Source organism: Miniopterus natalensis, chromosome 16, assembly GCF_054644295.1.
Source record: "Miniopterus natalensis isolate mMinNat1 chromosome 16, mMinNat1.hap1, whole genome shotgun sequence".
Classification (NCBI taxonomy): domain Eukaryota; kingdom Metazoa; phylum Chordata; class Mammalia; order Chiroptera; family Miniopteridae; genus Miniopterus; species Miniopterus natalensis.
Genome location: NC_142096.1, coordinates 37,873,479 through 37,945,567, shown reverse-complemented (window position 1 = coordinate 37,945,567; position 72,089 = coordinate 37,873,479).

Here is a 72,089-nt window from a genome sequence, read left to right as displayed (position 1 = left end):
CTTGGAATTTGTCCTTTAAGAAACCATTCTAGGTTCTTTTTCTGGACAGCAGCATTAAATTATCAGAAGCAGGACTCTACAGAGTGGACAGCATGGAGGGAAGGTCTCAATACTGACACAAAGGGGAGTGTTAGGTGTCTGTTCTTGGTGGTGGCTGTGGAAAAGGGAAGAGCTGAATCTTACTGCAGAAGAATTCCTGAGATTTGTTGGCTGCTACTTGGGAGCAAAAGCAAGGCATCTGTTGGTTATGTAACTCCAAGGTTGGAAAAGGAAATCCATGGGTGCTGGGAGAACAGCAGACAACTTGGAAGGAACCCTGTTTTAGGGAGGGGGCGTGAGGAGAGGACATGAGTTTCTCCTTGACATATTAAGCTTGAGGAAACATCCAAGGTTAGACATCCAAGGTTAGACATCCGAGTGAATAGACCTGGGCATACCAGGCTAAAGGCAGGCAGAAAAATCTCAAGGTAGGAGATTTTGGAATCTTTGGCCCAGGGACAGAAGCTGAAGCCAGACGTCAGAGAAAGCCAGCCGAGGGGGGGTGTAGAGCCAAAGAGACAGAGATAGAGGAGATCCAGAGGGCACAGTGCCCTGGAAGCCAAGGGAGGATAGGACATCAGTCAAAAAAGACACGAATCCCAAAGGCCATGAGGTAGTCCAGCCCATATGGGTTTGGTTCTTCTTCTTATTATTTTTAAATCCCCCTGGTCTTTTGGTTTTGCATTGTTGCCAGAAATAAAATCAGCAGCCTGAGATTGTGAGGAAGGACAGCTGAAAGGCAGGAATAATAACATCGTAATTGCTGAATACATACCACACCTAAGTGGTTTCCTAGTCTGGACACACAGGCTGTTGGTAACACTGTTACTGTACAGACCACCTTGATCCAAACCTCTGGATCAAGTTCTGTCTGTGAGTCTCCCCCACCCCTCTGCTTTCTGAGAGGACTGGTTCAGCACCTTGGTTAGTACTTGATCGAAGACCACTCCTGGACCACTTCTGTCTGCTCTTGCAAACACATCCTTCTGTGTCAGTGCTCCTCTGGTCAAGCTTAATTTGACCACGCAGGAGCTGGGCTTTATCCATCTCTGTCAGTCCTCACACTGCCCAGCCCTTATCCTTGCATATTGTATGTGGCTACACAGAGATGGGCCACCAGATCCCTTTTCCAGAAAGGATGCCTGCCTGAAAACATCGATTAAAATGGCATTAGATCATTGTCAACAACCTATTACAGCATTAGCTTTTAGCCCAAATTGCCTGAAATCGGTCTGCTTCCAGTTTAGTCCAGTATTTGTTCCAATTTCTAAATCAGGCGCGGAGATGATTCACTTTTAATTAGCACACATTTTACTGTTCAAAGATAATTGCCAGCAAATTAACAGTTGATAGGAAATAACTGTAAGAATATTTACTTCTCCCAAAAGTGTATTCCCAAAAGGCAATAGTGATGCAATTTGATGCTCTCATTGCTTAGTTTCCCTTCTCACTAAATATGTCAGCAATATGCCTTTTTTGTTTCATTACATTTCATTTTATTTCTGCCATTGTTTAATAGTGACTCTGGGCTTTCCAGCTCTTATGAGGCATAAAAATCACACTTTGGACTTAAAAAACCTGAGTTTGAATCCTGCTTTCCCTCATACCTGGCCTTTGACTTCTCTGAACTTAACTTTCCTCAATTTAAAAATCAAGAGACATCCCTTGTGTTGTGATGCTCTCGGGATCTGTTCAAGGCAGTAGTTCTCAAACTGGACTGACCTTTGGAATCACAAGGGAAGCTTTAAAAAAACAACCACCAGGATTCCACCCCCGATTCTGATGTAATTGGCCTGCAGCACAGCCTGGACTTGGACTTATTTAAAAGCTCCTCAGGTGTGTCTGTGTGCAGCCAAGGTCAAGCTTCATTGCTTTAGGAAAGAACCGAAGGGAGAGGAGACTCTAGTTCAGCCTCACACACCCCATTACACCATTTCTGTTGCCAGTTAAGCTCATGTGTTTCAACATCGCTGACTCTGAATTACAGAGTAATTTCTTTCACTCACGTGCTAGCCAAACACTCATTTAAAAAAATTAAAAGGCTAAACCTTTAATCCAAAAGGCCATTGCCCAACCCTTTCTGTGCCAACTAGGACACTGTGCAAGGCACACATTCCTAGTCTTCCCCGGGAGCCAAATGCCACAGGCATCTGTGCTTTATAAAGAGAATTGCAAATGGGTAGGGACCCAAATCCTGAGATAATAAGGTTATACATTCTTGATTAAATCAGACAAAACAGCAGGAAACTCTCCTTTAGAAACACTATCATTTTAAACAGTTAGAAGGAAGTATTATCTCTCATTGTTATTTACTAAAATGCTAGCTAGCTTTAGCATTTAACACGGGGCATATAGTAAAGCTGCTAAAAGGAGGGGGGGGGAGCTCTTTTAAATATAGTGGCATTCTAGGCAGTGAGGGCCTCTACAGGACTTTCATGGCAAATGGAATCAAATTGTATTTATTGCTTATACCTTGTACATGGAAAAGGTACTTAGTAAACATTTAAAGGAGAGAGGAAGACAGGAAGGGAGGGAGGAAGAGAGGAAGGGGAGAGGTAAACACAAAGGGCATAAAGACTAGAAGTAAACAGGTAAATCTGAGTATTGGAAGAATGGCCTCAACTCTCCTCCTGGCTATATGCACACACTTGCAGTTGACTTTGGGATGCCTCCCAAAAGATATAAGGAGCTCCCTCCACTCCTTAACTTGGGCTGGCATCGCAACTTGCTTTGGTTACTGGGACAGTGACAACACTATGCATGCAGAGACATAGAAACGTGACAAAGCCTAGAGAGAAGCTTCAATCACCCCAATGATCTCACCCAGCCCCAGCCGACCCACCAGCTTTGCAAATATTCAAGAGTGAGTCTAGCCAAGGCCAGCAGAGAACCTAGCTGAGACCAGCCTGGATTGTCAGCACACACCGGTCTCTGTGTGGGCAGTCCAACACCTCTAGAAAGGGACACCAGGGACACCATGTCCTAGATCAGTGCACATCTTCATCCAAAATTTGAGCTGGAGATACAAAGAAAGCCAAAATTTGAAGCAGAAATTAACAGCCTATGTGAGGTATTATGGGAAGGTGAGGAAAAGATGGTGTATTAAAGCTTAGAGCCAAGTTACATCCCCCCCTCTTTTATCGCACCCTCAGTTCTGCAAGCTTTGTGGTGATTGCGACAAGGAGTCATGAACAAGAATCTGTCAGAGGAAAGTGAACTTCAGGGGGACAAAGGTGGAGGCTTCCAGGTCCAGCTTCCCTTTCCCCATGAAGTTTTCCCCTCCAATTGTCAAGCTCAGAGGATTTGGGATTTGCTTTTTTAAGGAAGAAGGCAAGCTTACTAATTTACAGAAGTCTGCAGTGGGGAAAGGGCCAGATCCCTGTTTGGTAGCAAAGGGTAAGCAGGAACAGCAAAGAGAGCGCCTTTGACCAGACGTGGTTTATAAATAAATGTAGAAGAAACCAACTGGGCAGGAAAGAAGGTTACAGGAATAGAAGATACTTAGCAGCAAAGTGAGGAGGGATCTAGTCTCCCAAAGAAGGGACTGGTTGGCCAGAGGAAACCCCAATGATTCATGAAATATGGCAAATAGAGTTCCCCATTTTGCCATTCAACTTAGTTTCAAACTAATTGTCCAAAAGCACAGTGAAGTCTGTCCCCTTTCAGATGGCACTGGACCAGGCAAGCTTGGTGGGATATAGAATTCTGAACATAAGGGACCGTCAGATGACTCAGATAAACAAACACAGCATGAGGACGAGCTGCGGGGGAGACAGGAGAGGGGAAAATGTCATCGCTTTCTGTTGATGTGACTGCTCATTCATCATCGACGTAAAGTGATACAATTTTACATAATTAGGCAGTGCCAGAGTTAGACATTTAATAAGTGAATTGTAAAATGGCCCAATTTAATTGAAAATCTTTAAGAACAATTTCCACCCATTGTTATTTATTCTGATATTTAATGAAATTGTTCTTAACCTGCCTTGCTTTTCTTGTTTTGTAAATGCTGAGACTAAAACAAGGCACATCTTCCAGCGCATATCAAAACATAGTATGTTAATAAATTTGGCGTAATCTCCCATAAACAAAATACAGTTTCCGAATGCTGGTATAACGATGCAGAATAATGGAAAATATTTTTATTGCATTAACAAAAAAATCTTTGCAGACTCCAATGATTCCAGTTGGAGAATAAAATATAATCTGTCTAATGGAAAATATATATTTTTGAAAGACATACATACCAATTAGAGTCTTAAAAATCCTGAAGCAGAAAATATCAGTTATGGTTCATTCACTTCACTCTTACTCAGAAATAATATTTTGCTTCAGTATCTAGAGAAAATCAGGGACTTCAAGGAATTATAAATGTAGAAAGGACAACAGAATCGATATCAAGCATGTTTCCATTATTATTTAATATCTCCCTCTCTGTAGACTGTAAACTCCACATAGGCAGGAGCCATATCTGCATTTACTCCCTCCTTTTTTTTTTTTTATATATATCTTTATTGATTTCAGAGAGAGAGAGACAGAAACATCAATGATGAGTCATTGATCGAGTGCCTCCTGCACGCCCCCTGCTGGGGGTCGAGCCCTGACCAGGAATCAAACCTCAATCTCCTGGATCCTAGGTCGATGCTCAACCCCTGAGCCATGCCTGACCAGGCCATTTTTTCGCTCTTATATCCATGGTATCTAATAGCATTAGTTCACTGTCTTTTACATAGTAAGAGTTCAATTATTATTCATCGAATTAATGCTATATAACAGCCAGTGTTCAAAGTGTCAACCAACAGAAACCAACTCTGATTTAGGCAGAAATGAACTCATCAAAAGATAATTGGGTAACTCACAGGATAATCAAGAAAGCCTGAGGTTTCAGCTCAGAGGTTTCAGATAGGAAAAACACCCAAGTCACAGAAAACCAGCCCAGTAAAGTGTCACTGGGCTACTGCTCCCAACACTGATACACTATTGTCCCTGGCATGACTCACTGGCTTTGGACATTGCTATTTTCCGCTGGAAGCTCAGCTACTGTTGCTGTCGTCCATCCCAAACACAGATCCAGTGAGGTCCTGCCCCTTGTCCTTTTCCATCACTACCTTCCAATTCAAAGCTTGGTGCCCGGTAGGCAAAGTGAGTCAGGTACCAAGAAGGGGTGGGAAAATAAATAGATGGCATGCATTTTCAGGTTGTAGTGGAAGAAGGGTTTTGCCTTACTGAGGGGCACGGGGAGGGGAGCAGGGGTTTTCCACACACAGGAAGGAGGTTTGGATGTTGGGCAGACAATAATCATGGCAAATGCTCACTATTTGGCTGCTCAGCATCCACATGTTTACTGTTTTTCCCACATTTACAATATTAAAACACACACTCAACAGAAACTTCACCAAATAAAATGCAAATATTCCTCATAAAATAAAAAATATTTTCATCTCTTCCCTCAAAGAATCCAAAACAGCCATTTGAGTTACCAAATCCAGCTCCAGGTCTGGGGTTTCTGGGTGTTTTCCACTCTTATTCTAGTCCCAGCACAATCCCATCTCAATATTCTGTACTCTATGGAAATAAATTGTGACGTTGACTGCCATCAATATACCTTATAAAACATAGCAGGGCAGGGAAGAAAGAAGAAAATTAATCGATGCATTTGTGTGCATGCAAGATGAGGAAGAGAGTGCCAATAGATGCCAAGTACTAATTTGTGTAATTGTTGCTAAGGCTGCAGTTGGTATTTATGAATTTATGACTTCTCTACCACCCATATCCCTTTGCCTTTGACTTCAGCCAGCTTCTCAGCTGTTTGAGGTCGTCTACCTGGTGGAGTGACCCACATTTCCATTCCTGAGGAGAAGTGCTTTGTGTTCTGCCTGCATGGGGTTGCTGGTATTTTCCACTAACTGTTACCACTAGACGAGGCAATAATACTAAAAGTCCCTCACAGGAGATCTCCTGGATTCAGACATAGCCTTCCAGGCCACCACTGTGGGGTAAGCAACCCAACATCTCCTAGCTGATCAGAATTCATCATCCCAACCAACACCTTAGCTCTCATTTTGCCTGTTCTTCCAATGGAGGAGCCTGAAGAGGCAAATGGGAGCTCAGCTCTCCATTTGAAGAGTGCTATGTAGCCCAAAGGAAGCATTCTTCTCTTGGACACTAAATTATCTAACCCATTAAAGTCTAGAGTTGTGGGGGTGGAATGCAATCTATTTCGACTATAGAAGAAATATTATTGTCTGGTTCGGAGAATAAACTACATCTTATATGCATAATTGTAATTTAGCCTTGCAAAGCAGCCCAACTGGCATCATAACTAAGTTTTCAAGAAGCCTCCCCATTGTTCTAGAAGGCCAGGAGTCCTTGGTGATGGGGTACATGACAACATTAATGAGTACCCGGGCTTAAAGCTCTTAATTTTCTCCACTGAAAAATTAGGTTCTTGTTCAGAGCAAAGTTGAATGTAATGCTCTGATGGTGACTAAGGCATTTAGAAACTTCATGGATCTCCTGACAGAAGCTTTGTGGTCAGGGAAAACTCATTTTCAGATTCTGTAGTGAATCCTCAGAGGGAACGTTTCTGGAGTGGGAAGGGCCCTCTTGCTGTGGAGGAGGGGAGGGAAGCAAATTTCTGGTCTTTCTTTCAGATTCCAGCCTGGGAGATGGATTCTGCCTCCTGTGTGTAGAGGTCAAATGCTAGATTGGCGAAGACTAAAGACTGTCTTCAATCATGCAAAGTAGCAGGGAAATGAAGGAGGTTAGAACTGAAAGGTGATGCCCAGGTACCGTAGGAAGGATTCGCCTGCTCCCTCAGCCTACTCTCCCTCCCCAACCCCCACCTCTCTGTCCCCAGAAGCAGCTGTATGGACTACTTAATGGCTGGATTCAGGGTGAGAAGCAACTGTGGCCATTTTGCAAATAAGCTACCAGGTTTACCCATCTAGACACAGTTGCAGTTTTCAACCTGCAACTCTCGGTTACCGAGGCAGGTTCCTTTCACTCCATGACAAAGGCAAAGCAAAATATATGCTTTCCATAGGCAAACTAGTAAAGGGGTAGACAAAAGGACTAAGATGTGCATTTCCAACTCTTTTTCCTAAATTCACCGAAATGTGAAATGTGCCCTTCCCTTGGGGAGAGTGCCTGAAGCTGGGAGAAGCCAGGGGTGTGGCTATGATGGAGCTCCCTCCACCTGGAAGGAAACGATAGGTGTAGAGCAGAAAGGTCATCCCCCCGCCTTAACAAGAGCCCCAAGCCCCTTCCTTCTCTTGTGAATGAACCGACTAAAACTGCCCAGAGGGCGATGTACAAAATCCTTCCACACTTGAAGAGGTGATTCAAATCTACCTCAGGAAGACTTGCTTCATTCCTTCACTTCCAGGCAGAAGCATGGAGATAACAGGGAATTGTAAGTTTTTCAGGATTGCTGCAATCAAGACGGAGGAGGGAAGGGCACAAGGAAGGTAATGGAACAAAATGGATCTAGTAGCCCCAAAGTGGCCAATTCTGAAAGCTGCAGGCCAGGCAGGTAACCCACCTGAGGCAAGGGGGCTGTTGGGGCCCTGGCCCAAGGAAGGGCAGGCCCCGTGCAGACAGGCGGCTGTTCCTCGGTTCCAGCCAACTGTTGCCACGTGGAACTGTGAGAGCAGAGCTGCCAGATTTTCCTGTTTTTGCGAGACTCTGGAATACAAATTTCCTGTAAGATTTTTCAGTTTTTAAATTGGCCACCTTACTTCCTCTTGAATCACTGACTAAACATGTTGTGCGGTTAACTTGCCTCACAGGCCACCAGGCTGAGTGCCTTGCGAGACCAAGGGATGGCCGCGAAAAGGGTTGTCATGTTCGTGCCCCACAGCGCCCCAGGGGCACACGCTGCTCTGATTCCCGTTTGACAGACGAGCACCTGAGGCTTAACAACGGGTAAGGTTAAGTCCTTCCTCCCTCTTCCCCACCAAAAGCTCTTTACCTGCCCCTGCTCTGTTCCACCGCAGTGCCCCGGACACCCGCTGCCACAGTACCTTTGAAGATAGCTGTCCCCTCTGCTATACTGTAAGATCTCTGAGGGCAGGAATCAGCCTGCTGAGGACAAGATAAGCATCACATGTGTAATTATTGACTGAACAAGGCCTGTTTTTTAACCACGATGCAGTTTGGTTCTCCTGACCTTTGTGCTTTATTTTCTCCAGACCCGAAATCTTGCTTCCTGCAGAATCTCCTTTGCCGCTAATCTCCTTTGCCCTCCATCATCCTGCCTCTTCCTCTCCCTCCTCTGTCTTCCCCCTTCCATCTCTTCTGCTGCTTCTCTCTCCTTCCCCTTTGTGGTTCCACATTTTGCTGTGTTCCTCTTAAAGCAGGTGCCCCAAACAGAATGTGCTGCTCCCAATATTGCCCTGGACGCGACAACGATCCAAGGGGACATTGACGGAGCCCTTTGCAAAGAGCCAGACACAGTGCTCTGTAGGGGATTAGGTGCATTCTTAGGCTGACTTACCTTCGTAGGCTTCCCAGACAGCTGGGAGGTGCACACCAGCATTTTGTCTTTTTATAGTTGAAGGTGCTGAGACTGAATGAATTCTCCCAGCCTCTCCCTCTCACTGTATTCTGCCAAATTACTCAAGTACTTACTCTCCGCCTTTAGTTCTTTATCCCAGGATCTATGGAAAACAGAGGGAAGATGGACTTCAGCCCACCAGCTCCTGACATGAAGACATTGCCTGGGACAGACTTTGTTGTCTGGTTTCCACGTGTGACATCTTTAAGACAATTCTTTCTTTCTTTTTTCTGAACACGGGTGGTCTGCTGATTCCTGCCATGTGAGGCTTTTAAAAATGGGGGGGGGGAGGAATAGCAAGTTGATGCTGCCAGGCCACGAGTCCTGAGCTTCTCCTTCCAGAACTAATCCCATCGGGAAAGCTCCAGGTCAACTAAGGGAGGCAGCTTTAAGTTTCTAAGTTCAATTTATATTGCAACTAAAAGGCATTTACTAACCCTGGAAAAAGCATGAAGACAATGTCTGGATTGCTTTTCTCCCAAAACCTGGGAGTCGGTAATCTGTCAGGAGCATGAGGAAGTGAAATCGCAAGAGACAGAGTGTATCTGCAGAAACAGTCCAGTCATTGTTGCGTGCGCAGGCTGATGCTCCGGAGAAATGGGACGGTGGATTCCTCCAGACAGCATTTTTTGTGCCTAATCATTCGATTTTAGTCTTGACAATATCCTGTGGATGTTTTTGAAAGATGTCCCTATGGTCAACTAATAGAGAGGTTTTAATTACACCACTAAGATGCAAAAGAAAGCAGGCACAGAACTCAAAATGATGTCACCTGAAGTGGACGTAAGAGCGAAATGCCCAATGAACAGAGAGCAGAGCTTAGAAATGGTTTTGGAATAATGACACCGTTTTGGTGCTCCCCAAACATAATTTTGTGTGCACTGGCTTTAAACTGTAGGGAAATTATCTGTAGAGCGTGTAAACAAACAGAAGCAAATGCTTTTCGGAAGCAGTTGTTAGATAAAAATATCCAATTCAGTTCGACTGATGTGAATTGCATCCAATTTGTTGTTTTTATTTTGTTTAAACTCCAATCTGTCCTAACAGCAATTTAAGCATGAAAATGTATTAGTAACTACTTTGTGCAAAAAAAAATAACACAAGTTTCAGAGATGGTACGAACCCCTATCTTCCAAGACACTGACCATACAGAAGGAGAGAGAGGTTTTATGTATCTGTCAGAGTTCTTAGTTGCAAGAATAAAGGTCATTTGCTTGGCTTATCTCTTGAGGTAGTTAAGGCACAACCAACTACCCCAACACTTAGTAGCTTAGAACAATAATTCATTAGCTGTCATGATTCTATGATTACCTGGGCTCAGCCAGGAGGCTCTGGCTTGGAGTCTCTCATATGGTGTGGTCAGATTTTGGCCGTGACTGCAGTCAGTCATCTGAGGGTTTACTGGGCTAGGTGTCCAGGATGGCTCACTCCCGTGGCTGGCAGTCAGGGCTGTCTGTCAACTGCGACCTAGGCTGGGGCTGACAACCAGAGTGCCTACTCTTGGAAAATATAATTAAAAATGAAATCTTCTCCCAACCCAGAAAATCTGTCTGCAAAGATTGTGGAGAAAGAAAACTTTCACTGTTGCATGAACATTAAATCAGCGTATAATACTCATCAGTGGCAATCTGCTAGGAGATTGCATAGAAGGAAATCTTACCCTTTTCTATAGCCAAGCAGATGCAACCTATTACATACATGGTCCCCAGATAAACAATAACTAGTCCTCAGGTAAGAAAACTTGAAGGCACCATTTGTCACAAAGAGTTCATTCTGACATAGTGACCATCTGTGCCAGCTAATTGGCTTTATCCCTCTGAAGAACAAACTTCTGTTACCTTTGATAGGAGATTGTTTTGCAATGTGGGCCAAGGGACCCCCTCAAGTTAGGCTCTTACCCTCTCAGAGAAATTCTGTGTCTGTGTGTGTGTGTGTGTGTGTGTGAGAGAGAGAGAGAGAGAGAGAGAATGAGAGAGAGAGAGAGAGAGAGAGGGAGAGAGAGAGAGGAATTTATTTTGATTTTACATTTCAAACAGATGGCCCCTTGAGAAAGAGATTCCTGGATCACAAAGCTAGCGAGAGACCTATCTAGTTTTCAAAAGGGTTTATATACATTTCAAAGAGAGGTACTTGTAATGACAAGTTTTCTAAAGTCATCTGTACCATATGACCTCACTCGTATGGGGGATATAAAACTGAAAGCAACAGATAAACAAACAAGACAAACAAACAAAAATTCATAGACACAGACCACAGTGTGGTGGTGACCAGGGAGGGAAAGGGGGTTTGGCAGATTGTGGAGAATAGAGGGGATTGAGTGTATGGTGATGGAAAGAGACTTGGCTTTGGGTAGTGGGCACACAATGTAAAATCTCTTCTTTTTAATTTGATTTGTCCTTACATAGCCTCTTCTCACAGGGTGGCAGCTGGGTTCCAAACAGGAAGCTCCCCAAGAGCCAGCATTCCAAGAGGCACAAACAGAAGCTGCCAGGATTCTTATGGCTTAGCCTTGGAAGCCACACAGCATCAATCTATCACATTCTGTCGTGAGCAAGTCACATAGCTAGCCCAGATTTAAGGGAGGGACAACACCAGGAGGTGGGGTTCACAGGGCGGTCATCTTTGGAGACCACCTACCGTACCCCTTGAGCAGGTTTGAAGAGAAAGGTGTGTTAAATGAACAGATAACATTTAGACTCCCAGGAAAGAAAAAGAATCAGGCTTGGAAGTGTGGACAAATAAATGGGCCGTATACTAAATCTGACAAGCTCAGGGGAGGCCTGCATAGTGGGCCTTGTAAACTCAAAGACCAAAAGTAACCACATAGGAAGGTCTGAACATAAAACTTCCCAACTAAAAGCAGCTCATGGCAGGTAGTCACGTCCTAGGCTTGTAGCTTCCTTGACAAGGGTCAATCTTTACTTCAAGTGAGCCTGTTTATTGTCTTTTTGTATCTAAGATAGCACACCCCTGGAATGTCAGAGTAATCTTCTTTTCCGGACCCTTCAAAGCATACCCACTGCACTGGATCACAAGATCACAACCCCTCATTGTTACTTTGGTCCCCAAATACCATCTCTCTGTCCTGAAAATGTTAATTATTGACTCTCCTGTACCTACCTATGTAAAAGAAGGATGTGTCTCTCTGTTTTATTTTTCAGCCAATCCCAGAGAGTCCCCCACTTTGATTTTTCTAGCCTCCTTAATCTACCACCAATGGATTTCATGTAACCCTCCTCCTGTTTTGGTTCTAATGTATAAAATAAGCTGCAAAACTGCCATTCTCTAGAGTATTTTCTCAATTTATTGATCTTTTGCTTTCTGGCAATTGTCAGTTTGACTCACATAAGCACATAAAAACTCTACAGGTTTGGGCATTTCTTACATTGACAGAAGCTATATATTCAGAACAGTGCCAAGCCACAATGCAAAGCTTATATAGCAGAACCACGGATGTCATGTTTGAGCACAGATGCAGGATGCTAGCCTCTATATGCTTGAACCTCCACTACTTCACTCCCAAATCTCTCTGGAAAAATAAAACCCATGTGCTGGTGTCCTCCTCCCACTGCTCACTTTTGAGTAGACACCTGGTGCTGCTGCATCTGGATGGTGGAGCACAGGTCACATACTGAGTCTAGCTGAAAAGGAGGCTGTGACAATGAGATCTTGCCTTCCTTCTTGGGTTGATGAAATTCATAGGGTGTTTACCTAGTCAGATTCCTGGAAATCTGCAACTTCTACCTTTCTCTGCCCTCACATTTAATCTCATGATCAAGTCATATCAATTCTAACCATCCTTCTCATGCTAATTGCAAAAATCTTTATGCCCATATGGATGAAACTAGTTTACCGAGTAGGGTGGTAAAATTTTATTTTTAAATTATTTTTTATAATTTATTAATTTATTCTATTGTCTTAACAATTAAAAATGAAAAAGACTCCTTCCCATCTGGTGGGTCCATCCAGTTTATTGAACTTGGGAAAACTTTTCTTTGCTTCAATATCCCTGGTGGTTGAAGGAAGGATATGGTTGACATGTTCTCTGAGATCCTTTCCCACTGCATCAATGAACAGATTTTTTTTGAAACACCAAAGAATATGGGAAAAATGAATAGTAACCTGTGTCTGAGTCTCCATAGACTGGACAATCCTGAGCTCTGGAATGCAAAGATTTAGTGTATTAGTCAAGCACTAATCCTGTTTTCACCTACATTGGAACTGGCTGCTCTCCCATCCCACCACCTGGGGCCATGCCTTTCTTGTGCTTTGCACTAATTCCGTGGTGTCAGAATTTCTGATTATCATAACCCTCAAAATAGAAGCTCATTATTCCCTTCTCAACAAAATTGGGTCTGATTAAAACTTTATAGGGAGTCTTTAGGAATTTGTATCTCCTGTCATTTACTATGGTTTTCTTCTTAAAAGTTTTTGTATATTATAGGTATTGTTTTCTGCATTTCTTAAAAGGCAGCTGGCATGTGTTAGGAGAGATAGTTGGAATGTTAAAAAGGTGTTGAAAATCCTTTATTGCCTAGTGTGCTTACAGGAAGTTAAACAGCAAAAATGTCTTATAATGATTCACCAGGAGCTGTTGAGCTCAATAGGAACGTCTTTGTAGAAGTACAAAAGCCTAAGGACATCTTGTCATCAATATGTTCTCACCTTTGGGTGAATAAGAATGAGGAATAAAACTTCTATAGTGAGTACAGCCCCACAGCATTTTTACTCTGAAGGCTATCCCAAAGGATTTTCTTGGCGATGTTGCTCTAAACCACGTACAAAGATATTTTTAGACTGCCTACATATTCATAGATATTGCTACAGTGTTATTGTATTATGTACAACAAAAACGAAATGTGACGATGGTTCAACAATGGAAATCTCCAATAATTCAGTACAAGAATAAAGAGAATTTGCTGCATCTGTTGGGATTCAGGGATGCTATTAAAATGTTTCCTTCCATTCTCTAGAAGGAGACTTGGTGATGGGGGTGAAGTTGACAGAAGAAGATTGTCCTCATCAATTTAGTGTATTCTTAGTAGTCAAACAATTTTCCAGAAAAGCATATATTTAGGATTTTAATATATATCTAATAATCTAGTAATTTTTTAGAAAAGCATATTACCAAGACCTCATGGTGGCTCCCTTTGAATCAAACTAGTTAAACTTTTTCAGAAATATATAATCTCTTTTTATCTTTCTCTCTTGACAAGTGTTTATTAAACACCAGTTATGTTCTAGATAATGTTCTAGGTACTAGAGATACAAGAATAAAGACAAACATGTCTTATTTGCTCTAAAGAAGATCAGTTTAGTGTGTGAGAAAGGTATTAATTAAACATGTAAAGATGGGCGGTGGAGTAAGTGGAAGCTACATGACACTCTCCTAGGACCAAACTGGAATTACAACTAAAATATAGAAAAACCATCCTGAATAATCAACTGAAGACTAGTGGAAAGAACCCTTATAACCAAGTACCTAAAGTAGAGACCACATAGAGACTGGTAGGAAGTGTAGGGGTGTGAGAGGACTGGTCAGGCTCCCACAGGCAGCAGCTGAAAGTCTGGAGTGAGATCTCAGCTGTGGGGGGGTCCTACTGAGAACTCTAGGATCTAAACCCCAAGCTGGGCTCCTAGCCCAGAGCACCAGAACTGAGAAAGGTGCCTATGTAACATCTGGCTGTGAAAAAAGCAGCGTTTTGGTCTGCCAAGGAGAGATGGCTACAAATGCAGGCACCTTCTTAAAGGGCCAAAGCACAAAGTTTCGTGAGCAGCCACTCACCTTGGGCTCCAATGGAAAGAGGGCAAAGTGGGCTAGAGCAGTGTGAGGAGAATCCAAGGTTGTAGGCTCTTGAGATAGAGCTCAGAGGGCAGGCATCTGGATTCCTGTGTTGAGTCATTCCCCCAGACTACAGAGGACATCTTTCTCAGGTAGACTTTTATCATCTAAGCAGCTTTAGCCTGAGAGGTGGTGGTGGTGGTGGGGGGGGCATTGCCCCACCAGTTGAAAAACTCTCACCTTACCCTGTGGAGTTTATGCTTTGCTGTGGTCTACAGCCTGAGGCCCTTTAAGTGATTGAGGATATTAATCAGCCTGTAGGCAAAGGTGGATCTCTAGGTGCTTTGAATCTTTGCCTGATTTGCTTCTTGACCCAGGGCTTGGGAAAACAGAACTTAGTGCACACCTTGGTCCTTTCTAAACATACCCAGCTCTAGCTGAGGGAGCCACAAGCTGTGGATCGCCGATAGCTTCAAACAGGGTACTCAAAACCAGCCACAAACTGCATTTGACATTGGCCTGCACCAGAGACCATCCAAAAAGACTAGGAGTCATAGCAAATCTACCTAATACATAGAAACAAACACAAACAGGCAGCCAAAATGGGGAAGACAAAAAACAAGACCCAAATGAAAGAATAAGAGAAGTCTCCAGAGGAAGAGCTAAATGAAATGGAGACAAGCAATATATCAGCTATAAAGTTCAGAATACTGATTGTAAGGATGCTCAACAGCATGAGAAAAACATGGAAACTATGAAGTAAATTAAGAACGACATAGCAGAAATAAAAATAATTTTAAAAAATTGGAAAGAATAAACAGCAGATTAGAGGAAGCTGAGGATCAGATCAGTGAATTAAATGACAGAGTAGAAAAAAATCACTCAATCAGAGAACCAAAAAGAAAAAACAATTAAAAAACAGGAGGTCAGGTTAAGGGAGCTGTGGGACAACATGGAACATAATAGGATTCACATCATAGAAGTACCAGATGGTGAAGAAAATGACCAAGGGATAGAGAATCTGTTTGAAGAAATAATGGCAGAAAACTTGCCTAACCTGGTTAAGGAAAAAATCACACAAGTTCAGGAGGCACAGAGAGTCCCAAGCAAGAAGAACCCAAAGAGGCCCACACCCAGACACATCATAATTAAAATGCAAAGAATTGAAGACAGAGAGAGAATCTTAAAGACAGCAGGAGAAGAGCAGCTAGTTACAACGGAGCTCCAATAAGGCTGTCAGCCAACTCTCATCAGAAACTCTACAGGCCAGAAGGGAATGGCATGAAGTGTTCAAGGTAATGAAAAGCAAGGACCTGAAACCAAGACTACTTTATCCAGCAAGGCTATCATTCAGAATAGACGGTGAAATTAAGAGTGTCCCAGGCAAAAAAAAAGACTAAAGGAGTTTATCACCACCAAACCAGCATTGCAAGAAATGTTAAAGGGCCTGCTGTAATAAGAAATAGAAATAGAGAGAGAGACATAGGCATAAAGAATTAAAATAGCAATAGATAAGTACCTATCAATAATAACATTAAATATAAATGGATTAAATGCTCCAACCAAAAGACATAGAACAGCTGAATGGATAAGAAAACATGACCCAGCCCGGCCAGGCGTGGCTCAGTGGTTGAGCATGGACCTAGGATCCAGGCGATCGGGGTTCGATTCCTGGTCAGGGCACATGCCCAGTTGCTGGCTTGATCAATGACTCATCATTGATGTTTCTCTCTCTCTCCCCCTCTCCTTTTCTCTCTCTGAAATCAATAAAGATATATAAGAAAAGAAAAGAAAAGAAAAGAAAAGAAAAGAAAAGAAAAGAAAAGAAAAGAAAAGAAAAGAAAAGATGACCCAAATATATGCTGCCTACAAGATGCCCACCTCAGAACAATAGACTCACACAGGCTGAGAGTGAAGGGATGGAAATTTTTTTTTCATGCAAATGGAAAAAAAAAAAAGCTAGGTAATAATAGTCATGTCTGACAAAATACACTTCAAAATGAAGGCCATAACAATAGACAATAAAGGTCACTATATATAATACTAAAGGAATCAATTCAGCAAGAGGCTGTATCCCTGGTAAACATATATGTACCCAATATAGGAGCATATATATATACAAACTTCTGGAGGACTTTAAGGAAGAGATCAGCAGCAATACAGTCATAGTAGGGGACTAACACCACACTGACTTCACTGGATAGTTCTCCCAAACAAAAAATCAACAAGGAAAGAGTGACTCTGATTTTGTTAAATGACACACTATATCAGATGTTATAGGGAGCTCCTTTGCAGAATTTCACTGACATTTACAGAACATTTCACCCCAAAGCTGCAGAATATACATTCTTCTCAAGTGCACCTGGGACATTCTCAAAGATAGAACACATGTTAGGACACAAAACAAGTCTCTACAAGTTCAAGAAGAGTGAAATCATATCAAGCATCTTCTCGGACATTTACATCCTAGAATACTATTAGCTGTAAAAAAGAAGGGCCTCTTACCCTTTGGGACAGCAGGGTGGAACCTAGAGAGTATTATGCTAAGCGAAATAAGCCAGTCAGAAGACAAGTATCACATGATCTCACTCATATGTGGAATCTCATGAACAAAATAAACCAATGAACAAAATAGATCCAGACACATAGAAGCATGGAACAGACTGATGAATCTCAGAGGGAAGGCAGGGGTGTGGGGAGGTGAGTGGGGAGAAATTAACCTAAGAATAACCCATGGATACAGACAATAATGTGGTGAAGGCCTGGGTGGAGGGGATCAATGGGGGGAAAAGGCGGGACATGTGTGATACTTTCAACAATAAAGATAAATTAAATAAACAATGTAAATAAATAAGACATTTTTAGATGCTGATGGGTGCTATAGCAGAGAGAGAGAGAAGGGGTGCCTCTCTAACACTGTAATACTGTATTCTTATTTGTAAAGTAAGGATTTCACTATCCACTTCAGTGAGGTAATATATATAAAGAACCTGGACATAGTACAAGAACATACACACACACAGGATACTTTAGCAAAGGGTACACAAAATATCAAAGCTGTGCAATTCAGTTTTTTTGGCAAGATACAAATAGCTGTTATTTATCAAGATGCTGCTAGATGAATGGATAAAAAAGCTGTGGGACATTTACACCATGGAATACTATGCAGCTGAAAAGAAGAAGGCTTTTGTACACTTTGGGACAGTATGGATGGACCTGAAGAATATTATGCTAAGAGAAATAAGCTAAGAGAAATAGGCAGGGAAAGACAAACATCATATGATCTTACTTATATGTGGACTCTAAAGAACTTAATAAACTGATGAACAAAATAAATTCAGTGACATAGAAGCATGGAACAGACTGACGAATCTCAGAGGGAAGTGGGGTGGGTGAGTGGGAAGAGATTAGCCAAAGAATTTATATGCATACATGCATAACCCATGGACACAGACAATAGTGTGGGGAAGGCCTGGGGTGGGGAGTGAGTGCAGGGTGGAAGGGATTAATTGGGGAAAAAGGAGGACATCTGTAATATTTTCAACAATAAAGATAAATAAATAAAAAAAAAAGATGCTGCTACAAAGGCATAAAAGGAAGCACCAGAGGTGACCATTGACCACCTGCATGAGAATGCCATCCTCGTCGCATGCCTTACTCACAGGGGACTGGAGACAGTAGCCCCTTGACCACAGGCCCAAGAAATCCCCTGCTACTCCTGTCTGTCCCCTCCTGCATAAAGGTAGAATCATTTATCGCACATTTATTACTAAGTGCCAGGACCTATGCAAGGTGCTTTATGTGCATTCATGCACATAATCCTGGCAAGAACCCCCTGAGGTAGGGAATGTTAACCTCCTTACAGATGGGAACCCTGAGGCTCAAAGGGCTGACAAATGCTCACTCGTGAATAATGAATGACAGATGTGGGACCAGCTCCCGGTTAGACCTAACTTCAAAGGCAAGTGCTCTGTCTAGCAAGGCCAAGGGCATGGCATAGCCCAAAACATCTGTTGCAGGAGACCTGGGACTCTGACCAGGTGAATTAGTGGCCTGCCAATGGGGTAGCTAGTTAATTAATTAACTAATTAATTTATTACAATCTCTTTCCCATCCTGCTGGTGATGTCAAAGCCAGAAAATAAGCAAAATAAATAATGAAAATCTGCAGTATGTCAGATGGTGATAAGTTCTGTGGAGAGGAAGAAAGCAGGGACGGGGGTAGGGAATGTTATAGGTGTTTTAATTTTTAACAGGGCAATAGGAAAGGCCCACTAAAAACGAGCAAATCCTAAAGGAGGTAAAGGAGTGAGTTACAAGGATCTCTGGAGGAAGAGATTCTAGGCTGCGGGAAGAGCAAATGCAAAGGCCCTGAGGCAGCACATTTGAGCAACTGCAGGGAGGCCAGGGAGACTGGAGCAGAGTGAAAAAAGTGGAAGATTAGTTAGTAGGAGATTAGATCACAGACTGGGAGAGGTCATGTGAGTTTTTTGAACTATTTAAAGCACTTTGGCTTCCCCTCTGAGATCCAAAGCTATTAGACAGCTGAGAAGAGGAATGACGTGATCTGGTTAAAACTGGAATGGCATCACCCCCTGCTGTAAAATAGACTGAGAGGGGCCAGGGCGGAAGCAGGGACACCTCTCAGGAGACTTCTATGATAATCCAGGAGAGAGATGATAGCAGAGAGGGAGTAAGCAGTAATGGAACTAGGTTTTTCTTCTGCAAGTTTAATTTCTTTGCTGCTTTGTTTTCACAACAAATCCTGGTTTCTCCACACCTCCTTAAATTAGATGTGACCTTCCCTCCCAATTAGAGACGGCCAGGTCTCAGTTTCAAATTCCCAGCTCAGGTTGGATAAGGTGTTCTGTCCTAGCGTGCTCTGCTCCAGCTAGGGACTGGGAAGATATATTACAAGTTGGGCAGCTAGGGGCCCCACCCCATCTGTGAATTAGGCAGCTCTTGGATAACCTCCAGATTTAGTTGACCCTAAATATATCTATTAAACCCATCAACTTGAACAGTTCTCCCCCTCCTTCCCCTTACCTTTACCTGGCTAGCTTTCTAAAGATTCCACTCAGGGACTCCCTGGACCCTCTTCTCAGACTCTCAGATGTCTTTAGACCCCCTTCCCATATTCTTCATAACTTCATCACATACTTAATCACTATATTGAATGATCTGTTTGGAAATTGGCTCTTCTAAGGCAAAATGAGTACCCTGTTCAGCACAGCAGTGTCCCCAGCCCGTAGCCACGCTGGGCACATATTATTGCTGGGCCCAGTTAGTATTTTCATACTGAGTGAAATTTAATTTTCGCATATTCTCAGATCTATTTCTTTGCTCTGATGTCTCTCCCCGCCCTCCTCGATAGAAACAAAATGCCCATAAATTGGTTAAAGGTGTCGCTTTCACTTCTTTTGGCGTATTCTAATGCCGGGTACACTGCTCATCTCTATGGCTCTTGATTGGTGAAAGAGCGTTGATTTTGAAAGACTCCTGAAGGGAAAACGTCTCCTACGTAGGACATCACTTACTTCCAAACGGTAGGTGGCGCTGTAGGCGAGGCATAAAGGTGTGCGGAGCCTGTAGCCAGCCCTTAGCGGTATGCAGGGGGAGAAGCCTTTTTATTTTCTCAACAGATAGCTGCTTCTTCTCACCTGAAGTGTTGCTGTGATTGTTGACCAGGGCTTGGAAGAATCCGCAAGTTCTAGCATTAGAGCTGAGAAATATTTAAATGTGTGTTGCTCACCAGCCAGGAAAACAGGTGCTATTGAGAAGCAGTATCTTTGGAATAGGATAAGCCTATTTCCCGGTAACAGTGCCTTTTGGATCCCTTGAAAAGCATCACCCACCGACCTCTTGCAATGAGTCGTTTAACTGACTGGCTGGAAGGATCGCCCCCTTGGGTCCTCACTGCTCCATGCACATCAATCTTCAGTTATTCCTTCAACTAAGGAGGATATGAGCTCTTCAGTCAAAAAAAATCACTCTTACATCCCTGAGCAGGCAAGAGGATGAAGTCTAGACCACACCAGGAACGTTTGCTTTAGGTAGGTTCATGGCAAGTCCACCCAGGGTCACACACGGGAAGGAGATGCAGATGAGTGGGAGGGCCGAAGCCAACCTCATTGGATTATCTCTACTTTGTCAACAGAGAAAGCTAGGTCATCCACCAAAAATGAGCTGAGAAGAGGTGATGTTAAGGATTTGATGAAAGAGAAGGTTTACAATACTGATCTCATTATATCGAACAAATAACTCCCTAGTAAAGAATTAGAGATTGTGACTTTTGATGGTTTGTTTTATGTGTCAACTCGACTGGGTCAGAGGGTGCGGAGATATTTGATTAATCAGTATCCTGGGTGTGTCTGTGAAGGTTTCTGGATGAGATTATCTTTCAAATTCATAGACTGGATGAAGCAGAAGGCCTGCACAGAACTGAAAGACAGAGTGAGAAAGCATCCTCTCTCTCTGCCTGTCTTTAAGCTGGGACATCAGTCTTCTGCCTTTGGACTCAGACTGGAACTTACACCATCAACAGTCCTGGCCCATGTGCTTTCAGACTCGGACTGGGACTATACACATCCACACAGTTGGCTTGTTGACTGAATAACTTGGGACTCTAAGCCTCTTATAATCACATGAGTCAATTCCTTCACATAAATCTCTCTTTCCTTTTCTCCCTCCCTCCAAATCTAAATATTGGGACCTCCCTCTGGACTGGATCTGCTCCATTATCCATCCAGGTATATAAGATACCATTGTTTGTCTCATGGACCAGTTTTAGGCAGAGCAAAGAACAAAGAAGGTAAAAGAAAAAAGGCAACCATGGTCCAAAACATATCATGCTCTTTCTAATGTCAGGACCTCCTGTGAGTAAAAGGTAGAGATAGAGCATTTCAGATGCATTCTCTCCAACCCTCCTGGAGCTGGGATAGAAGGGAAAGTGTCCTTGTCAGCCTGTGGGGCCTAGGTAGGAATGTGGGTTGAGAGGTATTCAATGTCTTCCCGACTAAGGAAGGAAGTATTGAGAACACCCTCTCTGTCTTGGGGTGGGGCATGGGTTGGTCTTGATGCCATCCGTGTGCCTAGCCCATCTATCATGCGTGTCCACCATGTTATGTCAGTACCCCCTGCCCAACCTACCGCAAATACATTTCTATCTCAGAGTCCTGACGACATGATAGACAATGACAGGGGATAAGACTGTCACAGAGGAATGCACACAGGGCAGTGGGGAACAGGACATCTCTGCCAGCACAAGACCAAATGACATAACAGCTGGAACATTTTATTATTTTAAAATAATCATGTCTATATTATCTCATTTGATCCCTGTACCAGTACTATAAGAAAATGACTTGCACTAGCCTGTTTGTCAAAAAAATAATATTAATGATTACAATGATCAAAGGTTGGAAGTAGGGCAGAAAAGGAAAGAATGTTGGGACCCCAAATTCCTACACAAAGTGAGGGCTGTAAGATGAGGTTTAAATTTTTTTTAAAAATGTTTTTTATTGACTTTAGAGAGAGGAAGGGAGAGGGGGAGAGAGAGAGAAAATCATTGATGTGAGAGAGAAACATTGATCGATTGCCTCCCATATGCACCCGACAGGGGATTGAGCCCACAACCTGGGTATGTGCCCTAACCAGAAATTAAACCCATAACCCTTTGGTGCACCAGATGATGCTCCAACCAACTAAGCCACACCAGCTGGGGCTGTAAGATGAGTTTTAAAACCACTCCTAAACCAACATTATAAATGTATTTCTTGAGATATAATTTCTTTCCCCAAATGGTTCCATTGCTTTATACTCCCATATAATATCTAATGCTTCATACTAAGATGTTTTGCCATTTTTTCTGAGTCTTAAAGAAAAGATTTCTTTATATAGATAGGCAGTGAAATGGCAAACATAAAAAATGTAGAGTTAGCTCAAAGTCTGTGAAGCTTTTCAAGAATCTGATGAAATGACCCAGAATGTCCTTTTCCATTTCCTTCATTTCCCCCAGATGTTAATGGTTTCAATCTGTGTGTAAATGTTACATGGGCTCTGTCATTAGGTAGATGTTTGCTCCTGGATGATAAAAAGGTACTTTTTTCCTTCCAAATTTAATCTGATTCTATTGCAGCCTTGGTCAGTGAGGAATAATCCTTGCAGATGGGTGTTGCCAAATGTTCTTGAAAACATGACATCTTGTTACATGGGGAAAAAATTGCCAGCAGTCTGAAAAGTATAGACTCAGAGAGAAAATAGTGAAGGCCATTTCTCAGACTACATACAGGATTTGTTAGTAAGCTCACAGACTCTTAGAGCTTAGAAAATTCCCTACTCATGCTCTAGTTTTCTCTAGTAAGGTCTGTTACCAATGTCCAGCTCACACACATAAATATCTAGGCACAAAAGTTGCCACCTGCTATTCTCCATGCTTCATATGGTATGTCCATCCTGACTTGATCACACAGAAGTGGCCTCCACGTGAACACAAAAGTGTTCAATACAAAGATATAATGGAGTAATAGCTCTATATTCTCTTTGCCCCCTTGTGTCAGTAATCAATTTTACAAAAGGCAGTGGTCAACTCTCGTTTTGCCTTCTTCCTTAATGTGTCTGAATCGATGCTATGTTGTCAGCCTAACCCATGTCATTTTCTTCTTGGGCACACAGGAAGACCATGTTTCCAAGATTCCCTTGCAATTAGAAGGAGGCAATGTGACCGAGTTTGCACATGACAATGTGAGCAGAAGTAATGTATGCCATGCCTAGCCAAATATTTTCCTTTCCGTGAAAACTTTAAAGACCAAGTGTTGAAGATGGTTGTGTCACAAGATTAGTGAAGCCTGGGTACATAAATGACTGTGTGGAACAGAGCTCCCTGCCTACTGTATTGGACTGTGAAGTGAGCAAACAAAAGTAATTATTGCATCAATCCACCGACTTGCTTTTTGTTACAATGTTTGGTTAATCCTAATATATTTAATGTTGCCACCCCTTTTGTTTGTATTATTTGAAGGGACATTATACTACATATTTGGACTAACAAATTAATAAGTGACCCCTCCAGTGTTAGCCTTCCTATTTACTTATTTATTTATTTTTAAAATAGATTTTTAGAGAGAGAGAAGGTTCTGTTTTTCCACTTATTTATGCATTCATTGGTTGCTTCTTGTATGTGCCCTGATTGGAGATCAAACCTGCAACCTTGGTGTATCTGGATGATGCTCTAACCAACTGAGCTACCCAGTCAGGGCTAGCCTTCCAACTTTAAACACATGAAAAATCTGACTGAACTTGAAAGCTATTGGAGTCACATGGGTCAAAGATGGGAGGCTGGCATGTCACCTCACCAAGGAGGTACTGGCCTCTGGGTTCTTCGTGGCAACATTCTGAGGCATAGGTGCTCAACCATCATAGACCTTCAGAAATAGCACACAAAGGACCTCAGATGGTGAGTCACCAATAACAGAAGAAAGTACGGCAGAAACTATCTTGCTAAATGTTGTTTTCTTTTGTTGTATGTGTTTTCCTAACAGAAAGAAATGTCTCTTGTCTAAGTGACAGGTGGTTAGGATTGTTATTTTTTCTTCGGCAAACCCCATAGAGAAGATGAAAATCCTCATGGTCTGGAGCTGGGGATGAAACTAAATATAAAGATACGGTCATAAGACTTAGCAGCCACAAATAGATACAACCTCCCACCACTAGCTCTCCCTAATCCTTCACCTATGATTCAGTCCTACCCAATTACTTGGAGTTTTCCCAAGAATTACCACAGGCTTCGTGCCTCAGGATCTTGGTTCAGGGTGTTCTCCCCCCCTCACCAGCCTCATCCTACACAGGTGCCACTTAATTGTCCTTTAGCACTGAAGGGCATTATCCCCTTCAGAAAGTGTCCTCTCATCCCCAAACTAATAAAAGCTCTTTTCCTTTGTGCACTCATGGCACAGTACTTAACCATTACCAGAAAAATGATCAGTCTGCATGATAAATATTTACTCATGTCTTTCCAGTGGGCTAGGGACCCTGGAGTATAGGGTTCCTTTTTGTTTATCTCTGCATCCCTAGGGCTGGCAAGTGCTTGGCATATTGGAGGGGCTCACTAAGTTCATATTGAATTTAATTGAACTGTCCCAGAACAGAACAATTTAAAATGTCATCTATAATCTATGGACAAGGCAACCCCCTAATCACATGGTCAGTTCTCCTGGCAGCCACTCCCATCCTGAGGTGCCTTCCAAAAGTTACCTCATTAACATAACAAAAGACACTGTATGGATCTCAGAGCTTCGAAAATTCCAAGGGTTTTAGGACCTCATGCCAGAGACAAGATCGCATACTTAACATTTATTATTATACATCACAGTTTGTTTGCAGAGATCGGAGACATCCTCAGTCACCCCCAGGAATACTGTGTGGGGGAAATTTTGAATCTGATATGAGTTTCATATTAGTTTGTGAAGCAGAAATGTACTATTTTATGAGTGTTATGACAACTATGTTTTTAACCATGATGCTGGTATGGCCTGGGGAAATCTTGGTTACATTTCAAGTATGCAGGAGTCATTTTAATCACAAGATTGAGTTTACCCAAGGTCCAGTTGGAACATTACAACAATCGAAGAAGATTGGGGAAGGTGGTCAAACAGAATGAAAGGAGCGATTTAAAGTCTGTTCTCATGAAAGGAGGGAAAGGAGAGTGAGGTGGACATGGATCCACCGGCGTGTCATACCACAAAACAAACCAACCGAATATCCCACCAGAAATCAACTCCTAAGCACCCATAGGAGCACAGGATTTGGGGTGAAAAACAGCAGGGCTTTGTGGAGAATCGATGTCATCAAACTGGTCTGTCTCGTTTCGGTGAGAGCTAGAAAAATGGGAGCACACAGCATAGTTTGACTTCACCAGGCTTTTGATTTTTCTCAATGAGAATTTCCCTCGATGAGGAGGATGACCCAGGACCCATTTTTGGAAGGCCTGGTTCGTGTCCCAGGAGATAGGTACGTGATGATAGCCATTCTCCACCTGTCAGAGATGGAGACTCTTGTGGGGGCAGAAAGACGCGGGCAGGTGACTGAAATCAGGGTCAACAAGCTTTGATCCAGTGATGTGCAAAGTACTATGCTAGCACAAATCTAGAGCTTCTAGACCCTTCTGAGGTGGTCTAGGAAAGCTCTTCCAAGTAAGGAAAAGCTTGAGCAACATTTGATTAGAGAGCAGGCGATAAGGACTTGAGAGTTAGGAGAAAAGAACTTATCTCTACTCCTTAGCATACTCACATGAACAGGCGAAGCCCCCCAAAACTCCCCTGGGAGCATGGTTACCTTCCAGGTCCTGATAATTTGGTCTTTGAAACTAGAGAAAGAGTCACTGTTTTCAGCGCAAGGAAATAAAGTGGGATGGTTAGTAAAGGGCAAAACAAAGAAAGACACACACCAAGATGCAGTATTGTCTTCGGCCTTTTTGATAATCTGATTGCCGCTGTAATCTTACAAGCCCACGTACGAAATCAATCAACTCTACAGGTGGTAGCTGCCAAAACACAGCTTTCCCTGCTGCCTGATTGGCGACCCCTCCCGGGATTGCTAGCAGATGAGAGAGGACAATGCCACATGTTTTGGGTGATCAGAGAATAACTGGCCAGGGGTCACTTTGTATGATGGCCTTCCAGGTTTGCAGAAATGACATCAAGCATGTAGATAAAGACATCGGTTGGGATGTTAGTGTCAGGGGACGTAAGTGCTTATATCATTCTGCCCTGGGCCCTAGCCTCTGCATTTCCTTTCATGCAGCATTTTGGGGAATAGATGGCAGACATAGCACCTCCTGTATTGCAACAGCTGGAACAGGTCATGTGGGCAAGACTGGTGTAGGGACATATTTTTGCTGTATGTTTAATATTTTTGTTGTGACAACAGTTTTTAGCTAAAACAGTTTCTCTAGTTTAAATGGTTTAAGTGGCTAGGGTTCTTTTGTTTCTTGATTTAGTCATAAGAGGAAGAATAAACCCACACCGTCTGAAAGGCAGGAAATAGGTTAAAACTAACATTTGGACCTAATTCTTTAGGAAGCATATCCTGGGTGGATTCAACTTATATCCAAAAGGGTAGGAAATGCAAGGCCATTGAGAAATTCATAGTCAACTTGCAGTGAGTGCAATAAAATTGCCTGTTCAGGTCACCCTGAATAATTATGTATGGCTGGACACAGCTTATGGGAAAGATTGCAGAAATGAGGCCAGAAAAAATGGGAAGCAGCCAGATTGTGGAGGTCTCAGGTATACCATTCTGGGTCTTCTCAAACGCCTTACCTTTATCAAAACTCACTTGTACTGTGTTCCATTAAAATAAAATAAAAAAACAAATATATATATATTTATTGATTTCAGAGAGAGAAGGGAGAGGGGGAGAGAGAGAGAAACATCAATGATGAGAGTCATTGATCAGCTGCCCTCTGCACGCCCCCCACTGGGGACTGAGCCCTGGCATGTGCCCTGACCGGGAATCGAACTGTGACCTCCTGGTTCATAGGTCGACATTCAATCACTATTTAATGTTGGTTGGGCCTGTGTTCCATTTTTTGGATGCCTTCATTCATCCATTAATTTGTTTATTAATTTTGTAAACCTTCTTATTGATATAAAACATACATATGGAAGAGTGTCAAATTGGATGAATTTTCACAAGTTGAACGGGCCCATGTAAACGCACCTAGATGAAGAAGTGGAGCAGGGAAAGCAGCCCAAGTCTCCCTTCGGGACCCCCTCAGTTATTACTCCCCCCAAAGAACACACCATAGATTGATTTTAAATGCCATGAGCTTTCTACAAACGGGGTCATACAGCACCTGCTCTTTCCTGTCTGGTTTCTCTTGCTCAACTTTTTGTTTGTGAGATTTACCCACATTGTTGCCTATAGTTCTAGTTCACGTTTTCTCACTACTGTGTGTATTCCTTTACATAAACAGACTGCAGCTTTTCCATTCATCTACAGATGGGCAGTGAATTCATGTGGAGTTTGGGGCTATTATAAATAGTGCTGCCTGGGCCTATATTTTTCTATGTATATGTAAGCATTACTGTTAATACACTCGAAGAAATGGACTTGCTGGGTAAATGGATATGTGTATGTTCAATGTCAGTAGAAACTGCTAATCTGTTTTCCAAAATGTGTGTGCAATTTATAGTCTCAAGAGCAGTGGCTGAGAGAGCCAGTCATGTTTGGTTACTTTGTTGCACATGTATTGCAAGTCTACATTGTGGGTGATGCTGATCTGGGAACCATGTGGCCTAGAGAGAGAAAGAAAATGAGGCGTTTGTTGTCCTCAAGGAGCTTATAGTTTAGAGACACAGGCACACGAGCGGTTAACAATGGGCCAGGTGGAGAGAACTAGCTGCTTCATGGAAGAGAAGGCACCACAGGGAAATGGAAACAGTGGCCGCATCCAAAGAGTGCTTTGCTGCTTACACAGCACTTTTCACAAGTGGTATTTTACTTAACATTTACAATTCTCCATGCAGGCCTCCCTCTGATTCTTTCTCAATGAAGAAACCCACCCAGAGAGGTCGAATGGTTTCCCATGGCTGAGCTGGTGGGTGGTAGAGTCTGTATTATCCACCAGGTCCTGTGAAGGCAGCTCTGATCACCTTGCCCTCTAGAGACTAGACTCTATAGACTAGACTTCTCTTGTCTCATGAAAGCACCTTTTGAGAATAATCTGGAAGCATAAGGCTAGCATATCATGAGGTGGAAGGAGCATTAACACTGGATTTCATACAGTGGGTTTGTGGTTCCTTAGCTTCCTGGCTTTTCAGAGGCTCTGTTTTCTATTCATAAAAAGGGAACAATAATTATGACTACTCCACAGAACAGTTCTGAAGAGTGAGTGAGTTGACCCTTGGTAAAGCATGCAGCCCATTGCCTGGTCATCAACAGATGCCTTCTCAACCCAAATATGTGGAGCCTGGTCAGAGACAGAGCAGATGATGGGAAGGAATCTAAGTGTCTTTGTGGACTTGGAGCCAAATATATGTTAGTCCTGAATGTCCTGTTTAGCTGGGGGGAAAAAGAGAACTGCTTTATAATTCTGGCTGTGGAAGAAATAGGAATGTTGGGTGTAAGAATTCTTGGAAGAGTTCCCTCTCATCTAAGCAGAATATAAATCCCTCCCCCCCAATATTTAGGACTTGTTAGGTCCCATCGTCCATTCAACACACATGACATCCCTTGAGAGCATCGAGTGACTCAGGTATCATAGGATGCTGAGTGCCTTGGTGGCTAAGACCCAAATCTGACAACAAAGAAAACTATGAAGCCAGAGCAGCACTAAGAAGCCAACAGAAATTGGGGTGAGACATTTCTCTCAGGCTTATTAAGAGGTAGCTCAAATGGGTTTGCCATACCAGCCATTGTCCTTGCAACCCCCATCCACTTCCCACTCTATAAAGATGGGGGCAAGAGGAAGGAGTCCTGGGCATCTTTAAGGAGGCAGTGCTAAGAGTGAAACTAGCTTTGCCTCGAAGGGATTGTAATGTTTACACCCCACCACCTCTCCCCATGCCAAGTGGTACAGGGCTCCAGAGAATCCTGGCAGAAAGAGAGAAAGAGTGTAGCATCTCATGAGCTGGTTGGGCATCTGCTTAGGGATGGACCTGCTGATCTGGCCTGAGCCTACCTGAGCGGGTGGAAAGAGCAGGGAAGAACTGCCAGGCAGAGAGCTGATGGTATGGCTCTTTTGTCCTTCCATTGGTTGGTACCCAAGATTGTCTGAATTTCCTCTGCGCCATAACCAAATCCGAGCTGCCCCACCCTAGGCTTAGAGGGCGCAGCAGCAGGAGATTTTGAGGTGCACGCCTGGTGGTGGGAACTGAGGACAGGGGAAGAGGCAGTGATGGGAGAAAAAGAAACTCACTTTTATTCCCAACCAAACTGTGACAGCTCAATATGCGAATTCCATGGGGTTACAATGGAAGCTTTGGCTGGAGCAAGGGATTCCTAAAATGTTTATAGAACTTCACAACGAAATGCTTTCAACAATAACAGTAACTCATTTATTAGATGTGTGCCCATTACACTGTGTGAATTACCTCTGATTTTCACAACAGCCCTACATGGTATTTTGCTCGTTAATTTTCCAGATGGGGAAACTGAGCTGAGAGGTAGTAAGGGCCTTGACCATATCACATGAATGATAAAAGAGCAAAGTTAGGATCTAAATCCTGGCTGAGGCTGTCTGACGTCAAAACCCATGTTCTTTCTTATAACCCTCTCATCAATCGTGTGAGGTAGGCAATATCTGATCCCCATCTTTCCGATGAAGGAGGGGAGGCTAACAGAATGATTCAACATGGGAACAGCAAGGACTGAGTCTTGAGAACTTATAGGCTGAAGCTCCAGAGTTTCCTGGTCTCTTGCCTGCCTGGCTTATGCCAAGAATAACGTTATTCTTTCCAATTAATATTGAACTGGGTTCTAAAAAAATGCTCCATGCATACTGGCTCAGTGACTTGCCAACTGGCGGCACTATCGAGCAAGAATGAAAATTCGTTTCTTTTCTGGAGGCTGATGGAAAAGAACAGACAAGGATTTTTCTGGTTTAGTGTTTGAGCTGGGAGATGGCAAAACGATCTCTCGTGTCCCTTCTCCAGTCCCCAGACTTGATGATTCAGAGCCATTTCAGGGAAATATGATTTCATTTGAGCCGATTTCTTTAATTAGCAATTCTGCAAGCCTTCTGTGTATCTCCCCAAATTATGACTCTAGATGGGAGGACTTCGGATTACATAGTACTTTCAGAAACATCATTGATTTTTTTAATTGAATTTTTATAGAATTTCTTGGTTCACACACATAAAAACAAGCAACGAAGTGCAATTTGTCTTTGTTTTTAATCTTTACCAAGCACTGAAAGGAAAGAAAAAAATATTTTATGAAAGTAATAAGCTTCCCTGAGGCTCTCGCTAAGGGATTTGTTTTTCTGTTGTTCCAGAGGAAAAGCACGTTGCCCCTAATATAACTGTCCACGTGACTGCTTGTTCCGAGCCAGATGTGTGGGGCTTACTGTCCCTTCTGCAGGAACCTCACAGAAACCTACGCTATATGAGTCTGTCTGTCTCCTGCCTGCTAGGGACAAACTGGATGGAGCACACGCATGAAAATTCAATTAGAGAAAGAGTTAATGGAACAATATTTGAGGCTAGAATTCAGAAGAGAAAATATTTTTAAAAATCACTAATAAGAGTTACACAATCCTAAGAATCTGACAAAATGATGCCCAGGAAGACCCATAATTCTGCATTCTGATCGCATTTAGCTAAGCTCCTGCAAGGCCCAATGAGAGAGGCATGCTTCACAAGGAGCAGGGGACTTTCTGAGAAAGCCCCCAGCACCTCGTCCAGCCTGTGCTTGTACCGTTTTCACAACCTGGTGGTTCTTCTTCTGAAATGTAGCTCTGGCATTTCTCACATGTAAAGTCTGAACTCTGCAGGATTGTATTTTAGGAGAAAGCAAGAGCCCTGCTCTCTCTGGGAAGACTTCATGAATCTTCAAGAGTATCCAAGACTATCTCGAGTGATTTAATAGTTTCTTGGTTAGGCAGGGTACATTCCTTTGGTAAGCAAGAAGGAAAAACTTCTTTTTTTTTTTTTTATGATAGCTAGAGTAATAATTCTTTCTCATAAAAAATAGGAAATACAAAAACCAACAATGACAAAAAGGTGAGAAGAAAATGGAAACATACATGATACCACCTTCTGGAGATAACCAGGCTGAGCTGATTGGTGTCTATCCTTATAGTATTTTTTATGCGTATCTACACATTTGTTACTCTGACAAAATTGAAAGCATGCTGGATATATTATTTTATAACACTTGTATTAATATTTTATAAACATTTCCTCTAATACAACTTTTAATTGCTATAGAATATTTAGGGATATTGATATACTGCAATTTAGATAAAATTTAATACACACTTTAAAAGATTCAAAGACATTATTTATGAAGAGTGGCCAACATTAATAGCACTCTAAAAATATTTTATACTCTCCCAATGACCACGTGGCAGGTATAATACTTATAAAGTCAACAAATCCTGTTTCTTATTTCTCCCATCTAGACCTATGGAAACTATTTCTCAGTCTCCCTTGAGGTTAGATGTGAGTGGAAGTGAAGTGTGTTGCTTCTGAGTGAGGGAGTGGAAAGCATGCTGAGATTTTCCAGTCTTTCTTTTGCCGCCATGGAGGTCATGGAAGCCTTGATTTGGGATGGTGAAGTCACAACATGAAGCACCCTCGATCAGTGAGTCACAGCATGGAGCACAGATGCTCTGGAGAGATATCTGACCTACGTTTCCCTCTGGAAGAGTGGGGAATATACTCATAGGGGTTAACACCTGAGATTTGGAGTTATATGTTTCTCAGCTGAGGGCTAACCTATCCTGACTCGTATAGACTGTATATAAAAGCATTTAATATGATTCAGACAATTTCTTCTCTGATGTTCTCAGGATATAGCAATTACTGATTATCAGTTAGCACTTACTGATTGAGGATTGTGTATAGAGGCAGAATATTGGCCCCAAAAGAACACAAAATGGAAAGGAACACAATCCTGAATCCCAAAGTAGTCGAATGAGGATGGCATATATTATAAAAATTTTAAAAATTAAATGCAGTCATAGAAGATGAACAGCTTCCTATAGGATCACAGAGAGTGGGATCACTTTGTATCTTGAGAACTTCAGACCTTGACTAGAAAATGACCATGAGTACATGTGGTGGGGAAAGGTCATTCTAGGGCGAGGGAACAGCATATGCAAGTCACAGAGCCTGAAACGACATAGCGTATTTGGAACCCAGTATATCTACGGGCAGGGAAGAGAAGACAATGAAAATACATTGTTTCCAAAAATGAGGAGCTCATTACCTTTCAAGGTGAATTGTCCCGTTGTTAAATGGATCCATTCTGTAGAAAAACCTTTCTTATGCAAAATGAAAATGTTCAATCATCTAATTTATCTTGACTTGGCCCTAACATTCCTCTCCAGAGATGTTAAGATGAAATTAAAAGTTTTAATGTGATTTCTTCAAATAGTTAAGACACTTTGTATGCCCCTTTAAATTATGTGTTGTTTTCTTTTTCAAATATTAGTTCCAATCTTCTAAAGGTAGTGCGTAAGATCTTGCAGAAAACCTGGCACAGAGTAGTTACTCAATGTATGTTTGATGAATGAATGTACAGATCAATTCAGAGGGAGTCAAGAGTAGTCTTTGCTTAGTGAAAAATTATGAAAGACAATAATTGATTATGCTGATTAGTTAGCATTTATTGAACACTTAAATTTTTGCCAGGCAATTCACCAAGTTCTCTACATGCAGATTAGCTCACTTAATCCTCACAACAATTCTACAGTGTAGATCCTAATTATTATTTCTATTTTTAGAGATGAGGATTATGAGTTTTATAGAGGTGAAGTACCTTGTTCAGTCACAAAGCTAATAAGTGGTGGAGTCCGGATTTGAACTCACACCCGTTGAACTTCAGAGCCTGTCTTTAACTGTTTTCGGAATATCTTATGATCTCATCTGACTCTCCTGCAAACACTGTCAGGTGGGCATTTCACCTCATTTTCTACCTGAGCTCAGTGAGTCAGAGAAGCTAAACCTCTTGCCCAAGGTCACACACCTTGCTCAGCTGGGAGCTACAATTTGTCTAAGGTGAAAACCTGGGACTGCTGGATCCTTTCATGCTATTCTGCTGAGAGAATGTCTTAGGTTGTGAGTTTGTCAGGATTTTTCTGATAGAGACAGAACGCCAATTCAGTCTCTCCTTTCCCAACTTCTCTTCCCCTTTATTATTTTACTCAGATCAACTTCTAGTGAACAAATTAATAATCCAAGAATAGAGCTGCTTCGTGTCCTTTTAAAAGGTTTTCAAATATCTGTTTTGATGTTTGGACTAAGGATCACTTTTTCCTGCCACCATTGGACCTACTTACTACTCCATGGCCCCTGTCAGCGTTGAGCACAGGGGTCTCTCCCTGATGTTGGATAAGATGAAGTGCAGCATAGATCACATATAATTATTAGGTAGAATACTTGAGATATTGTCTCAAATGGTCATCCTTTAGCCTTATGACCTCGGGGAAGTCACATACCTCTTTGGGCTTTGGTTTCTTTATAAAGTAAAGTAATATGAAATTAAGTATTGAGACTACATAATTGTAATTACCATTTATTGCCTGTTTTATATGGGTCACATCCTGTGCAAGACTCTATATATAATCCTCATGATGACCTGATGAGATAGTTATTAGCTTCATTTTATAGGTGAATAATTAGAGGATCAGAGGAGCAAAATAACTTGCCCAAGGTCATACAGATAGTTACCAGGGTAGAATTCACCATGTCAACAGTGGTACCATTGAACTGTGGTTAAGAGCTCACGTGGGAATTAGAGTTAGAACTGCTGAGGTTGGAGTTTCCACTCCATACTCAGTCAAGTCCAATATTCTCCTTATGCCTCAGCTCTCTCACCTAGAATATGGGGGGCAACAAACACACCTACCTCATAGGGTTATTTTTCCAATTAAAAGAGAAAACATATGTACACTTTTTAAGTACAGTACTTAGTGTGCAATAAGCAGTCAAAAACATTAGTTGACATAATTAAGGGTTTCTAGAGCAGTGGTTACTAACTAATTTGGGGTGTTATAAATCTGATCACAGATGTCTATAGAAAAGTAGAGATATGAAAAATCTTACATAAACTTTTGAGGGTTTATGGATTTATGCCTACATCTGTAGGCATCCAAGAGTTAATAAATCCAAGATTCATAGTTCCTGGGAAAGATAGAATCTCCCAGATGGGAACTTTGAGAACTGATGATTCTCTAAATATCTCTTTCTTTCCTTTAGGGCAGGGGTGGGGAACATCCAACTCATGGGCCATATACAGCCAAGAAATCATTTGATCTGGCCCTGCCAAGGCATCCATCTGCAGGTGGGACAGAAATTCTATAAATCTAGGAACTTTTTGCATAGCTAATTTTTAAGTTGATAATTTTGTATGATCTGTGAGTGGTGTTATAAATATCCAAGTGGTCCTTGGCAGAAAAAAGTTCCCCACCCCTGCTTTAGGGCAATGGGCTAAAACAAAAACTTCTGCAGTAGCTGCTTCATCCATCAACAGACAACCCTCATTTCATCTCCTGGCCCGGGGGGGGGGGGGGGGGGCGAAGTCTCCTTTGCTGCCAGGAGCTCAGGGGAATTATCTGGTTTTGTGTATTTACATGTTCAGCAGGCATTCTTGCATTTTCTGTCTCAGCTCCTTCAGCATAATTATCTCCATATATTATTTCTACCTATAAAAATGCATACAACCTGTCAGTGTTGAGCAAGCAGGGCTGTACTTTGCGGCTGGGGTTTGCTTTATAGATTTTTTTTCCCATTTGTGGAAAAACTGAGAGTGGCATGAAATTTCATATTAACATGCAAACCCTACTCTTGGGGGATGGGATGGGGATGGGAGGAAGAGTGAGAAGGAAGCCCTATAATTCCAGCACCAAGGACAGAGCAGCGCTCAATAAATAATGGTTAAATGAATGAACTTAGTAAAATAGGCAAAGGGAACTACCTTTAAATTTTCTTTGATCACTCGTTTATTCAGCCACTATCTATTAGCACCTATCATGTGTCATCCCTATGCCATGCATTGGAGGCTTAACTCTGAACAATCCATAGGGGGTCACAGCTGACACGAAGCCTGTCATCTAGTGTATATATTAATTAAATATTATGGAGTCAATAGACCCAGTTTTCCTTAGCAAAGTATAAGGCAGAAGCAAAATATTATCATGATGGTGACTCTCATTATCCATCCACTCATTCATTTATTTATTCATTTAGTCACAAACATTTATTGATTACTTAATGTACAATGCATTTCTAATTTTTTTTCCTTGTATTTGTGTGTGTGTGTGTGAAAAGGCTCCTCTAAAGCCTCATGCAGCTCCAGATTTTGTGGCTGTTCTCAGGTGCTCAGGCTCATTCCAGCATTTTGTCTTCACCTTACACAACACTGTCACCCTGCTGACTCACAGTCAGCCACAGCTCCCTGGTGGCTGAGAGTTTCCTCTTCATCACCGGCCTTTGTTTTCTCTATCAGCTCTGTTTTGTGTTTTAAAAAGGGCTAAGGAAGGTGATTATCTTTTGCAGAAGGACTCGTTGCCCATCAAACTGAAATGGATGCTAAGCTAGTGTCTTTAGAGGTCTCATGTGGGCTCTTCAGTCTGGTCCACGGGAGAACGGAGTCATTGTTTAGAAGGTGAACAGGCCATGTCCTAGGAGCAGAGTGACTTTGTAGGGTTTTTAGTTTTAGCTTGGATTTCTCCAAAGGTATGTGGGTCTCTTGAACTCCCTCTTCTAATTGTAGTCTGTAGTGTCGACCTCATGGACTGGGGATTTGGGCACCGGAGTCTTACTGGGAAAAATATCAGACAAATTCAATTAACCCCCCCCCCCATGGACACGGAAGGAGAAAAAGGCAAAGAAAATATGTAAAATGCATCCATATCTCTGTAGATGCAGTACCTGTTCTATCGTTGGCACTGCCCATTGCCAGCAATAGCTGATAACCTCAGTGCTATAATTGCGTGGTTCAGAGGAAGAAGGGATTAGAATCAGAGACCGTAGAGTTCGTTCACTAATTTTGTGACCTTGGGCAAGTTGTTGGCTTATTCTGAGCTTTGGTTGGTAATAAAAGCTACATTTTAGGGAGTACTTACCATGCACCAGGCACATTACAGACATTACTTGTAAACCTGAGATCAGCCCTGAAAGGTATTGAATCCGCTAAGTGACCAGCTTAGGGTAACAGCGCACGTCAGGGCCAGATTCTAGGGCTGAATGTAAGTCTGGTTGGCTCAAAAGCCCACAGTCTTCCAGCATGTTTCTCTGTTTCCTTTTTTAAATGAAGCTAAAAATAAAAATGCTTCCCAACTCCCAAGGTTGTTTTAAGGTTGAAATCAGCTAAAATAAATGTAAGAATTCTGAATGCTGTTAGTTGTATGATCATTGCTATTTTTTATTTTTTAAGAGCCCAAATAAACCTAACTGTGCTTATTGTTCCCACAGTCCTTCTTACAGGCTCTGCCATCCTTGTCGCCGGTGCTAGATGGTGACAGCATTGAGAGAAGGGGTCTTCACTTATTTGGTTGTGCACTGCTAATGACTGATACAGTGCTTGGCACAGAATTAATTGTTCAATTTTCAGTGTACTGCAGTGAAAAGATGTATAATTTCCAGCCTGTCACTATAAAACTATTCCTATATTTAGAACCATGTCTGTATTTCCAAAATTCATATTTTAAATTGCAAAAGCTAAAAAAAAAAAAAAAAAGGTCTGGAAACATAGGCCTCAACATATTAACAGGGATTTGGGGGGAATTATCTTCTCCTCTTTATATTTTCTAATTTTCTTGAATAAACATATTTGTTCAATTAAGATTTTTGGTTGTTTGGTTTATTTTCAGTAGAAGGAGTGATATGTTGGTGCACAGAAAACCAGATAACATTAGCACCACTGATTTTTCAGTTCAGTCCCAAGGCCCTGAGACTTGGGAGGTGTGGAATGGAAAGTGAGCAAAAGCCAAGGCGTGGGGTGGGCGCCTGGGTTAGGACAGGGGAACGTCTTTAGGAATCGCAGCCTTCCAGGGGTCTGCACAAGGACCTTTATGAGTCGTCAAATTTCAGGTTTGTAAGGCGGAGTTGAGGTTAACTCTTCCATGGCACTATCTTACAAAAACCCTTCCCAGAGTCTCTGACGACGATTGTATGTCTCCTACTTCAGGATTTCCAAGGACAGGAACACAGGCAAGTCCCATTCCATTCCTGGTCAGAATGGGTTGTGGCCTCGCACCTTAGGTAGAGTTCAACACCGCGGTTCTCACTGTTGCTCACAGTGGGGCTCCTTCCCAAAAGAGAATGTACAGAATATTGTTTCCCTTCCCAGACTCTAACCTATGCTCTGCTCAGCACACCCTGTCTGCTAACTATTCTTCGGATGTACCAACTTTCAGCTCTCTCCGTCTTGGTTGCTGATTTCTGGACAGAGACTTTATGAGATGATAAAGGACATAGGTTTTGGAAGCACGTGGATCTGAGTTCCAGTCTAGACTGCATCTCCTATGAGCTGTGCAAAGACCAACTAAAGTCGTAGTAAAAGTGCAATAATGACAAACTGTAACAATGGTGGGAACGATAGCAGCTAAAATTTATTATATACCAGACACTGAGCAATGGGCTTTGCTTGGGAGAGCTCATATTATCCTCAGACACTGAGTTTTGGTGTCTCAGCTGTGCTCTGAGGATAGTGCCAACAATCCCCGTGGAGTTGTGGCATGGCTTAAATACCACCATGCAGGTGAAGTGCTTAACATAACAACATGCACACTTCATAAAGATGTAATAATATAACCACGGCACCCACAAAGGACCACAATACCCCAAATGAGGCCACTTCTCTGCAGAATAGAGTGGGATAGCAGCTCTTCTATCAATATGGCTGGGAGTTCCCTGGTGGAGATGCGAGTGGAAGTTCACTGACAGGATGTGAGGTGGAGGGGCAAGAAAAGCATAGAGTTGCAACTTGAGATCAAGCTGATCTGTGTAGCCATCTGGTCCGGAGCCAGGGATCTGGAATTGGATATTTTAATTTATGATTCTACTTTAAATTGAATTTTTAAATAATATCTTGGGTTCTGGTGTGTGTGTAGATGGGTCCTCAAATTCTCTTCTGCAAGTATAGTGAAGGAATTGAGTATAAACTCTGGAGTCAAATGATCTGAGTTCCAATTCTGTCTCCAGAGCATATCAGCTGTTTTATCTGGGCAATTTTCTTAACCTCTCTGTGTCTTAGTTTTCTCACCTACACAATAGTGATAATAATCATATGTACCTTCTTGAGTTGGTTTGAAGATTTACCAAGTTAATAGGCCTAAAATACCTAGGATAAACCATGAAAAATGCTGGCTATTTTTTCTTGGTAGAATAAAGGAAAGGCAAGGTGAGAAAGTCTCCCTGGACCAACTAGCTCTTTGAAGGAAGAGCTTTAAATCAGTCTCAGTGTCACACACACATGCACACACACACACACACACTCCTCCAGCCCCTGAGCTATAGCACAGCCACCTCCTTTGAAGATGGGTCTAAGCTATTCTTGGTCTCTCCACACTGCGTGGCCATTTGTTATGAAATTTCCTCTCACTGCAAGAAATCAGGGTGCAACAATACTGAAATGCCTACACGAGAAAGAATATAAAGTGGAGGTGAGAGGCAGAGGCCTAGCAAAAACCCACAGGCTGGTGCTGAATCCAAGTGCAGCCCTTTCATCATGTTAAGAGATGTTTCTATTACCACTTCATAAAGGGGCAGAGTCTAAATTAGATTAGTGGGAGTGTTCATGTATCTCCTAGCATGTATCTCCTATCATGGGTGTGTGTGTGTGTGTGTGTGTGTGTGTGTGTGTGTGAGAGAGAGAGAGAGAGAGAGAGAGAGAGAGAGAGAAAGAGAGAGATTTTTCTTCAATGTATTTTTAAATATCCCCACAATATTGTTCAAAGTAATTGATGGTGGAGGTATAGGACATTTCTCAGTAAAACACAAACAAAGCCAAACTCAAATCATGCAAATTGCTTCATTCGTGGGGATAAATAAAACTAAATCACTTGGCAAGACAGGGAGTCAGAGAGAACAGAGAAGATCCAGAGGGAGCGGTGGAGGATTGATGAGTATGCTTTCCTTATTATTTGTCAAAATGGAATATACCTTTTCTTATTTTATGTTTTTAGCTCTATACACAAGGCAATCAATGGCCTTATAAATAAATCTAGTTCTGTTCTGGGTATGAGGCTGCTCAGGAAATGGAACAGAAAATCATTTCCCAGTCTAGCCTCAAAATCAATTTTTCCCCAAATTATTTTTCTTACAAAACTTTTATTTGTGTCTCTCCGGAATTGTCTTTCATTTACCACCACCCCTGTCTCTTTTTTTAAGGCATTTCCCTTTCTTTTTTATCAATATTATTTTATTTTTTTAAAATGTTTTTATTGATTTTAGAAAGAGAGAGAGGAAGGGAGAGGAAGAGAGAGAAAAACATTGACGATGCATCATCATAGATCAGCTTCCTCCTGCAGGCTCCCTGCTGGGGATCGAGGCTGAAACCCCAGGCACATGCCCTCACTAGGAGTTAAACCAGTGACATCTTGGTGCATGGGTTGATGCTCAGCCACTGAGACACACTGGCCAGGTGCCCTTTCTCTCTTCACACTTGTGATCTGGTCGTAAAATCAAGCCCTTTGGTATGTATCGTAGTTTTTCAACATCCAGACTCTAAGATCCCTGAAGGCAGCCCATTGCATATGCTTTTCTGTCGTCTGTGGAATGTAGTCCAGGGTCAGCGACGTAATAGGCACAAAGGGAAATACTGAGCTCCACTTTGCACACTTTGCAAAACACTGCCCCACAATAATAATATATTAAGTGCCAAGATGTGTCAGGGAGTGAACAAAATACTTTCTGTTGTTTGATCTGCACTCACAGTCCTATCTCTGTCATCAGCCTGGCTCCTTAACCCTTCCCTCCCCAACCCACTGCCCTGGACCATGGCCCAATGGTTCAGGGAAAGAAACAAACCAAAGCTGAGCTAATCAGATGCCTCCTGATAGGAAGCGAAACTTAGAGTGGAATCCACATTTTACGGCATTGCTCAAGAAAGAAAACCTCCCAGGCCTCCCAGCTGAGAGTCCCTCTCCAGCCCATACAAGAGTTTGTCTCAGGTTCTGTGAGTTCCTTCAGTTCCTAGTAACCCCAGCTCCAATCTCGGGGAGGTGTTTGATATAAGCTGTTGAGTGATTTGCCCCTAATCCTCTGGCTAATGAGTGGAGGAGCAGATTTGATAGACCCCAAACCCTCTGTCTTCAACCCCCCCCCCCTCCCACGGCATCTCTTATTTCAGTTTCACAACAGTCCCATAAAACAGAAATCCTACTTATCTTTGCTGAGTAAGATCTGGAAGCCTGCAGACTCGGCCCAGCTCATTGCCTAACTTCTAGCTTCTCAGACTCTGACTCAGACAGGTTCATGGGCTCTCCACTATGCTCCTGGCCCCTTCAAATCAACTCCTACCAATTAATTCAAACTGTATTCCTACAAAAGCTCTCTCCTCTGTGCGCATCAATGCCAAATCCATATCCTCCCAAGGCAGCCTGGACCTCTGTCCCCTGCGCGGCCCTGAGGCCCTGCCTTGTTCTCTTCAGGTTCTTTATCAGAGCGCAGAGGGGTCCTTAATATTCAGTTTGTATAGAGTTTGGGCAGTGCGTACACATCAGCAGGCATAATGGAATCATCTTGAATTGTGTTGCAACAATTTTATGTTTGGAATTTATCTACAGGTCTCTGGAACACTGTAGAATTTGAATCCATATGCAGTGTTTTGAGGATTTCCATGTGAGTGCTGTTCAAAATTTTGGAGAGACAGAGATGACTAAGGCCCGGGCCACCCTTGAGATGCTCACAGCCTAGTGGTGGGAGCCCAAAGGAAGGCGGAAGACAAGCGTTCCCGAATGCCTTGTCCCTTAGCCCACTCATCAAACACATACGCAAAGGATGCATTTCAAAACCTTTAGGCAAAAAAGCACAGGTGTCCATTGGGAGAGTGTTTGGGTGAACATGAGTAGGTATGAGAATAAAAGGGAATAAATTAAATAAATACAGTAATACATTTTTAAAAGAAAGAATATATTAATGAAAAGCAAGCTAATTCACTTAAACATCACGGTTTAAGCCAGAACAATAGAGTATCTCCTGCTTCCGCAGGGGCAGAGAGCGCGTGACGTTCAGGGCTGAGGCTGAGCTGGAGGCCGTGCGGGCCCGAGCGTGGGGTGCGGGGGGTGAGCCGGCCGCGGACACGGACGTGGGCCCGGAGCAGACGATGCCCTGCGGTCACGGCCCTGAGAGGAGGCACCGGCGGGCGAGTCACACGTGCTCGCATGGCCGGACCCCTGGGCGCTGCTGGCAGGTTTCTCGGCATATTCAGTACATTCATGCTCAAGGCTACAACTTGATCTCTACGTACAAACACAGTTTATAGTTTTTCTTTTTAGCACCCTGAGTTTGAAGAACTCCTTTGGTGCCAACTGACATTGAGATCACGCCCACAGAGCACGGTGCCCAGGAACTCTGTTCAGATATTTCCTTTGGTTAAATTAGATGAGCAGAGACTCAAAAAGTGTAGCAGAAAGGAATGAACATATGTTGAGTGTTTACTCTGCAACATCTCATTTATTCCTCAGAATATTGTTAAGTATCGCTTTTCTCATTTTTACATGGGAAATTTGAAACTCACAGAAGTTAATTCATCTGCTCAATACCAAAAAGCTTGTTAGTAATGGTCCCAGGATGTGAAAATAAGCTTTTCTGACACTGAAACACATGGTTTTTCTACTAAACCCCACAGAAAAGATAACGGTGCTCGTCTCGTGCGGTTTATATTCACTCAGTATTGTGAATTCTTCACTCATTCCAGTGCACCCTGGACGACAGCCCTGGATGACCGTTTTGCATTTCTTCAAGTCACTGCTTCCCAAATACACCCTCCTCATTCCCGCAGCTGTGACTTTGTTGCACAGTGAGCCTAACAAATTTCTTTACTATCCCATCGTACCTGTCTTCAATCCTAAACATAAGGTTTTGCAACTAATCATGTCCTGCTTCAAAATGTCCTGCAAGTACCTACAAGTTGTATCTTTTCAACTATATAAAAATGGATTCCTATATATCCTTGTCAATTGATCTCTAACAAGTCCTACGACAGCCCAGGATGCGGTAAGAAGGGCACAGGACTCGTCTTCTTTCTCTGCTCTGCTCTGCTCCGCTTCTCCATCTCAGGGAGTGGCGTCGCCAAGCCCCGAGTGGCCAGCTCAGTGTCTGCTGGTTGCCAAACCAAGAGCCAGGGCTCAGTCCTGAACGCCTCTTCCTCCACATGGGTCCACGTTTAATCAGTTACTAGGTCACATCAGTTGCACCACCCTAGTATCTCTCTATCCTTACTGCTGTTCTTTGAACTTAGGTCACCATCACTGCCGCCTAGATTGATGCAATATCCTTCCAACTGGTTTCCCTATGCCCAGCTTGCTCCCTTCAATTCGTTTTTCATGCTGCAGCCACTGTGATTTTTTAAAAATAAAGTGGAAATCTGATGCTCTCTCCCCATCATCGATGGAGATCATTGTCCTGGCATCATTGTCTGCTAAGAAATGCTTGTCTTAAGAGAACATCAGTGAGGAAGAGCAGAAGGGACGAAGCAGGAAATTGCTGCCCAAGTCCCCAGGTGAAGTGAGAGGAAGCAAAGGGGGCCTACAGGCATCTTCTTGATTTTTAGCCTTGCTGGTTGTGTAAGAAGACGTAAGAGTCTGAGGATAAAAGTAGCTCCCAGATGCAGCTGTGTATTTGGCAAGAGGTTCCTGTAGTCCCTCCTGGGAGGGTGGATGCAAGAGAAAGGGTGTAAGAACACAAGGACCAGAGTGATACCATCACCTGCGCTGGTTTAATACCTTGCAGTTGCAATGTCCTCTACCAGGACGCCTTTTCCCCAACTAAGTGTATGATTGCACCCTCACTTCCTTATGAGTGAGACCACTTTTCACATGACATGACATGACAACCCTCCCCATGTGCAGTCACCATGCCCCTTGTCCTGCTCCGCTTTCTTGCTCTGAATTCATTCATCATTTGTCATTCTACATACTTCCTTTTCATATCTTCTGGCAAGACCTCCCTAATCCCAGAGCAGTCTAGCAGCCCCTCCCCTGGGCTTGCAAAGCTATCTTGTGTTGTAATTGCTTGTTAATTGTCTGTCCCTCCCCAGTGCTTTAGGGTGTATATTCCCAATGTCAGAAACTTTGCTTTGTTTATTGCTATATCTCTGGTAGTAGATATCACAGTTGAGAAAACTAAGGCAAGGGGTATGAGGAGACTGGCCAAAAGTCAGGCATCGGTCAGTGACAGAGACGTCATTAGAAAAGGTATTCTACTCACTCATTGATTGGTTGATAATTAATTAGTTATTCTGCTCTTTCAACAAGTATAAATTGAAGGGCCTCTGCGCTCTGTGTGACGTAAACAGGTGAATGATCAGAGACTGCTGCACACAGCGCATGCCCACAGTCCAGTGGAAGGGAGTATGCAGAAACAAGTCCAAAACACCGGGTTGGCCTTGGAAGTAGAACAGAGCTACTAAGCCTGTCCAGGGGGGCAGCTCAGGAAAGGCTTTTCACATGCGACATCTACAGTGAACCCCTCAAAATTAGTGGGAGTGAGTGGGCCAGTGAGTGAGGAAAAGAGGGGGCCCAGGAAGCATCAAGAACAGAGTTCTCCCAGGGCCTCCTGGGCCATATTTGGACATTGAGGCATTCACTGTCTCCAAAGCAAAGGGGAGCCAATGGCGGCTGGGAAGATGAGTAGAATTTCAACACATAAAGATAGGGGAAGGCAGTGAGGGGGGCATTTTCCTGGAAAAGAGAACAGCCCAGACACCCCTAAAAGCCAGATAGTGCCTCTGGTTAGACTGACTGTGCATTAGTTAACAGTGAGACAGAATTGGACACATAGCTCAGGATCCACTGCACATGGCATCTGTCCTTTCCCTATCACTCCCCTTGCAGAAATTTATCTGGGAAATGGGATCCTGTTGAGATAACTGAATTTGCAGAACATTTGTCAGCTTCACTTATGTTTTAGGGAAAGAGGAGAGGTAGTGAGAAAAATGACAGAGCATCTGCTGGTGACATTTTGCCTGACTTCTTCCCATTCGAAACCCCACCCCCGCTCTTGGGCTTCACGGATTAAAATGGGTACATTGCCCCTCAAGGATAAAGGAAGCAACACTTGTTCAGAAATGGCCCTAGGAGGAGCTGGAGAAGTTCCCCCTCCATGCAGCAGGTGGCACTGTTGCCTGCGACTCAGTACTTTCTTGGTTGAACCATGGGACAAATTTGTTTATTCTTTGCTTTGGGAATCTCAGACTCAGGAGGGATGTCTTGTAACCTATTCAAGGAGGAAGGAAGGACAAGGTGACTAAAGGTATTGAGATGTTTTAATGTGCCAGGCATGTGTTAGGCACATTGAAATATAGAATTTATATGGTTCACACATCTCTATGACCCTTCTCATTCTCCACTCTGGCTCCTTCCCCTCCTTCTTTTTCTGCCTCCCCCCTTCCTCCCCTTCCATCTTGGTTTTTATCATCACTATTGCAGCCACCAAGTACTGAGGACTTGCTGTGAGTCAGGCACCAAGCTGAGCCTCTCACACATGATTTTATTTCATCTTCATGCCAAACTTCTTTGCTAGGTTCCACTACTGTCCCCTTTTTGTAGATAAGGGAATTGAGCAGCAGAGAGTTAAATAATTTTTCAAGATCACACAAGTAATAAATGGTAGAGCAAAACATTCGAGCTTTGTTTAGCCTTCCTCCACAGTAAGACTCCCCTTTTCTGTTGAATCATGTTATTATTTGTTTTTTAAGGTTCATATTTACAAACACAATCTCTCCTCCACTATGTACAGCCAAGAACTTTAGTCCTTTTTTCTGTACCACAGACCGAGGACTGCATTACATTGAAACTCAGGTTTATGTGCATCTTTGAAGTAATTTTGTGGCAGGATAGTGAGAACCTAGGAAAATTCCTGGGCAAGTAGAATGGGGAAACTGAGACAAGAAAATTGAACAAGGCCGAACAGTTTGGGCAGCTTGCAGTCAGATTATAAATCGCAAGACCTTATCTTCCACAAATAAGGACTCTGGAGAGCAAATAGTTAATATCGCTTCTCCCTAACCAGAGAATACAAGAAAGAGGGGAGGGGAAAAGAAGGAGTTTTACCTCATCCACTGAACAAAGAAGTCATCAGTCTTGGAACTTGCCAAGATAAAATCTCCAGATGTTCTCATAAATTCTGGGAAAAGCCACAACAAAGTAAAGGGTGCGGGGTGCTTGAAATCTAGTCTGTTGCCCAAGATATCTCACAGAGGAACCTTGAAACTTGTATACAGAAAAGTATAAAACTTCTAAACCTCCACCAGGCAGGGCTCTCAGACTAGCTGGGTTGCCTGCTTGTGCTATATGGCAAGTGTACTTTTAATAAATTTGCTTGCCTTGCTTCCTTACTAAATTTGCTTGTTTTGCTTCAGTGCTATTGTCTGTCACTCATCTTAAATCTTTCTTACGAGATTGACAAGGAATGAGGAGGGGACAGCCCCCCTCCAACTCAGGAGGTTATAAGATAACAATTTGAGGATTGTCAAAATGGCCCCTTCCCACTTAACATATGTTCAAATCTAGAGTCCTGAGACAAAGGTGACAGTATGTCTGTTTCTGCTCCTTTCCTTCTTCCACTTCAGTCAATCCCCGTGTTAGCTGTGTACCTCTGTGTTTTTTGGAAGATTGCATACTTGACATTTATTTATTCATTCACTCCTTCATTCATTAGTCATTTCAGCTAACATTCATGAACACCTACTATGTGCCAGATGATGCTCTAGAGAGTCATGGCTTAATAAAAAAGATTCTTTGGTCTCAAGGAGTTCACAGTCTGGTAGAAAAGACAGACCAGTAACTACCCCTTTACACCACAGTGTGGTCAGTGCTACAATACAGGGGACCACATGGGGTACCTCTTGTGTGCTCAGCACAGTGCCTGGCACTTAGCAGGGGAGCAACAAAAGTCTATTATGTGATTGCAAGAATAAACTCAGCCTGAGGGTCAGATAAAGCTTTCTGGGGGGCGGGGAGAAGCCATATCTGAGATCAGGAGAAGAATGATAGAAGAGATAGCCAGGTGAAAGAGATGGAGTGGGGGCGAGACTATAGGGGCATCCCCATGGATGCGGCAGCATGTGTCTCAAACTCTTAAGGTTCTGAAACAGGTGCCTGGTTCCCAGTGTTGTGCATAGTAGGAGTTCCATGAGACTACAAGGACCTTTCAGGGTCTTCTATTAGGTGACTGTAGCACAACTTTGGGGAACACCTTCTACTATTCCCTTGTATCATGTTCACATGGCATTCATAGACTGCAAAGTAGACACTGTCCCTGGAGTTGAGCAACATGGTGCTAATCTTGTTGGAAGCCAAATTTCTCCATCGGCCCTTTCAATGCTGCCTGGCATCTGGCTCCATTCTGTCTAGCCTCCTTGTTTGCTGGATCCTTCTCAGTGCATACCCTTTGCTCCTATAAGGTCTATTTCTTCTCTGCTTTCTGCACACACTTTTTCACTCTCTACGACTTTCCTTATGTAGTTATCTCTATGTAGATCATTCTTTCTCTCTATTCTGTGTGTCCAAGTCCTTCCTGTCCTGAAAATGCCACCTCTTCCAAGAAGTCATCTCTGATAACCGCAGCTCCAAATGATCTCTACTTACTCTGAATCCCTTTACTTTTCCATGGTTATGACCAGACAGCTGACTAGCTGACCACGAGTCCTCCCCTGTCGCTTTAGTTCACCTATAAAGACCACAGGGTCACAGAGAAGAGAAGTCATGTCTCCAAGTTTATATAGTGAGTCAGGACCAAAGTTGGGCTTGGAAAGCCAGGTTCCCAATGATTTCCATATCTTAGCACTTTTCTGTTGCCTCCAGGGATGTGCAGTTAGCCTTGTCACCACCTACTCAACTTCCTTTTTGGAGTCTGTCTCTTTTTACCTTTTTCCAAGTCTGTACCTCTTTTCAGCTTCTTCTGGGAACACTGGACTTTCTACCCTATTAAGAAAACAACTTAGACACATTAAGCATGTCTCTGAGCTCCCAAAGCCTCCTCTGAAGTATATATGTTGGAATGTGTGCATCTGGTGTCATTCCCTTTGCCAAGATATTTTGGGCATTGCAGCTCATATTCAAACACAAAGCAACACAAACACATGTGTGCTCATGCACACACACACTTTAATGACTGAAAACACATCACAATCTTTTCTCCTTTCTGATATTTGTATCTCTCTGGCTTGAGAGTGAGTTGTGGACCAGATCACTAGATCTGAATCTACTTGCTGCAAACAGAATGGGGGTGGAATAAAGAAAGTAATTGATTCCTTGGTGGGCTAAGTGAGGGTGGACATGGAATTTGGACCAGGCAAACTTGGCTCTTGGGAAGCCTGTGGGTTCTTGGGAAAGTCACTGGATTCTCTAAACTTATTTTTTCTCATCTGTAAATTGAAGCTAAAAAAAAAAGGCAACTCCATCTTCACCTCCTATGTGTTCACGTACAGCTACCATAGCCCTCTCCCCACTAATGGCATTTATTTATTTAAATTTAATGCTCCAGAGAGTAGAGGCTACAGTTCATTCAATCACCAAACTAGCAGAATGCTTCTCTCCTCTCCATTACCATGAACCATTGAGTGCCTACCATGTGCCAAGTCAAGTTTATACACTTTATCTCATCCAGTCTTCACAACAACTACAGTATATAAGTCTTGTTAGTATGTCCATTTATAGATATGAAAACTTAGCCTGAGAATAATTAAGGAACTTGTTCAAGGTTACCTAGCTGGTAAGCATGAGAGCCAGATTTGAACCCATGCAGTCTGACTCCAGAGCCTGTGGGCCTGTCGCCCCACATGCACACCAGTGCAATAGTCAATAAACATATGTTGAGCGAGTGAACTGTGCCTTGTAACGATTGTTCCATCATATTAGCTTACGTACCTGTATCCTCTACCCAGTGCTTTCTAACTACTTGCAGTGTAGGACTGGGCATTTTTGTTTGTTTGTTTTTTAAGTTCTAATCTGTGAACCAATACTTTTGTACTTTACAATACAAAATGAATGTCTAGGGAAATGATTACACACTAAGATATGGTGACATATCAATTTTCTTCACATATTTAATGTGAAGAAATATTTCTTCTAAATATTTACTCTCAGTTACCGTCATAAGCATGTGGGCCATCTCTGAAATCTGGTCTAGCAGACCCTGGTCTGGGCCTCCGGGTGAAGAGAAGCATTCCATTCCCCAGGGGGCAACTCTGAGCACAGGGTCTGGGCAAGACCAGCATCCAGCCTAGAGACCCTCTGAAGATGTCTTGTTCCCGTTGGAGAGGCAAACTAGGTCAGGACCTTAACACAGTCCCAACAACAATTTTAAAAGAACCTATTGCTCTTTCATGCTGATTGGTTTGGGGAAGGGGCTGACGAACTGTCCTGCCAATTCAATGAGGCACATTCTCCAGCAAAACATTATATTTTGAAAAATCTCATTTTGAAGTTGTCATTGCATTTTAACATGCTGATTATTTTTTATGATAAATAGCAGGAAATAACGAAGAAATGGGGCTGGGGAAGTATGCTGGATGCAAAAGCATAAATAGCATCACACACTGCACCTTGGGAGGACCTGGGGGCTCAGATCTGAAAAAGGGGAAACTGACAAGAAGACAGGGGGACTGGTTATCTATGGCATGACCTGCTTTGACCGGCCCCTATCACCTAACCTGAACCCTGAACCTCGTTTGCTGGGAACAAGGCAGAGTATGTCTTTGGAGTTAGAAAACTTGTTTGAACCTTGGCTCTGTCCATTCCTAGCTGAGTGGACTCTGGCAATTTGTTGAACATCCATGGGCGGTGCACCCATTTCCCTGAAATGGAATGATAATCCTTGCTTCCTCTTTAATGTCAGTGGGCATCAGAGTCAGAGGGTCCATCATCCAGCCATCATCATAACTAGTAATATGATGATAAAAAGAGTAATAATCCTGCCCTTTCCTTCTGCTTGACTTGTGCCTTTCCAAGATTTTTACATTTCCTCTCCAGTAGTGGAAAAGTGTATCATTTGATTAAGCAGAGTTCAGGGAGCAGTGGCCTGTGGTTTTATTGGGCTGAGTCACTCTGTGGAAAGGCCTCTCAGCTCCACTTCCTGCCTCAGGTCAAGCTGGCCATGACCCCTTATTGCTCCATGCCATCTCCCAGAGGGCTGTGTGAGTGACACAGCCCAGAATCTAATTGTATGGGGCAGGTTGTAGCTCCACTCACTGTATCACCCACCCACCTATCCATCCATCCATCATTCCATCCATCCACTTTCCCAACCATTCCACGTTCATTGACTATCTCTTCTGTGCTAGACCATAGTCTAGGTAGACTCTGTCCTGAAGAAACCCACAGTTGAGCAATTTGAGACTTTATCATTCATACCCCAATGAACCCTCATTTTCCTCCATGCCAGCTACATAATATTATCACAGCTGGGCTGGCAACCCCAAAGGTCTTCCCTTCAAGATGCAGGCCTGTTGGGAGGATCAAATTAGATAAAGCAGGTGGAAACCCTCCATGACCAGAGGCCTTGAGCAGGCAGGCCTGGAAGGTCGTTCTTTTTTGCTCAACCTTTAGACCTGAGAGGAGAGAGAGGGGCAGGCCCTTGATTTAATCACATCTGCGAAGTCCTCTTGGCACTGTAAATGACATATTACAAGTTCTGAGGATTAAGAAGTGCTTACCGCCTGGCCACTGTGGCTTAGTGGTTGAGCGTTGATCCATGAACCTGAAGGTCACGGTTCGATTCTCGGTCAGGGCACATGCCTGGGTTTTAGTCTCAATCCCTAGTATGGGGGTGTGCCGGAGGCAGCCAATGGATGGTTCTCTCTCATCATTGATGTTTCTATCTCTCTCCCTTCCTCTCTCTGAAATCAATAAAAAAATATTTTTAAAAAGTACAAAAAAAGAAGTGTTTACCTTCAGAGCACTATTATTCTGTCCAGCACAGGTGTAAGCACAGACTATGCCCCCTTGAAAAAGTTGATAAGTTTCAGTTTTCTTACTTGAAAACGAGTCTAATAATAGTGCTACCGTCATAGAATTGCAAAGTTAAATGTGAAAGCATAAAGAATTTAGTGCAATGGTGGCACATAGTAAGTGCTCATTACAGTATAGGTATTATTTTTATTATTATTGTAATTATTGTTTCTTGTGAAGTGATTCTCTTTTTAGCTTTTGTGGTGAGTGGTCAGAGGATGGGGTGCAAAGAGAGAGGTGAGGAATAGCCCTCCAATCTACTCCTTTCCCCTAATACTTCTAGTAAAAGCCCAGACATTATCTTGGAGATAGACTGGTCTATGATGGTCCTTTTCTCAATCTAAAGACTTGGAGCAATTTTCCAAGAAAGAGAAAGAATTGTTTGCCACAATCAGAAAGAGCAAGTTAAGTTCATTGAAAGTGTGTATGTCAGTGTTTATTGGGAGTAAGAGGGCTGGAAAAGTGTAGGAAAATGATAAAAAGTCTTTGCCCAAAGGTGTAATGGTTTTGACACCCAGAACATAAATGCTGGGTTTTTCTGTTTGTTTGTTTTCTTTTTTGCGAGCATAGGAAATATCTGAATCTGCCAAAGCAATTTGGCTTTTCATTTACAGGGACTGCAGGTATCACTTCCAAATATTGTTTAGAATAAAACTTAATTGAAAACGTAATCAAATTGAAAAACTGCTTGACAAGCTGGGGTCACATTTATAAAGGGTTGTTTGTTCATCCCTCAACCATGACAGGGTCTGTGCTGGCACAAGCGGGGGTGGGGGAGGGGATGACTGGTGCATTTGTCTCATCATTCAGTGTCCCTGCTGGGAGGGAGCCCCGTCAATTTGGCTGCGCTGTTAAAGGTTACCTGCCGGAGAAGCAGAGAGCAACCTTACTGGGGAGGCACCAAAATAGGTCCTTTTTGATTTCATTGAAGAATGTTTTCTGAGCTCAAATTGCTTGTCAGACAGTGGAGTTTCGCTGCTGTAGAAGAGGGCTTTTCCTCTGCTGGTTATGTAAGAGCTACTTTTCCACTTGTCTCCTGATGCTGGACCGTGCCAGCAGGAACCCAGACCTCGGGGTGTTGATACTGGTGGTGCTGATGCTGGGAAGACCGGAGCTATCAGGTGTTATTTGCAGAGAGGTAACTGTGTCATTCTGTGAGATGCTTGATAGAGACAAAAAACAACATAGGTCTAGAACCTTAAAGACTTTTATGGGCTGAATGATGTCCCCTAAAGTCCATGTATTGAAGCATGAACCCCCAGTATCTCTGGATAGGAATGAATTTGGTAACCCCTAATCCAATCTTATTGGTGTCCTTATACGAAAGGGAAGTTAGGACACACACAGGCACAGAGAAAAGACCATGAGGGCAGGGAGGAGATGATAAATACACCAAGGACGGGGCCTCGGAAGGAGCCAACCCTCCCGATGCCTTCATCTCAGGCTTCCAGCCTCCAGAATTGTGAGGAAATAAGTCTTGTTATTGGAGCCCCCCAGCCTGTGGCACTTGGTTATGGAAGCCCTAGAAAACTAGTAAAGACCTAGGATCTAAATCCCACCTTCTTCCTGTGACATTAAGCAAAACATTAGCCTTCTCCGAGTCACAGTTTCCTCACCTGAAAAATGTGGTTAATAATAATCCTTGTCCTGCCAAATTTACTAAGTTCTTAATGAAGGTTAAATAGAATCAAAAGATATTCTCTTATACGCATCTCATCAGCCCGCGGCCTCCTGCACCCACTATTCAGTCTTGAGATCCCCCAAGCTTGGCCGGTGGTGGCACCACTCAAGCCTCTGCCTTGTTCTGAAGATGCCCTGTGGCTTTGCTTCTTGCCTACTCTGGTGAACTACCTTATGTCTCAGTTTTTGCCTAGTGCTATGGCCTGACAAACTCTTGCCCCCATTGGGTGTTTGCCTTAAACCTAATTTAGGAAGCAAGAGAGATTCCCCACTGACACTGCCCCCCTGATACCAGTTACCTGCTTGAGAAACTCAAGTCTCAGAATCTCCTATATTTGTCTTTGGTCTTTCTGTTGGCACAAAATTCTTTCATCCATCTATGCATCCATCTATCCATGCACGCATCTATCATCATATCTATCTATCTATCGTCTATCTATTATCTATCTATCTATCTATCTATCTATCTATCTATCTATCTATCATCTATCTAATCTATCATCTATCTATGTGTCTGTCTATCTATCTATCATCTATCATCTATCTATATCTAACTATCATCTACCTATCTTTCTATCTATATCTATCTATATCTATCTCTATCTATCTATCTATCATCTATCTATCATCTATCTATCTATCATCTGTCATCTATCTATCATCTATCTATCTATCTATCTATCTATCTATCTATCTATCTATCTATCATCTATCATCATCTATCTATCTATCATCTATCTATCATCTGTCTATCTTTCTATTTATTATCTATCTATCATCTATCTATCTATCTATCTATCTATCTATCTATCTATCTATCTATCTATCTATCTATCATCTATCTATCATCTGTCTATCTATCTTTCTATTTATTATCTATCTATCATCTATCTATCTATCTATCTATCTATCTATCTATCTATCTATCTATCTATCTTTCTATCTATTATCTATCTATCATCTATCTATCTATCTATCTATCTATCTATCTATCTATCTATCTATCTATCATCATCATCTATCATTTATCTCTCATCTATCTACTATATTGAACCCCTATCATAACCCCATATAACAAAGAAGGAAATAAAATGAAGTCCTTCTCCTCAAGAAGCTCATACTCTAATAAAGGAGAGGAGTAAGTAAACAGTTATACAACATAATATAAGACATTAGTGAATTAATACAGAAAAGAAGCCCAATGGGGCCTCAGAGGAAGAGGCACTTAATTTCGAGGTTAGAGGAGTCTCACAGAAGAGGTGACACTAGAGCTGGGTGTTAGAGGCTGAGTAGGAGTTTGCCAAGTGGGCAAGGAAGGGCACTGCTCCTGCCAACTGCCTGTCCAACCTGTGGCTTGGTTCTTTCTAATAATTCTCCCCAAGAGTAGCTGCTATGGATTGAATAGTGTCCCCTCCAAATTCATATGTTGACTCCCCAGCCCCCAATGTCGCTGTGCTTGGAGATAGGGTCTTTAGGAGGTAATTAAGGTTAAAGGAGGTCATAAGGATGGGGCTCTAATCCAATAGGACTGGTGCCCTTATAAGAAGAGGAAGAGACACCAGAGCTCCCTCTCTCCACAATGTGAGGGCGCAATGAGAAGGTGCCATCTGCAAACTAGGAAAAGGGCTCTTACCAGGAACTGGATCAGCCAGCATCCTGATTTTGAACTTCCAGCCTCCAGATCAGTGAGAAATAAATTTCCATTGTGTAAACCCACTTGTGGTATTTTGTTTTGTTATGACAGCCTGAGCTGACTAATCTAGTAGCTGAAGGAAAGTTGTCCTTTTGGCTACCCAGCAGGCACATTGCCAGCGATGAACTGATACCTCCTGAATGCAAACAGGATAAGTGTTTTAAATATGTCATTCACTCAATCTCCATTACAATAAGTTTTGTAAAAAGGGATTATTATCCTCATTTTACAGATGAAAAAATTGAGGTTCAGAGTTAGTGACATGCCTGAGGATATCAGGTAGAGCTGGGGTTTGAACTCAGGTCTGTCAGGTGCAAAGTTTGAGCATCTGCTCTGCTGTCTAGATAAGGATTATTCCTAAAAGTAGTAAAACCCAACTGCCTGTCGTTTTATCTCATTCAACCATGTGTAGTACTCACTCTGGGTCCGTCCTAGCTACTAGAAGGATATGGAGGCAGGGCCTGAATTGCAGGAGCAAGCTGTCAGCTCCTGAGCTCTGTCTCCTCTCCACCCGCAATCAGCCTCACAACAGTTTAATAGGGACACCCCTCCACTGTGTGCCTTTATGAGCACACCCCATAAATCTCAAGAATAGAAGTCCTCGCCTGCCCGAGCCTGCTGCTGAATACTTGAGCTAGCCCACGTGGGGAACGGCTAACGCTGTGCCGCAGGAAGAATAAATCACAGACACAGTCACCTTTTGAGACGATGAAAATGAAACTCAGCCCTTCCCGGCCCTGCCTTACGGATGTGGTTAAGGCAGCCTTCAGAGAAGAGCCCACTTGCATTGAGCACCCACTGATGCTGTGATAGCTGCGGGGATTTGGGGAAGAGTAGGACCGTCTCCCCCCGGGAGTGAGCCCCCGTCTAAGAAGTACACCTGCCTCTGGCTGCAGCTCTGCACAAGCTGTGTGCCTCCCCGAAGACCCTTGGCCTGTTGAAGGCTCCATGTGCTGACTGGAAAATGGAATCAACAGACTCATTTCTCGTTGTCACAGAGCAGCATGCCCAGTGCTGTGCTTGCAACACAGCGGGCGCCAATGTGTTTGTGTGTCCTGTTGCCTACGACTGAGAGGCAGGGGTGGTGAGCATGGTGGGGCTTGTCTTCAGAGGAACTGAAACCAGCTCAGCTCTGAAGGGAGCAGTTCATAGACCACTCACGGCCCTTCCCAACCTGACCCTCGTCTGACAGGCAGGTGGGCCTACTCGAGATGAAACTGGGTGTAGAACGACAATTCATCACGTCCAGGTCAGGAAGCGTGGTGATCCCTTGGTTAAATTCTACCTTGATAGATTTAGAGCTAAACTCACTCTGAGCATGTGCTCTCTGGGAGGTGCTCGAAGCCACTCAGTTTAAGATCATTGCCTTGTGTTGAAGTGCACAGGGCTCGGAGACAGAAGAAAGATGTGAGTAAAACTATGACTCAGGTCTGGAGACGTTTAACAACTGGCCCAAGGACCAAAGGGCAGAGTTGGGTTTAAACGATAAAAACATCTTTATTGAGTTATGACCGACATGTGAAAATCTGTACATATTCAATGCCTGTCATGTGATGAGCTTGGGGATAAATATGTACCCATGAAACCATGACCACCATAAACATCCTTCCCCTCCCAAAGTTTCTTCCCACCATTATTATTATTGTTGTTGTTGTTATTGTTGTAGGAACACTTAACATAAACCCTACCCTCTTAGCAAACTTTAAATATACAATGCAGTATTGCCAGCTCTATGCACTGCGTGTTATAGTAGATCTCAGAACCTATTCATCGGGCGTTAACAGCAACTTTGTACCCTTCGACCATCGTCTTCCCTCTCCTCCTGCCTTGCGGCCCCTGGCAACCACTATTCCACTCTCTGCTGCCATGAGTTTGACTATTTTAGATTCCACACCAGAAGCTGGGTTTTAAATGATGAAGGCATGCATCCCAAACCCCGCGACCTCCATTATAATAGTAGCAGTGTGGCTGGGATTTATTTGTTGACATTACCTATGTTTCTCCCTCTAGACTAGCTGCACGAATGCTAGTCTATTTATCTTGGTAGCTTTTGTACATAACAGCTCCGGGCAGAAAAGGTGCTCAATCAATATATTTTAAAAGAATGAATATGTGAATCGGGATTCCAGAGAAAAGAGAACACAAAAAAGATAAAGGGAAGGAGAAGGGTAACATTTTATTGTCTAATGTGTGTTGGGCTCGGAGGCATTTTACTTGCCTCCTCCTAGGAGGCCTCGCCCTCCTGCAGAGGCTTTAAAGCTAAAAGCTTCCCTTTCAGACAGACCTGCAGCTAACATAGGTTCATCCATCCAAATGCACTTGAATGAGATTTGGGAGGTGGAGCTGGGCTTGCTAATCCCTTTATCGTGGAGTCCTTTCTCCTCTCCCGCCTCATCTTTCACTGCTTTTTTCTTTCGGAGTCTTCACTTCAACCAGCCTGATTTGTTTTCTTTCTGCTCTTCTGTGTGTCCAGATCTTCCTTGATTCTTTGCTGGGAATGTTACTATCCCTCTTCGGTAATTCCTATTACTTCTTTATAACTGCTGATATGCCACTTCCTCCAGACAGCCTTTCATGACTCTGAGAGTCTTGGTTAGGATCCTTGCTGTGGTAAGTAGAAGTCTCAAGATGTTCCTGAATCTTGCTCCAACCTGAATAACTTTGAAATAAAACCAAAAACAAAACAAAAACATAGAAAAACAAAATAAAGATGCTCCCAAGGTTTCCATTCCCCAGTTATTCAAACAAACACCAACGTAGGTGTTGCTGTGAAGGGATATTACAGATATAATCGACATCCCACGTTAGTTGATATTAAAGGGGGAGATTTTCCAGGTTGGCTGGAAGGCCTTCAGATAGCTGGAGGGAAATCGCCTGCCTGGAGGAAGAAGCTGGGCTGTTCTGCGATATTCAGGGAGGCGAATTGCAGCTCATACCGGGCAGCCATTTCGAGCCGTCTGAGCTCTCTCAAGGGCATATGAGCTGACTCACGAAGGAGCAAACTCTTTTAGCTATTCAAGCAAGGGCTGTGTACCCACCTATCAGGGATACTGTAGAGGGGAAACTTACAGTGTGTATTTAAAAATTCCTTTATAAACAGTTTGAGATTTAATATTTCACCTGTCCCCTTCTAAAGCAGAAGGCATCAGAGTTCATGACTTACTCCTGGGTATGAGCTTAGAGGATCATAGAACAATTAATCTCTGGTCATGTCCTTATGGGACAGAGCTGAGAGCTTAGTGCCATGAGTACCAAGAACAATGTAAATTCTTCATTTTGTGACATGAGTTCAAAAGCTTTCAGAAGTCGCCTGCTATTGTTCCAGAATATCCACCATTAAAAATCCATTCCACTTAAGACCCGGGCCCATTCTGCAGCTGGTCAGCCATAAACTGGGGATGGAGCCCTCCGCCCTCAGGAAGGTATCTCTATATGACTTGAATTCACCTTCCTCACCTGCACATTAGGAAGATGAAGGGACGTCCTCTAAGGTCTGCTGCAGCTCTGGGAATTCATAGTTCCAGGATCCCATAAATACACAGGTGTTTCTATAACTGGAACTTGGCCTGGTGGTGGCAGAAGCAGCAGGCTGGGTGAGTAAATGGGACTGTGGGGCCGTGCAGAGATGGGGACAGGTAGTGCAGTAGCAATGGGGTCCAAGCTGTTACTGTTGGGACAAGAGGCACAAACGGGAGAACAAACAAATAAATAAAAACTCTGCAAGAGGACATCCATCTTCTTTTGTAAACTTATTACCTACTTAGTACATAGTTAATCAAATGTTATTAAATCTGCTCATTGCCTGGTTTAGCCAAACCAAATGACTCATGATTCCCAGAACATGAGATGCATTTCTAAGCACTTCTTATGATTTCTGTGCTTCTCTGTGGTTCTGATTTGGTTTCTTAGCATGTTCTTGGCAACCAAGTTTTTAAAGCCAGCCTAAGTCAAGGGAGGGGGGATTAGGGAGATGTGATGGGCAAGTTTGTGGATGTCAAAGGTCGGGAGCAATGTACCATTGGGCCACATAGACTGGAAATTAGACACAGATTTCTGCATCCTTCCAAGGCATGTGGCTCCACATTTCGGTTTATTTCTGTGGCATTACTCCATTCTCCTTCTTCGGCCATTGTGCATCTTGCTCTGCTGGGTCACCTACTATAAGTGGGGACTTAGCATGATGTTTACAGGAATGTGGGATTCACAGCTCTCCCTTCAAACCTGCAAACTCCACCATGCTGCTCCACTTCTCCAGGTGCCCGCAGCTTAATCTGTACAGTGAAGACAATACCGATGAGGGGGGATTAGGGAGGGGGGATTAGGGAGATGTGTCATAAAGAAAAGCAACACTATGAGCTCAACATTCAGTCTATGGCTGGACGCCAGTTTCTTGACCATGAGGGTTTCCACTGTAGGGGAATGCACAGAAAGAGCTGGAGGCAGAGAGAGCAGGACATGGGCCCAAGAACTACCTGGCACAGTGGAAAGGCATTCAGATGACTGCAAGATTGAGGAGAACCTTGAGGTCACATTGCATTCCTTTCTTCCTCTACATGAGAGCTTTTCTCTTTGTCACATAAAAGAGAACGGAATAGCACCTGTACCTCAGGAAAACAGAGGAGTTTTGTTGCTAAACACCCCTTGCTGCAGGTGTGAGAGTTAGTCACTTTTTCATTACTGTTGGTCTAGATCGAGTCACTGGTGCTACACATGAGTCACTTGCTGGTCCTGGGAGTGCAGTGGATTAATGAAGATAATGAGGCTGATTCGGTCTGGTTTTCCTTTTCCTATTGAAGCCAGAACATTGCCAGCAGATGGGGTAGCTGAGATGCTGGTGGATATTTCCATTTAGGCAGAAAGCCAAGCTGAGCCACGTGCACCTTAGCAGACTACTGTTCTCCCTTCCAAGATGGTTTCCTGCAAACCTACTTGGCTTGACTCTATCTGCATGAGCAAATGTTTACTGTGCACCTCTATGGACCAGACACTGTCCTAGGTATTTCATTTAATCTTGACATTAGCCCAGTGAATTAAGCACCAATATTCCCACTTTATGTAACAATTAAACAACACTTCAGAGATGTTAAGTGACCTCACTGAGGTCACACCACTAGTCAGTGGGGCAGTTGGGATAAAAACCAGATCTGTTTATTTATTTATTTTTTAAATATATCTTTATTTATTTCAGAGAGAGGAAAGGAGAGGGAGAGATAGAAATATCAATGATGAGAGAGCCATTGATAGAGCCCACAACCTGGGCATGTGCCCTGACCAGGAATCGAACCCTGATCGCCTGGATCCTAGGTCGACGCTCAACTGCTGAGCCACACCCGGCCAGGCCAGATCTGTTTATCTTAAAAGTACAAGTCCTTCCCTTATCACAGTCTGTCCCTCTAAATTACTAATTAACCATTTCCAAGCACAACTGTGTTTAGCCTTTGTAAAGGCAGTGTAAGGAAGCTGTTATCAAGAAAATTGAGGCTCAGGGAGGTTTATTAAAGGATCCAGTCCCAAATTCATGAACCCTTCATGTCTTCCTCTTCTGTTTGATAAATACTCTCACACCATTTTGCATTGGATTCTGGGTTGTAGCTGTGAAGAAACATATGGTATTTGTTATAGCAGCTTGAGTAGACTAATACACCAGGACTCAAAGCTAATTTAGGGAGGCAATAGACTCTGTGTGCTCTGCATACTGCATTCTGCCAGCAGTAAAGTAAGAAATATTCACGATGCACAGCTTTCCAAACTCCTTGAACATTCTGCCTGGTCCTGCACAGCTCCTTGTGGGGCAGATTAAGAGCAAGTTCAGAGAAAGTGATTTGCTTTCACTAGGGGAGAAAGCAATAGACATGTAGCCATTAACTAAAATGTTTCTGGACATTAAGTCAGTTTCTAGGAGAAATGGAATCTCGCTGAACCGGCACCTGTGACTATACCTGATGTTCACTCCTCTTTCATGGTTCTCAGTACAATTTCACCAGTAAAGATTGTTTCTCAGAGTGGAACCTACTATTGCTACATAAATGAAACCCCTTTGGCCTTGGAGGGTGAGCAGTAGGAGAGAGAGAGAGGCCAGAAAATATTTTTCTAGTGAGAATTTTAAAAAAATCAATCTAGAATATGCTAGAGATGGGAGGGATCTTAGATTCCCCTAAGTCCAATCCCCTCATCTGATAAATGAAAAAACTGAGGCCCAGAGAATGGAAGTGACCAACTCAGGGGAAAACCCTCTCCAGTGGCAGAGCTGAGAAGACAGTTCTAGTTTGTCCATCTGGAAAACAGAGGCTGCTCTAAATACATCAAGTATAAAGTGGCTTAATAAAGGAGATTAATACCATACAAAATTATTAAAAGGCCTAGAGGAAAAAAGGTTAGAAAAAGCTGTTGACACTCAGTTTTACTGCTAGCTGCCAAAGAGGGAGAGATGTATATCTCTTCTTCTTATAAGGCCACCAATCTCATTGAATTAGGACTCCACCCTTATGACCTTATTTAACCTTATTGACACCCTAAAAACTATATATCCAAATACAGTCACATTGGGGGTAGGACTTCAACATATGAATTTTGGAAGGGACACAATTCAGTTCATAGTACCAGGTTTACCTTTTTCTATCACTCTGTGAGTTATTTACATTTTTTGGATCAGAATAGAGGCCCAGAGAAGTTAAGTTACCTGAGCAAACTCATATAGCTAGTAAGTGACACAGGCAGACTTAGAATCTGGGACTGACTTCAAAGCCCATACACTTATCACTCTATTCACCATCCTCACTCATATTTATTCCAAAATGTGTTCTTCTTTGGCCAATATGAATTCCACCTGTTTGGCACTTTAAGAAATGATGACAAGGGATAAGTGAGAGCCCTTCTCTTAATTCTTATTTGTCACATATATTTGTTCCAAATTAGGTATCTAATAATATCAGATTCATATCTGGGGATGCTCACAGCCTGGAGGAGAAGACAGCTCTGTAAATAGGCAAGGACCATCCACTGTGTTGGCTGCTCTGACGATTTGGCCTTGGCCAGGATGGAGCTAAATGGGTCACTGACTCTGGATTGGGGCAGAGTGGTGGGAAGTTAATGAGACAGTGACCCCCCCATTCTATTTCAGACACGGAGAACATGGCTGAAGAGTGGGGAGTAAAGAAGGCATTCCAGGTGGAGATTCCAAACACTCAAAGGAGGGTTGCAAGGGCTTGGACGCAGCTGCAACTAGGTGTCGGGGAGGGACGGTGCTTGAGATGTCCAAACTTATTTCCTGACAAGTCTCACTGAAGCTGTGGGCCTTGGATGTTCTTCAGCCACATGGGCAGTAGTGACAGTAAAAACAACAATGATAATATAGTCTTTATTTATCTGTCTAAATATTTCCTTCATTTCCTCCCTTAATTCTCATACGAGTTTTGTGGGGGTAGATTCTGTTATTACCGCATTGCTCCTCTGACTTGACTGAGGCCAGAGCAATGGGAAGCTCCCAGGAAGACTTCCCAACTGGTAACGCTAAATGGAGTTGCGGTTTGCTCTGTTTCTGGTGGGGGCCATAGTTTCTGGGAGAGATACATAAAAATGAGTAAATACCGAACAGTTTTGTTTCATGCTGTGAAATGATTGATATATAGCAAGTGAGTGCTCACGTTCAGGCAAAACCTTGTATTTATTTACAGGTTGTGCATTCCCACAAGAGTCCGAGGGACCTACGACTCTGTATGAGACCAGACTGACCGCAAACTGCTCTGAGCTATGAGTTCTGAGAGAGACAAAGGCTTTTCAAATGTAGCTGCTGCAATATTTTCTCCCCTTTGTCTGCTTTGCAGCATAATCTTTTGCAAAAAAAGACCAAGATAAAAAGTCACTCTTAAAAGTGGAAGAATCAACAGATGTCATGGATATTTTTAAACCAATTACCGAGGCATTCCTGCAGAAGCAGGCCCATGAAATATAGATGTGGCTTCCTGCACCAAATCTAATTTATTCCTGAGATCACTCCTTCATCACAGCTTGAGCTGCATTCCGAAGTATTCCAGAGCAGGCCCATGAGCAATCAGGGCATTCCTGGTTGTTAGCAACCCTGCAGACCATTTACAAGGCGCGCTATTGCCATCAGCTCTAATAACAATTACTGCGCAGCACTGTCTGCTCACCAAGGGCTGGGAGCAGGAAGGGCTGCTCAGACCTTCCTACATGACTGTTTAAGCAAGTGGATACCTCCTTCTGCCCCTCTTACCCCCTTTTAATTTTCACCTAGGGGAGGTCTTATTAGAAATGAACACACTGGGGTAATGCTGCCCATGAACATGGCTTGCAGCTTTGGGGAGCAGGCTCTCTGGAGTTTTTAAACCCACAGCCTGTGCACCTCCCGGTAGACTATACTATGTAATGAAACCTCACTGCCTTGTGGCAGGGCCAGATGTTCCTGTTTGCTAGAGATGCCCCATTAATAAGGACAGGTGCTCGGTCTAACTCATTAACAAACAATCACTGCACTCCTAATTTGTGCTAGGTCCTGGGGACATAATTGACAGCAAGATAGACAAGGTCACTGCCCTCTTGGAAATTTGTTTGGAAATACCATCCAACAGGGAATATGTCTGCAGTGAGTATTAGGAGAAACATTACTTGCCCTGTCTCCCTTCCTGTGTTGAATCCAATGGCTCTCAAAGTGTGGTCTCTGGACCAATAGCAGCAGCCTCACCTGAGACCTTGTTAGAAATGCACATTCTCAGTCCCCTCCCATGACCTGCTGACTCAGAAACTCTGGGGCTGGAGTCCAGCAGTCAGTGTTGTGACAAGCCCTCCTGGTGACCTGATGCTCACTCAAGCTTGGGGACCGTCACTTAACCCAGTCAGCTATAAACCCACTGTAGCTGAGTGAAGCTCAAAGAAACGTTATTATAGAGCATAGAAAATGCTCAGTTAGTCCCACAGCACACACTTCAAAGTAAATCGTGTTGGAGAATGTGGGCTTGAGGCCCAAGGAGGTGAACGACTTCTTCCCAGCATCCAGACTTTGGAACCTACCTGTGGGGAGAGGCGGGTCTTCTAACTCAGGTGACTCTAGCAGGTAGCGGTGGCCACAGGCAATATGGCAGAACTGCCTTATAAACCCAGCGGCTCAGGAAATTTCAGGCCTTCACTGTCCACCCAAAGGAAGACCTGAGCAGCTGGGCTCATCCCAGGAGAGTGGGAGTAGAGGGACCTCCCTTCTTACAGCCCTGAGCTGGGTAGTGAAAGAGCAGCAGAGACCGGCTGTGCCATGATTAAACAACTTCTAACACATGGGCCCCATCCCTCAGTGGAGCACGGATGGGGCTCAGATTCTCATCAATCAGAGGAACTATTCCTTCTGAGGGAGGGAGGGAAGCAAGTGGCAGAGTCTCCTTTGTGGGAGGAGGGGGCAGAAGTCTCACCGTCTATGGAAATAAGGGATGGGGCTAAGGATCATGGCCCCTTCTTAAAAGCAAGGGGAGAGAAGATGCCACGAGATGAGACTGGGGGCAAGTGTTTGAGGTGGGAATAAGGTCGGCAGCTTTCTGGGGCCACAGAGAAGACACTCTGTTCCCCACTCATTGCACTTTCCATTTTTCTTTCTTTCTGACTTTCCTCTATTTCTCTACGTTTGTTCCCTGACTTTCTTTCTATTTCTCTTCATTCTTTTCTCCTAAACCATTGTCCTTATGCCAGGCAACTGTTGCTGACAGAGGCTTACATAACTGAAACACTGGCTAATTCCATCAGCACTGTTGCAGGAACACGGGGTGATGGGTATGTCTCAGCTTGGGAGCAGTGATTAGGAGAAGACGGTGGCTGCATGCACAGGCCAGCAATGACCTTGAACATTAATCAGTGACTTGCTGAGGAGGTTGGATAAAATGTCCAGGATGTGGCCATGAATCTCATCAGGGGACTGTCACGGGAATGGATAAGAAAGGAGATGGGGGGAGTGCGTCTACCTTGCGAGGACAGAGAAGCAGGCTCACCACCCACAGCCCCTGGAAGCGAAGTCAGACTGCATGCCGAGTTACAGGAAAGTGGCAGACACCCCAGGAAGCCTCTAGGTTGAAGCCGCACTGCTCCCAGAACAGGAGGAAAGGTCTTCGTCACCTCTTGTACGGGGAATTCTATTTCCTGCTCAAGGCCTCGGCTACCACCCAGGCACCAATCCCCCCATTCCCACAGCACAAACCTATCTCAAGAGCCCCAGGGCTGCGCGCCCACACACAGCCTATTCCAGCCTGGGCCCTTCAGCTGTGCTCCTCGTCACCTCTGCTGTGTTTCCTGTCGCAGGTAAACACAGCACATGCTCGGCAGGTAAGCAAAACAGGGACTCTCGGTAAGTCCGTTCCCACCGTGGCCCACAGCCCCAGCTTATCTGTTGACTCGCTGGGGTTCCTTTAGGCAGCGTGAGCTACGGCACCCTCTTTCCCCCACAGGTTCTTAACCAGCTGCGAAGCAGGCAGAATAGGCGGCCTGTGGAGGAACAGGGCATCCCTTATTAATGAGAGTGGTCAGGTTGGAAGGTGTTGCTTAGTCTGAGCCAAAATGAGGGGCTAGTTCCTCCGGCCTCGCTCTTGGAAGAGCACATCCGAGGGAGAATTTGAGTGTGCAAAGGAGATCTCTGCTTCCCACTGGTCCAGGTGGAGAAGGAAGGAGGGACCACATGACTGATGCTCATGGCCTTTGATAGACTACGTCCACCCTCTTTAGACATGGGACTTGTCCTCCAACCATGTAACCCGCTCCCCACTGTGGGAGGGAGGAGCAGGGGCGGAGGGCCAAGGCTCCTTAGGAATTATCTCGCATTCAGAAGGATGTCTTAGGAAAACAGGAGGTTTTCCACAGCAGCAACCTTACTTAATGCCTGCCTAATCTCCATCTTCTCTTCTCTAAAATGAACAGCTCATAAGGAGGCTGAGAATTCAACTAAGAAAACAAATGGTTGTGGGATCCCAGAGAAGGGAATAATTAATTTGACCTGATGGTTTGGAGAAAAGTTTCCCAGAAGAGGTGATGGCTGAGGTGGGTCTTGGAAGATGAGCCCACGTTCAGCAGGAAGAGACAGGAAGCATTGTGGGCAGAGGGGTGGCAGGTGTGAAGTGTGTAGAACGGTCCGTCTTGTTTGGGGAAGAGCAACATGTCCAGTGCATCTTGAACATGGACTATGTGGGGAACTTGGGGGAGGGAGTTTGTTTTCTTATTAAACAAAGTGCAAAGAGAAAGATAACGTTTGGGAGGAAGGAAGGTCAAGGGCAGGGCGTATCTCCCCGGCATCACTGTGGCAGGAGCAAGAATGTGGTCTTTGGAGAAAGTGTTCCTGTGAATTTGGGACTTGCCTCCCTGGCTGTCATCCCAGCATCTGGGCTTTTGGCTTCCATCATGGGTCAGGAGCGCCTGGTGCTTTTACAGAACATCATGGCAAGTCACAGGGAGGTTGGGGGAAAGCTGGTACTTGAAACTCTTCACGGGCCCTTACATTTCTAAAGAGATGGGCAAAACGCCAGAGCAGAAATGGGAATATTTTGAAGCTGTAAACACAGTTAACTTTCATCTTCTAGGGTCTAGGGAGTGAGTGGCCTTATTTTTGTTCCCAGAAATTCTTCACAAAAGCCACTTTGCAGCGTCTGAAGGGCTGAGTGCGCCACAGTGAGGGCACTGGCGTTTTAGCCTCTGGAGGAAAAGCACTGTCCCTCTGGTTTGCTTTAAGGGCTTTTTTGCTGTTGCAAGGGCAGTGCTAGGCCATTTTCTCCCGAGAAGCACCTCCTTTATTTTCGGCGGCTGTGGGAGATAGAAATGTCCAGAAAAGAATAAGGGAGGTGCGAGAAATAGGATGTGCACATGTCTGTTACTCACTGCAGCTGTGGCAACGCCGGCTTGGCGGACGATCATGTAAGAAGTTCCCCAAGTGTGCCAGGTATAGTGCCAGGCACTTTAGGCACTTGTTTTGAATCCTAATGATGCATAGACTACAGTTATTCCCATTATACAGATGAAAACACTGAGCCCCAGGGCTGTTTAGTTTATTATGCCAAGATCTGTGCTCTTCTCCTGAACACTGGACCAGAAATTAGGTCCAACTTCATTTTGGGTTTTTCTCTTCCTACACTCAATTTCCGCATTTCTTCTGTCACTCTGAGCCAGTGGCTATCACTTTTCCTTACCCTTGGCATACCTGGGGAGAAATATTTAAGGTGAGACTTTAAAAAGAATGAGATTGATGTTTGTCCAACATCCAAAGAGTGGTGTCCCATGGCAAGTTCTGACTCACACAGTCTATGACACTATTAGAAACATTATAATTTTTAGGACCTGAGCCCTTGTAGGCCCTGAACTCCCAAATAAATATGATGTTCCTTTCTGTTTCTTTCTTTTTTTTAATTTATGGAGCTATTACAACATTTGCAGCACTTTCCTGAGAAATTGCTGTTTAGTGTATTAGCCCCACTGGAAACATCATTACAGGATAATCAAAACCTCTCTTTAATGTCTATATTTAAACTTTTAAATTCATATATGCTCCTTAAAGGTAATTTTTTAAAGTGAAAATGGAAAGAAGGTAAAAATATAAGTGAGATCATGTGGTATTTGTCTTTCTCTGCCTGGCTTATTTCACTCAGCATAAAACTCTCCAGGTCCCTCCATGCTGTCCCAAAGGCTAAGAGACCCTTCTTTTTTACAGCTGCGTAGTATCCATGGTGTAAATGTGTCACAGCTTTTTTATCCACTCATCTACTGATGGGCACTTGGGCTGTTTCCAGATTTTAGTTATTGTAAATAACGCTGCTCTGAACATAGGGGTGCATAGATTTTTTTTCTGATTGGTGTTTCTGGTGGGATCTAATGAACAAAATAAACTGATGAACAAAAAGGATCCAGAGACATTGAAGCATGGAACAGACTGATGTATTTCAGAGGAAGGGGTGAAGAGATTAACCAATGAACTTACACGCATACATGCACAGTCCACGGACAGACAATAGTGTGGGGAAGGCCCCACAGAAGGGGTGGGAGGGGGTGGAGGGGTCAATGGGGCGAATAAAAGGAAGACATCTGCGATACTTTCAACAATAAAGATAGATAAAAACAAAAAGAAAAAAGGTAAAAATAAAATTCTTCAAACTTCTATTAACCACCACAGTAATATCTGGCATTTTTTCCAGGTTTAATGATAAAACCAGTTTTGAACCAAGACAATCAAACTCTGACTTCTTCATCTGTAAGCCGGGTCCATGAACAAGTTATATACCTTCTCCAAGCCTCAGTGTCCTGCTACTCCTGTGGTTGGCATGAAGGTGAAAGGAAATCCTACATGGAAAGTGTCCAGCACAGTGCCTGACACAGAATTGGTCTTTAATAAATGGTGGCCATCACACTGCCACCCAAGTTTAGGGACCTGCATCTAGTTGATGGTGAGCATTATTAGTTGAAAGGAATTAAAATGAGAGGCTCACACATGAAACCAACAGAGGCTTTGAAACCAGCTTGGACCAGCTTTGCAGTTCTTAAGAAGGCTGAGGAGAGTCATTGCATTTGCCAGAATCATAAACTCACGTCACATGATATATAATCTTCTTCCCAGAGACCCACTGACTTTCTAGTAGGGTTTTTGGTGTTTAAAAATAATCAGTTGACTACCGTGTGAGCCCTAGGGGCAGGGCTCTTGTCCCTCTCAGTCATTGCTTGCATTCCCAGGACCTGGAGAAGTAACTGGCACATAGTAACTACTCAGTATTTATTGTTAAATAAAGGAACGGGTAAATGGGCATGCCACAGTTTTCTAAAGGGACACTCATGGTGCCCACATGGCAGTTTCATTCGCTCATTCATTCATAAACATTTATTAAATGTGTACCGTGTTCTTGGCATTATAACACATTACTGTTGAGGGGACAGATATAAATTGGGCATGGATCCTGCTGTCAAGGAGTTTCTGGACTGAGAAGGGAGATAAACTCCAAAGGAGAAAGGACAAGTGACCAGAGAGGGGTTAGACAACGTTATAGGAGCTTTGAGGAGGGAGACTTTTAGCTGGTGGAACCAGGATGGCAATGACATTTCAATAGACCCTGGAAGGATGCTGTACTTGCTTAGTCAGTCAATTTAGGAAAATAACCAGCCACCCAGTTGATAAATACGTTGGGATTTTTAAAAAAATCATACAAGTAAATGGTCAACTGAATTGACCAGTTGTCTAACTTAACTGAGTCACTGATTCCATCAAACAATCATCTCGTTTGGGTACCAGTGCTGCTCGAGCAAATGAGAAATTAGCCGAGCCCAGGAGTTTGCTTCCACTCTGTGCACTGAGAGCCCTTCCTTCCACGATTCATTAAAACCCTGCGTCCGTGCCAAGATCTCCATTGCTTCCTTTCCTCCTCCCCTCTTCATTAAAACAGCGATTATGCAACCTCTTCTGCCCAGGGCTCATTCTAAAACTGTCCTCTGCAAATGCGGCCACTGCTGCTGCTGAATGGCGTGAGGGGACAGTGGAGACAGCGGGAGACAGCAGAGGCCAGCAGGACCTCAGCTCCTGAGCCTCGTTTGGCAAAATGCTTTGTCAGGGATGAGCTGTGGGTCACTCCCAGCCTCAACCGTGTGGGCAAGCAGGAGTCGGAGGGAGGGGGGACGTGAAGGCAGTGAGGAGAAGGTGAAGTGGCGGTTGAATGGGTGACTGAATAAATCACGGGCTCTTAAAGCTCCCAAGAAGCTTTGCATTCTGTGGTCTGATGTGTTCATGGTGCAGAGGAAGAAACTGAGGGCCCCAAACAGGGGCCCATCCTGCCCAAGAGCACACAGCTGGTGGAGAGAACACGAGGAAGTTGGTTTAGTGATACGGAACTCTGGTGCTTTGCCATTTGAAGGACTCCTCTGGTATCCAGTCCTGAAGATCCAACATCATCTCCTAGAGTCACTAGGACTTGGGGAGGGACAGTGAGAAGCACCAGGGGTGGAAGAGCTTGTGATATCTTAGCTAGCTTTTAAGGAAACCAGTAATTGCTAAGATCCTGGACTATTCACTCCAGGCCATGAGCTAAATCAAGGTGTTGCGAGAAGACAATTAAAAGTTCCAATTTGAAACAAGTTAGACGAAAGGAAAAGAGAGAAATAACAAAGTGTAGAAGCCCAAACTCAAGACGATCTTTCATTTTGAGCTGCTTTCTGCAACCCGGAATGAGATCAGTGTTTCCTACTTGCTTTATTGGGAAGTGTATAATGGCTTCTGAGAGTCTCTGAAGCTCTGTCACTGTCAGGGCTACAGTCTGATGGTTTATTAAGAAGGAACAGAGTGCTGCTTGGGGAGCAAGTCCATGTCCCTGAGCCCATCTTGACTTACCTTGGCTTTAACAATCTCTTTCCTTCAAGGCAGGCTCTGGTTTCTGCTTGGCAAGATCTCAGTATCTTCTCCCCAACTACCATGTTAATTGAAGGCTGCTTGACATCTGGCCTCTCATTCTCAATACTATTAAAAATTGGATTTCCCAGCCTTCTGACTTCCCTTGATGTTATTGATATAAATGCTTCAAATATTTAGTCCATAAATAGTGGTATTTGTGAAAACAAAATTACAGTGGTCATAGAAGGTCACTTTATTTTCTGTTTATCTGTGCATCCATTCATCCATCCGTCCATCGCAGCCCTGCTGAGTGTCCACTCTGTGCTAACTGGAGCAACAAAAAGCTCAAAGTGCAAAGGCCTGAGTTTGTAATGAGCTTGGTCTATTTGAGGAAGAGAAAGGAGACAGTGTGATTGGAAGGCGGGGACCTAGAGGGATACCAGAGAGGGAGGCAGGGGCCACCATCATAAGGATTATGGATCTTAATCTAATTAGAGTAGAATGTCATTGCACAGTTCCAAAACAGAAGGCACTCTGAGCTGATTCTGTTTTAAGAAGATCACTCTAGCTTCTTTTGGAAAATAGATCATGGGGGCAAGCATATCGTCACAGAGGCTAGTCAGGCAGGCACTGCAACAGCCCAGGCAAGATGGTGGCCTGATGTGAACTAGAGGACAGAATGGTGTTTGTTATAAGTCATTATATTTGGGATATAATTTATAGGTAGAGCTAACAGGGCTTGCTGATGGGGAAAAAGGAACGATGTCAGATGTTTGACCTGAGTAACTGCCATTGTCTGAGAATGGGCCACCTGGGATTTGGATAAGAACAGAGAATCTAAGGGCCTTCTAGCTGTAACTGTCCTTGACCCTCAGTAGAAGCCAAAAGCAGGTATAGTGAAGGCTCCGCATTTAGCCTACACTTTATTTTAGGTTTTTCTTTGGCAAGCAGTTGCAGCCGTCACAGGAGCAATGTGTGAGTGTGCATGAGGCCCTGCTGTGGGCTGAGAGGCAAGGACCCTGGCACATGGGCCAAGCTCTGGAGCAGACTTGCTGAGCCAGCACAGGACAAGGCAGTGATGCCCTCGTGAGCCACATCTCACAGTGTGTCCTTTGCTGCCTAAGGGGCACGTGGGGATTAATTAGGAGATGTCAAGAGGCACCTTGAATGCCTTGGGAAGACCTGGGCTGGAGTGATAATCACCATTTTTATCACTTGCACTTAGGCAGTGGCTCACCGTGCATTTTCACATGCATCATGCCATTTGCTTCTCACTGTAATTTAGGAGAACTAGTCCCCAAGATGGAGAAACTCTTGCTGAAATTATTAACATGCCTAAGAATAGTCAGAGGGATAGGAGGAAGTAGAACGGTAAGGGGAATGAGGACTGAGATAGGAGTTAAATATTTTTTTAAAAAGAAATTGAGCGTAGGTGCTGGAAAGAAGGTTAATATTTGCTTTTAAAGTTTTTAGAGAGGCAAATATTAGCAAGCGTATTTGGAACTAGATGGAAGAGAAAAAAGAGCCAGTTAATCAGAATGCACTTGATAATGGTTGAAGTCTCCATGCCTTTGCATGTCTGTCTCTTCCATCTCTAAATGTCTTCTCCTTTGTTCAGCCCGAGGATGTCTGTTCCCCTTTAAAATCTAGCTCAGAAAATTTAAGCCGATAGCCTCCAGGGTAATTTTCTTACTTCAAAATCTCTTTCTTTCAGAAATTTTCCTTCCCAGGAGAAGGGACAGGTTTAGGAAGTCAGATTTTTACCCCTTTAACCTCCATAGCTTCAGCATGGACACCTGCACCAGGAAGAATCGATTCATCAGCTAGCCAGTGAGAAATCTTCCTCTTCCCTGGGAGTTTGAGTCAAGGGGACCTAGGGGGGGATGACTTTAGAGATGAACAGTCAGGTAGAGGTGAAGCCAGAGTCAGCCAATAGTGAGCCAAAGGCCTGTCCCAACTAGTATTATTGAGAGCAGGAACCATGAGCAAGCACATGAAGTCAGACTACATCCATCAGCAATTTAAGAACATCGGTTGAGTGTCCAGATTCTGCAGCCTGGCTCATTCAGCATCCACCCTAACCCCCTTCTAGCATGCCTCCCCGTTCCAAAGAGGCTAGGAACCTACACACGACATTTTCAGACTCCTCCGAAGGCCGGATAATGCATTTGACCTAGGTTCTGTCAAGCAGATGAAGCAGGCTACAGACTTGGATGGAGGAAGTGAGCCAGGTGAGGTGTCTGCCAGAGATAGGGAGACTGGATCTTTTGGCAGCCTTGGTGGCTGAAGTGTTTGGCTCTCCAAGATCTCAGGACTTACCTTCTGGTCTCTGGCATCATACATGCTGAGTGGTTGGCAGCTGAGATATCAGGGTCTCCAATAGAAAAATCCTTCATTTCTCCTGACTGAGTTGTTCCTGTTAGAATAGTATCGATGCTTGTGCTATAGGTGACTTTGTGCTCTATAATAGCTTCCTTCATACTTTAACTAGATGAAGTGAATTCTGTTGTTTTCAACCAAGCACGCTGACTCATGCAGGAATTAATATCATGTGTGACTGCAAGCAACAGACCTTCTCGGGAAAGGGACTCTGGGATTGTGGAAATCTGGCCAGCTTGGGCTTGGAAGACATGGTCAGCACTAGACGATGGGACACTGGGAGTTAACTGTGGTCAGTGACAGAAAAGGTAGTGAGATTACCCTGTGGGGTGTGATCTCAAATGAAGTGCCTGTTAAAAGAAAAGCTTTGCTGGACTTACTGGCTGATGCTGTAGAGACTGTCCTGAGGCCTGGCTGCCAAAAGTGTGGTCCATGGAAAGTCAGCAACAGCATCATCTGGGAGCTTGTTAGGAATGCAAAATCCAGGCCCCACACCTGTTGAATTGGAGCCTGTGTTCTAACAAGATCGTGCGCTTCACAGTGGGTGACTGACTTGACAGCAGGTTGTCGAACTTTAAGAAAAACCTGACAAGATCAAACAGGGATGGAGTCTAAAGTTTATACATTTTGGCTGGTCTTTTTTTTTTTAAAGCGTATAAAATTCTGAATACAAAATTAGTTATGCAAATAGATGTATATTTAGAAGGAGCACACACAAATGAGGAACCTTGAAGCTTAAATTTCATTAGCATCATAAAAACTGCCTCTGGCTCAAAGTTTA